Source organism: Schistocerca gregaria, chromosome 3 (genome assembly GCF_023897955.1).
Source record: "Schistocerca gregaria isolate iqSchGreg1 chromosome 3, iqSchGreg1.2, whole genome shotgun sequence".
In the NCBI taxonomy this organism is placed as follows: Eukaryota; Metazoa; Arthropoda; class Insecta; order Orthoptera; family Acrididae; genus Schistocerca; species Schistocerca gregaria.
The window spans coordinates 189,636,229-189,708,317 of NC_064922.1; the positions used below are offsets into that span (position 1 = coordinate 189,636,229).

At 43.2% G+C, this 72,089-nt stretch overlaps 1 protein-coding gene across 1 annotated transcript; it reads left to right on the forward strand.

Moving 5' to 3' along the window:
- The first annotated feature begins 7,472 nt into the window (after nt 1–7,472).
- LOC126355302 (POU domain, class 3, transcription factor 3) lies at nt 7,473–44,686 on the forward strand. The gene is made up of 3 exons (XM_050005594.1): nt 7,473–7,498; nt 28,173–28,563; nt 43,865–44,686. Exons 1-3 carry the CDS (start codon nt 7,473–7,475, stop codon nt 44,183–44,185), a joined length of 738 nt encoding a protein of 245 aa, XP_049861551.1. The 3' UTR covers nt 44,186–44,686.
- The last annotated feature ends 27,403 nt before the right edge of the window (nt 44,687–72,089 follow it).

The window sequence follows — 72,089 nt, forward strand, 5'->3', positions numbered from 1 at the left end:
TGACAGTTTTAGATACTGATATCAACAAAAAGCCTTCTAAAGACCTTTATAAGCTGATTTAGTGTAACATGCTGGCTTGAATTTTTATAAGTAAGAAAGGGGATTTGCCCATCTGTAGGCAAGCAATTTTATAGCACGTAATGACACATTTTTGGCAATTACTTGTTAAAAATATAAAGGTAATACCTACATTGGTCACGAATCTGTGTGGCACTGTTTAAACGTGCATCGAAGCGGTTACGCCATCTATTTTCGACGAGCCTTTCTCCCAGCACACACGATGGTGCTGGCCATTAATTGTACGGTACTTCGTAAGGGGGAAACTACTGAACTAGTGACACTACTTTTTATTGTGTATATCAGAAATGATAATATTTGACGCCTACATCGGAGGCTCATGTATTTGTATCTAAAATGGTATACATTTTTGCGTCAAAAAAGGGGGTTTTGCTCATGAATATTGTTTGTTTAGAACTGACTTTTATAACAAATTTGTCTTTCTATAAAATTTGTGCCAAAGCATTTGTGAGTGTTGACTGTCTATACGACGTTACCAGACGATGTCTTGAACAAATTCAGAGAGAACCAGGTACTGTCTTAAGCAACCACACAGAACTTTTAAATTCCTCCCAGTAATTATTTTAGTTATGGTTATACGCTTCTATAAGGACTTTCAATCTGACTTAGAACTCTTTTTCAGCTTTACGTCAGGAGATCCCAGGTCCACGACCTATAAGGCACATTTCTGCGGAAATATCTGCAGAAAGCAGCCGGTTGGTGTTGCTTGCTGTTTTGCCTTCATGCGACAGAACACAGATATATCCGCTTGCTCGAAAAGTACGAATGTGGATCTACAGCTGTCTGTAATAGAGAGGAGGAGATACGCAGGACTCTAGGACTGTTGATGGCATGGACATTGATTCTCGTTTCCATTACGTTTCAAAGGATAGTTAATTCTGAACTAGCGTCCATACCACTGTGACAACACCTGTTTCGCCGTGCTGGTGAGAACATCCTGCACAGAAAATACAAGGAGCGGTCAAAATGTTTCAACGTAGCACGACTTCGATGCAGGTGTATAAGCATCGACATGTACGCAACGGATTAGTATGGCGTTCCTGCCATTCCCCCGTGCACGCGGTAAATGCGTAAAAGTGAACCATAGCGCCGCTAATACTCAATCTGTCCAAATAGGTCCACCATGCTGTTATTCTTTTCTTGCTGCCGAAAGACTAACTCTAATAGATACCCTAAGGAGAGTGAAGAATGTATGTGGGGCAGCATGCCTGTCGAAAACCACCGTTATGGAATGGTGCGCCAAGTTCCATGCGACGTTAGGTACTGATACTTGGTGGCAACGCGCAGCTCCATATACCTAATGTCGTCCCATAGAGGTTGAGCCAACTCAAGTGGGAGAAATTCTAGCACCCGCCCTGTAGTCTTTATATCTCGCCAAGCGATTATTACGCCTTCGAATCCTTTAGGAGACTGTGAAGGGTCGACTGTTCCTGTCCGACGAAGACGTGCAGCAGGCAGCTGCAGACTTATTCACGCAGCAGGACACTGTGGTTTACGGAACAGGTACTTTCAATCTGGTGCATCAATGGGATGAGTATCTGAATGCTTATGGCGACCTTGCCTTCTTGGCATACCGATTGTGCACTGTCCGAACGGGTACTTTTGAGCGCCCTTATACGTGACTGACATGGTTTAGTCCGACACATTCACCTAAACCACGAGGCTAAGTCAGTGTCCCTCCCACAGCTACAGTGAATGGCACGCCGGCCAACGTGACACCTGCTGCGTCGTCCAACTCGGGCCTCAGACTCGGCGATCTTGGAGAGCGACCGGCCGTCTCGGCCAGTGCAGACAACAGCGCCCTCCGTATGCCGCGGCAGACTGCCACGAAGAAACCCAAACCCTCTGGCATTTGCCGACACCATTGGAACTGCTCAGTGTTGATCAGCGCTCATTTGGGAAACACTTTAATCTGTCACATTCAAGCGGGATTAGCACATTGTTAAGAACATGTGTGATGTGTTTACTATTTCATGTTATCAATAGTTCTGCTGCTGAGTCTCTGTTTTTAATGAAGGCACCTGAATACTGAGCAGTCTGTCGAGATGTGACTGGTGAAAAAGAATAGTGACTGAGTAAAGCAGTGTGTGTGGAATGATGTTAGAAAATGTACACATACACGGTGTATCACACTTTTTAGTGAAAACTGAGTTAGGTGGAAGTATACTATACCAGAAGAAATAAAGTTCCAATACCTTCCACAGACGGGCCGTTGCGAGAAAACTTTGAATGTGTGCTTGCGAGCCGCAACTGACTTCAGTTTATAAATTTGTCCTACTTAATTCCAATTTGAAACTTTTGATTGAGTGCCCCTCAAATTGGGCACAATTCTGCGACTCTTACTCGGTGAATGTGCTACATGCGTGATGAGGGCAATGAAACAGGTGCTAAACAAAGAATTACTTACCAACAGTTCTTGGCAATTTTCGAATGATATCATACTTTATTTTCAACTTTTTAAGCGGTTGAGATACTGCTATTATTACTAGATATCTGTTACCAGAGTTTCATATTCATACAGTCGATATTTGCGTAATGTATATCTCACAACAGGATGTTTTTTCATGCACGTTTGTGATATAATCCAGGACAGAAAGGTCAGCGTCGGTCGTGTTGTCTTTTTTATCGCAGATCTGGATTACATCTAACTGTGCAACTACTATCAGTACATTATAGGCAGTCATGTTGACTCAACTTAATTACATGTTCCAATATAACTTAGACATTTAACAAGCATTAGTCCGACTAATTGACATAGTACATTGAACTAAGGCTGGACTTACCATATAAAGAGCATACAGCTTTATATTGTTAATTCAATTAATTCATGTATAATTTATGTAATATACTGTTCAAAATCTGCAAGTGTGTGTGTGGAATACGGTGTGTGAGAGTCTGTGTGTGTGTTTGAGGAAAGGAGGGCGAGCGAGAGAGAGAGAAAGAGTGAGAGAGAGAGAGAGAGGGGGGGGGGGGGGAGACTAGCAGTTCTGAATAATGGAAGTTACTGTGGAGACTTGGTTTCCAGCAAGAAAGAATTTAAAAAATCGTGGACAGAAACGTCAGCATCGGCCGCAATACGCTTATCCTGGAAGACTGAGCGAATTGCGGCAGATGCTGACCTTTCTGTCCAGGATTGTTTTATTTATTTCTTGCTGGAAACCAAGTCTCCACAGTAACTTCAATTATTCAGAACTGCTAGTCTCTGTCCCCCTTTCTCTCTCGCTCTCTCGCTCCCTCGCCCTCCTTCCCTCGAAAACACACACAGACACTCACATAGACGGTATTCCACATACACACTTGCAGATTTTCAACAGTATATTACATAAATTATACATGAATTAGTTGAATTAACAATATAACGTCGTATACTCTTTATATGCTAAGTCCAGCCTTGGTTCAATGGATATTCATTACTTTACAGAATTTCATCTCTTGGGAAATGAGCAGTGTCCTCATGTATGTAGGGATTCACAATTCAAAGTTACAAGTGTTTCGAAGAGTTCACGAATTTCTGTTGTCATTAATTTATTCCTGGGCATGAGTTTACTGTGGCTACTAGAAGCAAGTATGTCTTTTACCAGCTGTAGTTCACTTATTTCTCTAATTGTAGAAAATTTTAGGGAACATTTCTACAAGTAGTGGTGCTTTTGCGAAACTGTTTGTAGTCTATGTTTAAATTTATGCAGATTATGTACTTATTGTAGAAGGTAAAACTATTCTTCCAGAGTTTCCGTTCGCTTTTTTAAACGAGACACCATGACCAGCGTCGGTGTAGCATTTTCACGCTCTTGCATTACATGCACTGCCGGTTTGTTGCGCGGGGAGTCTTTTCGTGAGATACGTATTTCTGCAGGATGTTAGGTGCTGGGACCCTGGTGACTTCCGCGGGCAGCGGCAACGCCCTCCCTCCTCACCCCCACACCGCCAGCTGCTCTGGGGTGGACTCCACCTGTTGCTTCCTTCCGGTGACAAGACGGCAAACATCACAAAGTTGGGAGGAACTGCGAATCCGTTGCGAACAGACTCTGTGCTGTCCTGTTTAGAAATACGATGATATAAGTGTGATGGTGCTCTTAGGTTATTTGTGCTCATTTTATGCCACTTGCCACGATAACTTGGGCCAGATACTATTCCGCCATAATACCAGATTGACTTCAGTTAATGGTTTACTTTCTTTCGTTCTTCCGATTTCTCACTAATTTCCACATCCTGTATCTACATAATCTTTTTTACACATTCTGACCTTTGTCTTCACACAACATTTTGACGACCAATCGTCACGTTACTGGATTTGAATTATTGAGGTAGTCCATATGTCCGTACAGTTTTTCGAGATGTTTAATAAACACAATGAATATAAATAACAGAGTCTTTAGTGATTGATAATATATTCTTCTTCAGTATTTACTACAGTATGCCAACGCTGGAGTAACTTTTCTATAGCGTGGCTCTAGAAATATCGTGATTTTGAGGAAAAGAACTCGTCATGATAGGAGTGCATTTTCATCCGGAAATGGAGATGAGCGTTTGGCGTCATTGGCCGGGAGGCCCCTTACGGGGCTGGTCCGGCCGCCTTGGTGCAGGTCTTATTAAATTCGACGCCACATTGGGTGACCTGCGCGACGGATTTACATCTGGAGAGGAAGTTCCTTGACGGTTGTTTGACAGAGAGCGGAAAAGGTGAAAATAGGTGAGCGCGAGATTAGGTGTAGTCGGCGAGTGCGGAGTGAGCTTCCAGCCCAACTCCGGTGTAGTATTTTTTTCCACTCTAGCAAAAGGCGAGCGGTCGTTGTAGTAAAGTAGCATCGCCTCATCCATTCTTCTTGGTCTTCGTTCCTGGACTGCATCTGCAAGACGTCTCAGTTGTTGATAAAAAATGTCAGCTGTGATGCTTACACCCTATGGAAGCAATTCGTTGTACACTACACCGTTGCTGATCCACCAGATGCGTAACTTTATCTTTTGTGGCTGGGCGCAGGTTTTTCTACGGGAGTTGCTGCTTTGTTTTTGCTCAGCCATTCCTTTCTTTTCCTTCTGTTAGCATCAAGACACCATTACAAGACAGCAATGGCCAATGCTGTTCAAGAGCCACATGATGATGAGCAAGCAGGGATGCAGCCCAGGAAAAATATGGGTCCGTTCAATATAACATCATGGGCGGCTCCATTTACTCCAAGTTTACTTTCGGGGCTTCTGCTTAACAGTCCTCATTTCACACAAGAAGTGGTGCCTTATGCTACTGATAATCATTCTGGCATGATTTTAATTTTATTGTACTCCAGTACGGCCATAAGGAATCATTGTATGATTAGTAACAGTAAGACACGATAATAACGGATTCCAGTAGAAGATGCAATTATTGTTTGTACGTCCACACCTAGCTACGGGTTATAGCTGTAGAAACGTAGTTTGTCTGGGAGTTGAGCGAGCGAGCGCAGGCGTACCTTCGTGACGTATGCGTCACGGCCTATCTTCCTCGTAGGCGAGGGTCCCACTGCGGAAGGGAGCCATTAGGAACTGCCAGCTTGCCTTCTGCACACGGATCCTTCCTGCACCCTCCGCCAGGTTTCAGACGCTGTCAGGATATCTATATAAACCGAACACCGTGGCAGTCCCTGTAGCCAGTGATTTTAGGTCCTGATGACGATTACGGAGACAGCTGTCGAAAGCTCGAATGACTTATTCGAAATGGCGGGCTTATAAACCGAGTAGACTTCACTGAAAAATCTTGCAGTAATAAGTGACAGTAGATCCATTGAGCGGTGACCCCAATACTAACCCGATGGAAGGAAACTGGTCGAATTAAGTACCACACGGAAAAGAAGTGGCGCCAATGTGGCAGCGGCGTTTCCGGCTGTGCTTACGCCCCTCGCGGCGAGACTCGTGCCACAGGTCACAGCGGCGGATACAGAAGGTTCGGTTTAGTCAACCTGGCATGCATCTGTTGCTGCACATTATTTCCACCTGAACTCCAGAGGCACAGTCGTTGGAACGTCGGAGGTGCGGCAACTCCGCTAAACGCGATTGTATGGTTGGTGGCTGTGGATACAGCATCACTTCTCACCCACCCCCAGAAGGAAGAAATGGTATGTCCCGAGCTGAGAGAGGCGGTCGCTGGGAAAGATCCTCAAGGTGGCGAAGGCGTAGTCCCAGAGATTGTTGCCAAGTGGCGCGGATGCAGCCACAAGTGATGGAGCCCACAGTAAAAATTGGAAATGTTATAGAGGTGGCCTAATACTGACAAGATCTCGAGGAATGGCATAAAGCATGATGCGGAATGCGTACTATGAAGATGAGCAGTGACAATGAGAGAAGCAGGAAGGGCAAGCATCGAGGAAGACGCCTTGGAATCTAGGGTGTCTGCTGGAGCACGAAATTTGTCATAGTAGGTATTGAGTTGGTCACATAAGTGGACATACAAAAGGATAAAAAGGTCTGTACCTATCTTAAGGAACTGAAGAGTTCGACAAGCACCAGAGTAAGCAAAGAGAACAGCGCATTGACCGAGTGGAATTTGAATAGTGGAGGGCACGAACAACGCGAGGAATGTGAGCATGGCTCTAACTCGTTTGAATTCCTGTGTCGTCGCTGCCTGGGTTGGAACAACATACAGATGGATTAACATCTGTAAGGGAAGCTCAGAGTCTCGTTGTAGGCACTGTGAGTGTTGGCTGCTGCGCCATACTGAAAAGTGTGTGGTGAAAAAGTCAGTAAGTCCGAAGTAGAGCAGGGGGAAAGAAACTGACTGTAGGTAACACGAAAGCACAAAAGGTCTGACAGTCTGGATGCTAGTCACTGCTGGGTCATAATTCCACCACCCAAGCGCCTTCGCAGTTATTGTAGTGGGGACGAGAATGTTTAGTCCAAATCTTGGTGGTGTAAACTGTGATCCTCATAAATACTGTAGTATGGGACAAGAACAGTGTCATCGAATTGCTTAAGACTGTGGGGAACAACGAAGTGTGATCGACGTACTCAGGTAATGCAAACGTAGGACCTTCATTAAATAAAAAAATGAAATAACAATTTCCAAGAACGCGAAGCTGCATTACACTGTCAGTTTTATAGTTAAGCACTGAAGCAGTGGAATTTTCTAGCAGGCAAACCGCTGACTGGAATGTACTTGCGTCTAATCACTGATATTCCACTGGAATGTCCACAAGACGCTGGTAATGGTGTCCCATGAGGCCGTGGCTCGGAGATGAATAATAAATGAAGCGGAGGATTCACTCAGCAGTGTCCTGGCGTTTGCACCTGGTAGCGGTTGCTCTTCAGTCGACAGTTTGTGATGGAGTCCAATTAATGGACGGCTACGCGTGGCCAGCGTAGAGCATGAAGAATCGTGTGTGCTTAGTGATAGACTGAGGAACAGCTGGGCGCAGTCGGCATAGAGCATGGAACATGTTGTGTACTCGGCGAAGTAAGTCCGATAGTGGTGCCTGTAAGGTTGAGAACATTCTGCAAAAAAGTCAGCGGGAAACCTATATACCCTCCTGGGGAAAGGATGCCGATGGAGGCAAGTGATTCTCGGAAGTGAGGAGCGCGTTTTGCGGCAATTTTTAAGTCTCCGACGGTGAGGCTGGTGCCACACGGTATCGTGACGATTGCTGGACGTTCCTGCGTGAAGAACCTTGCGTCTCTCTGTTCCTGCGTATTATTTTCGTATAACTCCAGAGGAAGAGTCGCTAGTGGGCCGGATCTGTGGTAAGACACAGTAACCAACTATATGGTAGGTGGCCATTTCACCAGGGGAGACTAGTACGTTCTGCAGGAGTGATTAGCATTTCAGTCACCTCAGTCCAGTATGTGTCCTGTTGCCTACTAGGCACAGGGTCCGCAATGGGCCCTGAAAAATAACTCCAGGCGTGATGGTATTGACGCGTATAAGGCGCGACTGGCGCCGTCCATGCTGCATTCATCTGGTTCCAAAGTTTATATGTGGTGGTTGGTATTGGAACACAGCATTGCGTGTCCCACACATTTTACTGTAACCTGGCCGGCCTGTGACACAGGAAGGCACACGTTGTGTAGCAAATTGTAGTTACGCACTGTCTATCTGAAAAATGGCGTTCTGGGGTGTTGTGCAGAAAGGGTGTGGCTACAGGTCGCAAGATGTCATTCACATAGGTCACACTGGTCACAGTGCCCTGAACAAGCACCAACTGTGATTTCTATTTGTACTCCAAGTAGCACCCCACACTATAAGGCCTTGAGTTGGCACTACATGTCTTGTGCGAATGCAGTCACTGTGATGCCGCCATCCCTGTCTGCGGTGGACCCAAATGCGGCCATCATTTTCAAACAAACTGAACCTGGGTTCGTCCGAAAACACTATGATTTCTGTCCTCAGTGACGTCCATTCATATACAATTGCCGTATAGCATGTTTCTGTAGGCGGAGAAGAAGACGATTCGCACGTTACCAGAGCCGTAATAAACTGAAATGAACTGTCACCCTTGACTGTGTACGATGTGTCCCACTGTTCAACTTTTAAGACGTAGCCTAGGAGCACGCACATTTGTCCCGCAATGCCATTCGGAATAGGTGTCGATTTTCCCTGGTGATGATTTTGGTGGTGCGACCTGATCTATCTCATCGTGTTCCACGGTTTCCTGAAAACCATTTCGCATATACCAGTTAATCTACCGAAACACTTCATCCCTCACGAGCAGCAATTTACCGGATGAATGCACCACATTCTCTCATGACTACAATGCGCTGCGTTTCAAACGCGTTGATTTGATGGCATGGCTCGCGCGTACTTCTGCGAGACATCGCACACGTCTGTTCGATTCACACTGATATATTACCGTCGGTTTATAGCGACAACGAGAAGCAGGCTCCTTTTACCGGCTGGTGGTACTGTGCGCGATTTCGATACTCATCTTGAACCTGCGGGCTGAAACGGTTCAAATGCTGATACATTACTTGCCATTCAAAATGTTACACCAAGAAGAAATATAGATGATAAACGGGTATTCATTGGACAAATATATTATACTGGAACTGACATGTGATTACATTTCCACGCAATTTGGGTGCATAGATCCTCAGAAAGCGGGACCCAGAACCACCACCTCTGGCCAGTAATAACGGCCTTAATACGCCTGGGCATTAAGGCAAACAGAGCTTGGATGGCGTGTACAGGTACAGCTGCCCATGCAGCTTCAACACGATACCAAGAGTAGTGACTGACTTATTGTGACGAACCAGTTGCTCGGTCACCATTGACCCGACGTTTTCAATTGGTGAGAGATCTGGGGAATGTGTTGGCCAGGGCAACAGTCGAACATTTTCTGTATCCAGAAAGATCCGGACATGACTTGCAACACGCAGTCGAGCATTATCCTGCTGAAATGTAGAGTATCGGAGGGATCGAATGAAGGGTAGAGACACGGGTAGTAACACATCTGAAATGTAACGTCCACTCTTCAAAGTGCTGTCAGTGCGAACAGGAGGTGGCCGAGACGTGTAACCAATGGCACCCCATACCATCACGCCGGATGGTACGCCAGTATGGCGATGACGAATACACGCTTCCAATTTGCGTTCAGCACGATGTCGCCAAACACGAATGCGACCATCATGATGCTGTAACCAGAACCAGGATTCATCCGAAAAAATGATGTTTTGGCATTCGTGCACCCAGGTTCGTCGCTGAGTACACTATCGCAGGCGCTCCTGTCTGTGATGCAGAGCCGTGGTCTCCGAGCTAATAGTCCATGCTGCTGCAAACGTCGTCGAACTGTTCGTGCAGATGGTTGTTTCCTTGCAAACGTCCCCTTCTTTTGACTCAGGGATCTAGACGTGGCTGTACGATCCGTTACAGCCATGCGGATAAGATAACTGTCATCTCGACTGCTAGTGATACGAGGCCGTTGGGATCCAGCACGGCGTTCCGTATTATCCTCCTGAACCATCCGATTCCATATTGTGCTATCAGTCATTGCATCTCGACCAACGAGAGCAGCAATGTCGCCATACGATAAACCGCAATCGCGATAGGCTACAATCCGACCGTTATTGAAGTCGGAAACGTGATGGTACGTATATCTCCTCCTTACACGAGGCATCACAACAACGTTTCACCGGGCAACGGAGGTCAAATGCTGTTTGTGCATGACAAATCGGTTGGAAACTTTCCTCATGTCAGCACGCGTTAGGTGTGGCCACCGGCGCGAACCTTGTGTGAGTGCTCTGAAAAGCTAATCATTTGTATACGCCAGCATTTTCTTCCTGTTGGTTAAATTTCGCGTCTGTAGCACGTCATCTCTGTGGTGTAGCAATTTTAATGGCCAGTAGTGTAATTTCGGCAGAACATTCCGATGAACATGTCCTGTGAATATGAACGTACTATCTCTAGTCGTTCGAAGTGAACTGTTTTTTTCTGAATTACAGTGTACTTCTGGAAATTTAAAGTTATCACCGAAAACAGCATCAGCGAATACTGGGCTCAGCTGGGTACACTTCCGACGCAAACTCAGGAGACAATTACCATAGCGACAGGGGAAAATTAGAGGCACTATTAGTGGAGAACGTGGCATACACTGAGGTGAAAAAACTCTTGGCAAAGTGATGTGCACATATACAGATGGCGGGTGCACATATACCGTGCATTGGCGGAGCTGTCATTTGTACTATTGTGATTCATGTGATAACGTGTCCGAAGTGATTATGGCCTCACAACGGGAATTAACAGTAGTTTAACGCGGAATGGTGGTTGGAGATAGACGCATTGGGTATTCCATTTCGGAGATCATCAGGGAATTTAATATTCCAGATCCACAGCGTTAACAGTGTGTAAAAAATACCAAATTTCCGGCATTACGTCTCACCAATGACAACGCAGTAGCCGACGGTCTTCACTTAATGTCCGAGAGGAATGGCGTTTGCTAACATACAAACAACACTGCGTGAAATAACTGCAAATATCGATGTGGGACGTATCCTTTAGAACGATGCTGCGAAATTTGGCATTAATGTACTCTGGCTTTGATTACAGCACGACCTAGCCTGCAGCGCCTCTCTTGGGTTCGTGGCCATATCGGTTGAACTCGACTGGAAAATCGTGGGTTGGTCAGATTAGTCCAGATTTCTGCTTGTAAGAGGTAATGATAGGGTTCGAGTGCGGTCCTGACATAACATAGTCATGGACCCAGGTTATCAACAAGGCACTGTACAAGCTCGTGGAGGCTCCATGATCGTGTGGGCTGTGCTTACATGGCATGGGCTCTGTCCTCGGGTACAACTGAATCCATCACTGTATGGAAATAGTTATGTACGGCTACCTGTAGACTGTACCCGTTGTCTAGGGATAGCGTCTTTGATTCATAATCAAAACGTCTTCGGTCGCTGGATCGAAACCCGCCACTGCCTAAATTTTGATAAATAATCAGCATTGGCGACCGAAGACTTCCGGCATAAGAAGTCAGCCTCATTCTGCCAACGGCCTTGTCAAAGAGGGCGGAGGAGTGGATAGAGGTTCAGGGCACTCTCTTGACCTAGGGGTGGGAAATTGCCTTAAAGGCGGAAGAATCTGCAATAATCAACGACATGAGGATGCAGAAGGCAATGGAAACCACTGCATTAAAGACACGTAACGCGTATCCACAGGACATGTCGCCTGTAGTTGAAGAAGTGTCATGATGATCTCTCCATTGGCAAAAGATTCCGGAATAATCCCCCATTCGGATCTCCGGGAGGGGACTGCCAAGGGGGAGGTTACCATGAGAAAAAGATTGAATAATCAAAGAAAGGATAATGTTCTACGAGTCGGGGCGTGGAATGTCAGAAGCTTGAACGTGGTAGGGAAACTAGAAAATCTGAAAAGGGAAATGCCAAGGCTCCATCTAGATATAGTAGGGGTCAGTGAAGTGAAGTGGAAGGAAGACAAGGATATCTGGTCAGATGAGTATCGGGTAATATCAACAGCAGCAGAAAATGGTATAACAGCTTTAGGATTCGTTATGAATAGGAAGGTAGGGCAGAGGGTGTGTTACTGTGAACAGTTCAGTGACCGGGTTGTTCTAATCAGAATCGACAGCACACCAATACCGACAACGATAGTTCAGGTATACATGCCGACGTCGCAAGCTGAAGATGAACAGATAGAGAAAGTGTATGCGGATATTGAAAGGGTAAAGCAGTATGTAAAGGGGGACGAAAATCTAATAGTCATGGGCGACTGGAATGCAGTTGTAGGGGCAGGTGTAGAAGAAAAGGTAACAGGAGACTATGGGCTTGGTACAGGGAATGAAAGAGGAGGAATACTAATTGAGTTCTGTAACAAGTTTCAGCTAGTAATAGCGAATACCCTGTTCAAGAATCACAAGAGGAGGAGGTATACTTGGAAAAGGCCGAGAGATACGGGAAGATTTAAATTAGATTACATCATGGTCAGACAGAGATTCCGAAATCAGATACTGGATTGTAAGGCGTACCCAGGAGCAGATATAGACTAAGATCACAATATACTAGTGATGAAGAGTAGGCTGAAGTTCAAGACATTAGTCAGGAAGAATCATACGCTAAGAAGTTGGATACGAAAGTTCTAAGGAATGACGAGATACGTTTGAAGTTCTCTGACGCTTTAGATACAGCAATAAGGAATAGCGCAGTAGGCAACACAGTTGAAGAGGAGTGGACGTCTCTAAAAAGGTCCATCACATAAGTTGGGAAGGAAACCATAGGTACAAAGAACGTAGCTGCGAAGAAACCATGGGTAACAGAAGAAATACTTCAGTTGATTGATGAAAGGAGGAAGTACAAACATGTTCCGGGAAAATCAGGAATACAGAAAGCTGAGGAATGAAATAAATAGGAAGTGCAGGGAAGCTAAGACGAAATGGCTGCAGGAAAAATGTGAAGACATCGAAAAGTTATGATTGTCGGAACGTCAGACTCAGCATACAGGAAATTCAAAACCACCTTTGGTGATATTAAAAGCAACGGTGATAACATCAAGAGTGCAACGGGAATTCCACTGTTAAATGCAGAGGAGAGAGCAGATAGGTGGAAAGAATACACGGAAAGCCTCTATGAGGGTGAAGATTTGTCTGATGTGATAGAAGAAGAAACAGGAGTCGATTTAGAAGACATAGGGGATCCTGTATTACAATCGCAATTTAAAAGAGCTTTGGATTACTTACGGTCAAATAAGGCAGAAGGGATAGATAACATTCCATCAGAATTTCTAAAATCATTAGGGGAAGTGGCAACAAAACGACTATTCACGTAGGTGTGTAGAATATATGAGTCTGGCGACATACCATCTGACTTTCGGAAAAGCATCATCCACACAATTACGAAGACGGCAAGAGGTGACAAGTGCCAGAATTATCGCTCAATCGGCTTAACAGCTCATGCATCGAAGCTGCTTACAAGAATAATATACAGAAGAATGGAAAAGAAAATTGAAAATGCGCTAAGTGACAATGAGTTTGGCTTTAGGAAAAGTAAAGGCACGAAAGAGGCAATTCTGACGTTACGGCTAATAATGGAAGCAATGCTAAAGAAAAATCAAAACACATTAATAGGATTTGTCGACCTGGAAAAGCGTTCGACAATATAAAATGCTGCAAGCTGTTCGAGATACTGAAAAAAGTAGGGGTAAGCTATAAGGAGAGACGGGTCATATATAATATGTACAACAACCAAGCAATATACGAAGTGCTCGTATTAAGAAGGGTGTAAGACGAGGCTGTAGCCTTTCACCCCTACTCTTCAATCTATACATCGAGGAAGCAATGATGGAAATAAAAGAAGGTTCAGGAGTGGAATTAAAATACAAGGTGAAAGGATATCAATGATCGATTCGCTGATGACATTGCTATCCTGAGTGAAAGTGAAGAAGAATTAAGTGATATGCTGAACGGAATGAACAGTCTAATGAGTACACATTATGGTTTGAGAGTAGATCGGAGAAAGACGAAGGTAATGAGAAATAGCAGAAATGACAACAGCGAGAAACTCAACGTCAGGATTGATGGTCATGAAGTCAATGAAGTTAAGGAATTCTCCTACCTAGGCAGTAAAATAACCAATGACGGACGGAGCAAGGAAGACATCAAAAGCAGACTCGCTATGGCAAAAAAGGCATTTCTGGACAAGAGAAGTCTACTAATATCAAATACCGGTCTTAATCTGAGGAAGAAACTTCTGAGGATGTACGTCTGGAGTACAGCATTGTATGGTAGTGAAACATGGAGTGTGGGAATACCGGAACAGAAGAGAATCGAAGCATTTGAGATGTGGTGCTATAGACGAATAGACGAATGTTGAAAATTAGGAGTACTGATAAGGTAAGGAATGAGGAGGTTCTACGCAGAATCGGAGAGGAAAGGAATATGTGGAATACACTGATAAGGAGAAGGGGCAGGATGATATGACATCTGCTAAGACATGAGGGAATGACTTCCATGGTACTAGAGGGAGCTGTAGAGGGCAAAAACTGTAGAGGAGGACAGAGATTGGAATACGTCAAGCAAATAATTGAGGACGTAGGTTGCAAGTGCTACTCTGAGATGAAGAGGTTAGCACAGGAAAGTAATTCGTGTTTCAGTCAGTAGAAAAAAAAAAAAGACACCTGAAGACCATTTGCAGCCATTCATGGAATTCATGTTCAGAAACAACGGTGGAATTTTTATGGATGACTATGCAACATAAAATTTGTCTGAATAACGTTCTGGACATTTCGATGATTAGGTTTAGTTTGTGGTTTGCTCAATTGCGCTGTCGTCAGCACCCGTTCCAATTTTTACACAGTCCAGTTTATTTTTACTCAGTCCAATCTAGCCACTGTCATGAATGACGATTATGATATGATGAGGACAACACAAGCTCCCAGTTCTTGGGCAGAGACAATCCTCAACCCTGCAAGAATCGAACGCGGGGACCCGCGATCCCGAGGAGCAACTCTGGCCACTAGACCATGAGCTGCGGACTGGAAAATTCAAGCTACTGATTTGGAGACTCACATAGGCCAATATGAACCCCATCGAACATTTATGGGACATAATCGAGTTTGTGCACAATATCTTGGGCCAGGAACACTTTCGCAATTATGGACGTCTATAGAGGCAGCAGGAGACTTCCAACGAATTGTTGAGTCCATGTCACGTAGATTTCCAGCACTACAATGGGAGAAAGCAAATCCGACTTTATGTGAAGAGGTATCCAGTGACTTTTGTCCCCTCAATTTAAACGCACAATTCAGGGACGTCTCGAGCTAAATCGTAATAACTGAACAACAGGTGATCAGCAAGTATCAGAATAAAAATGTTGATTTAGACTAAATTATAACAGGGACATAAACTTACTGGCTGTAAGAGCACTATCTGGTGCAGAACATCTGACTTACGTAATCCTTAGCCTTCACTATGCCATACTGAAGCACATGATGACAGAAGATAATGAGATAAGATACGACGAAAGTCCAAGAGAAAGTTCTCTCTCGTTGCCGGACCATCCTTTAACTCCTTATAGTCATTTGATGTACTAGCTGTCTCACGTGTCGTCCTCTGTTTCAGGCTGGTGACGAGCGCTGGGTCCTGCCACAAGCCTGGATACGCCTTATGGGTCCCTTGAGCCCGGTAAGTGTTTCTTAAGTAGGCTCCTAACGCTTTATCACCTTAGTAGTCTTCACTACAAACAGCTTTCCTCTCTGCAATAAGATATTATTTGTAGTACAGTACTATACTGGTTGGCACAAAATCCCGATCGTAGATCGTAGGAATCCACATGAATGCTAAGTTGAAGAACAGGAGACAAAGCAGCATAATCGTAGTACAAAATCATTATGTTTGTAGCTAAATTACACAATCTGAGCAGAAGTATGTGGGTACCTTTTAGCAGATATTAACATGAGGGGTGTTCATCTTTCGTTTTTATGACCGTCTGCACTCGGTTAGGGTCAAGTGTCTCATTATCTACAGAGGAATGACAGCCCATTCTCTTTCAAGGGCCAAGATCAGAGGAGGCAGTAACGAAGGAAATCCCAGAAATATACAATTGGATTCGTATTGGGACTCTGTACAGGCCAGTCCATTTCAGTAATGACTCATAATTGCTGTTTTATGACATCTGGCATTAGCAAGCTGCTACAAAAAAATTATCATCTCCTAACCGTTTCTCCGCTGCATGCAGTACTTCCTGCTGCCAAATTTGTCCATTTATTTCCGCATTTAGCGTTACCTTATCTGGGAGATACAACCTAATACCGTAAGAGCACCTCCTTAGTGCTTCACTGTTGACACCATACAGTTGCAGATAATTTTCTCCAGGAATCAGGCAAGCTCAAACACTTTCTGTTGCGCATAGGTTCAAAATAGGTTTCTGTTGTTAACATGATAACATTTGCCATAGTCAGCGATGGTGAGAACGTGGTGCCTTAACCCCCTATAACTCATTCTCTAGGATTTTCGTGCAGCTGTACCTAGAAAATTATTTTAATTTAAGTTTGCTATTTCTTAAATTTTCTGTCACTATTGTAAACGTCCCATAAAAATAGTTGAATGGTGGTTTCTAACGACTGACGGTGGAGCGGTGGAGCGTAAATCATAATTTGTGTCTACCTTCTTGTGTCTAGAACTCGGAAAAGATTCTTTTGAGATGTTTGGCCTTCTTTGCATGAGGTAGGACCATTACGTACCTGAAATGTGAGCGCCATTTTGAAATAATTTTAAGTAAAATGGCTGAAATTAATTTTAAAGTTACCGCAAAACTTGAAGCATGCGTAATAATATCTGAATCTCATTACATGCAAATCAGTTCTGCTTCATTTTTTATGAGAGGTGGAAATATTAAGTGAATAAATTTAGTGAAAATGTAAACTTCTGGATGTGTCCAAAAGCAGCACGATCTTTGAGGCTGCCATTTATTGCGCCTCAGAAAGAATAACATTGCTAACTGCAAGCTAAGTCGCCTAATTAAAGTGAAACAAATATTCAAGGCTTACGCCGCAGCCACTTGTAATTCGCTGCATTTAACTTTTCTTGTACACTAACAAGAAGAGTTGGGTTTCATAGTAACTGCTTTGAGAATAAAAACCCAATGCATTACGTGCAACGTCGACAACAAGCAGTTCTACGTTTATGGGGCTTACATGTGTTCATGCACAGTACACTTCGCTTTCAATTGTTTCCTCTTTAGTTTACCTTACTTTTTAACAGCGGCGTGTGAATCTATACCTATCAGGCTACAGCAGATGCCTGCAGAGACAGAGATGTGTCAATAAAAACAATAAGGAAATGTTCCTCCATATCAACCATCTACAGTATAGGCAACATAAACTCAAATTTTGGTATCATGCGTTCATGTTGAGTCTTTAAAGTCAAATTCCTTATCAGCGATAGAGGGATGGAGTTCGAAGTTTTTTTACCTTGTCCAACAATTTTTGACCTCAATTCTGGTAGGAGAACCAGTCTTCTTTTGATACCTCTTAAGGGACTGTTAAAAGGAAAAAGACGTGTTGACCGAACGCTACCAAATTGAAACTCCATGTCTACGGTTATGCTATTTATGTTTATGTGAAGTTATTTTCAACATATACCCCTCGGAAGAAATCTATTACTACAGATGGGGAATGGTGTGAGTTCATGATGGCTGATTTCCATTATTTTACTCTGATGATCGTTTCTGTAGGTCGACGTCAACAAAATATTTCCGCATTCCGAGGAGAAAATTGCTGATTGAAATTTCGTGAGAAGAGTGCGCCCCAACGAAAACCGCCTTTGCTTCAATGATGTCCACAACAAATCCTGTAAGATTTCATTGACAAGCTCTTCCCTACTTCGCGATTATACGAAACATGCTGCTCTTCTTTGAACTTTCATGATACACTTCGTCAATCCTATCTGGTAAGGATCCCATACCACGCAGCAGTATTCTAAAAGAGGACGAAAAAGTTAGGTCTGTTACATTTTCTGAGTTTTCTGCCAATAAAACCGAATCATTGGTTATCCCTCCCCACAACATTTTCTATGCATTCCTTTCAGTTTAACTTGTCGTAATTATAATTCCTAGGTATTTAGTTGAATTTACTGCCTTTTGATTTGACCGTTTTATCGTGTAAAGGAAGTTCCATGGATTCCTTTTAGCACTCATATGGTTGACGTCACACATTCCCTTATTTAGGGTAACTGAAAATTTTTGCACCATACAGATATCTTTCCTAAATCGTTTTGCAATTTGTTTCTATCTTCTGATGATAAACGACTGCATCGTCTCGAAACAACCGAAGACAGCTTTTCAGATTCTCTCCTACATCGTTTGCATAGATAAGGAATGGGAATGGGCCTATAAAGCTACCTTGGGAACTTTCCGTCAATTTCTACGTACTGTGACCTCTCTGATAGGAAATCGTGAATCCCGTCACATAACTGAGACGATATTTCATTAGTGGTGCAGTATCAAAAGGTTTTCTGGAAATGTAAAAATACAGAATCTATTTCAAATGCCTTCTCAACAGTATTCGTCAACTTGGAGTGAGTAAAGACCTACTTCAAACTTGCTAAGGCTTTCGTGGCCACATGTTGACAAACTACTGGCTTCAGTAGCGGGTTCTTCGGCCGACATTCATCTCATGATTTTACTAACGTTTCTCCAGCACGAGTGGCTGGCATTGTCAAAGGTCCACCCTCTATTGGTGGTGGTGAACTGGGACCGACCATCCGGTCGTGAATTCTTAAAGCTTCTTTCCTTGGTGTGTCGTAGGTTAAGCAGCCTATACTGCTGTTTGTACAGCTGTCTGTGGACTTTACTTTCTTCTGATTTACGGATTTCCTTCTTCGTGTCACTGGTTTTGGGCTTCTTGCTTCTTTTGCTGCTGGTGTGTGTTTGCTACTGTGATTTAATGAATGAGTTGTGGCCCCCTGAAAATATTCTAAGTTCAGAGTTGGCCTGGCAGCATTGTCCGCTCGGAAAGCCAGGGCTCGTCAGTAATCGGGCTCGTCAGTAATCGGCCTCGTCAGTAATCGAACTTTAGCCGTAGGTAGAGGGGTAGCCCCAGCGTGTAGTCCAGGCCGACCGCATGGCAGGAAATTCCATGTTGACCCTGTGTCGATGACTGAGCTTTGTGTTGGTGAAGATTTGTATGCTAGGAGTGCCAAAGATGGCGGACTTTGTGAAACCTTAATGGCAGACATTTCATTGTTCACGTAGAAATTAATAATATCCAGAGGAATCATGATACCTTAAAAACAAACATTTACATTACCATTATTTGCACGACAATTGTGACGGTGTAACTATATTTTCAATATCTTTATTAGTTTAAGGTTTAGTATCTGACTGTAAATTATACAAGCAACACTCAGCAACGAATTTTCTAAATCCAAACAGTTCGTCCGATTTTGTCAGTCGACGTATCTTTGGAAAGATATTAGTGAAACCCTACATTTGTATGAATTACAGGCATCTAACTTGAATAGTACATGAGAAATTGGAGGTTAAAGTGGACGATTACTATTGATCGTGTCAGGCAGTAAGTACTCCACAGCTACAGGAAAAAAACGGTAGCAGCATGCTTATAAATACATTTATCCGTCTATGTCCTTGTTTATAACTGATATATACGACTCATGAAGAAATTTTCAAATATTTACTGTGTTTTAGAAAGCACATAGGCATTAAGCTACATGCTACTTTTGCTTCTGTTCCATTGTTATACGTTTATTTAATTTGTTTATGTACTTAATAATGTGTGTTGGAGCGTGTTTATGGTCAAGCCGTATGAATACTTACTTAACTTCAATTTATTTAAATGTAAATCCAGTATTTCGTTTATGTTTCAATATGTCTGTGGGTGTGCTTTGGCTTGGAGACATGGCGGGAGCACTCAAGCCAATCAGAGCGCTCGTTACTACAGTAGGCGACTACATAAATCAATTCAGACACTGTATGGAAGTGTGGCAGGAGCATCGGTCACACAGGACACGAGAGGATTATGGACTGGAAGGCATGACAAACTGTCGAAGGAAATACTTGGAGAGTGCTGAACAGTTTGCGAGTGGTCGCAGGAGATAGAAATACTTCGTAATGCCGACTTGTGCACTTCTGAGATTTCCATAGCTTCTGCAGTTAAGACGTAGTATGCATTTAGGAGCGAATATCTAGCGAGCTATGTTGTTGTTCATAACTTATTACTTGAAGTAGGAGTCTATTGCGTCCCTGTTATACAACATGTATTTTATTTAATTGCTGGACGACCGACACCAATAAGTGTTGCAGTAATAAATGGCATTCTTAAAGATACCCCTCCTATCGTACTCATCATTTAAAGTCGTTAAAATAGTACCTGCAGACTTTATTTAATTTCAATCTTTCATTCATAAATTTTTATGTCACATTCAGAATTCCCAGTTGCAGTGTAATAGGAACCTTCGACCATTTTATTCATGTGTGCATTCATATTGTATGCTGTAGACTCAACACTTTTTGGCATGTACTGCGGCAACTACGTATCACAGCCCCTAGACCACAAAACCAGCCAAAACCTTTAATATTTTAATTCTAAGTCTGAGGGGAAGTAGTTGAGGGCCACATTTTTTCGTGAAAGCTCGCACTTCCCGCACAGAAGGTCCGGCCAACGTGTGGTTGGTCGCCTTGGTTCTCAAGGCCACTGACAAGTTGATTGTCAGATTCTGTCGTTTGGGCTAAGAAACTTGCAGCTAGTTGCTGGAAGCGCTATTTAAGCGGTGGTACTCCGGTAACTTCGAGTAGTTCCTTCGTGGGTAAGTCACGTGGCAGGTGCAGCGCAAGCCTGAGGGCTTTGTTCTGCACGGTTTGTAGCAGCTTCACTGATGTGTCGGTCGCGTTTCTCGAGACTACGGCAGCGTATTCCAACACTGGCCTTAAGTGTGTCAGATACAGTGTTCTGCCACAGTGTGGAGGTAGTGTTGAATCAGTGTGCAGCAGCGGGTACAGAAGGCGCGTCCGAGCCAGCACCTTTGCCCACACCCCCCGAACATGCGCCTTCCACGTCGGGCGCCTGACCAGTTAACGCCGATGACCGACCAGTGCGTGACCATGGGATGGGGCCACCCATGATCAGCACCGGCCTGATGTCCGCCGGCACCTTCTTCCGCGTCAAAATTTCATCCGCCATTTGGCGGCTCAAGCTCCGAGCTCGTTGGAGCCGAGCTGACGGCCGCAGACCATATGTACCTGGCGCTCCAACGTCCGAGAGCTCCTCCGTTGTCATTTCCGGTGCGGTTCTTCTCTTGCTACGTGCGACTGTCGTTCGGTGCAGCACGGGAAGCGAGGATCCGTTCTCCTTAAGGCTTAAGGCTTGCTAAATCACGGTAATATCTTCAACGACAGAAAAGAAAGCCTTAAGGTGAACTGATACTGGCTTCCCGTGCTGCAACGAACGACCGTCGCAGGTAGCAAGAGGGGAACCACACAGGAAGTGACAGCGGAGAAGCCCTCGTATGTTGCTACTCTAGGTACATATAGTCTGCGGCTGCGAGATCGGCTCCAGTTCACCACCGGTAATGGAGGGTGAAGCTTTGACAATTCCACCCACTTGTGTTGGTGAAACGTCAGATAAATCATCACACGAACGTTGGCCGTAGAACCTCAGACAGAAGTAAATACGCAGTTTGTCAAAGAGTTATTTGTGTTTCACAAGAACGATGTTTCCTTAATTCATGTTCCCTCCAGGAATTCCCATTTGAGTTCCCTTCCCGACAGATCATTTATGTACACAGAAAATAATGGCGGTTCTATCAGTCGTCTCTCGCGTATCCCTGCTGCTGATGCATGATTTTGAGCATGAACTGACCTCTCGATTCTGTTCAATAAATGTCCGACGCAGTTCACGTCGGGCGATATAGGTGGCCTAATCATTCGCTCGATTTGTTCATAATGTTCTTCAAACCAGTCGCGAACAATTATGGCCCATGTGGGGGGACCTACTGAGTGGCTGCAGATGGTCTTAAAGTAGCTCAACATAAACATTTCCAGTCAACGATAGGCTCAGTTGGACCAGAGGACGAAGTCCTTTCCATGTACACACAGGCGACACTATCAGGGAGACGCCACCAACTTTCACAGTGCATTGTTGACAACTGCGTCGATGATTTCGTGGGATCTGCGCCATACACGAAACCTACCATCAGATCTTACCAAATGAAATCCGGACTCACCGAACCAGACCACTGTTTTTCAGTCGTCTAGAGTGAAACAGTTATGGCCACAAGCCTGGGAGAGGCGCTGCAGACGATTTGCTGCTAGCAAAGACACTAGCGTGGGCCTCCTGCTGCTACAACCAATTAACAACAACACCAGCACTGTCCTAACTGATACGTTCATTGTGTGTCCCACATTGATTTCTGTCGTTATTTCAAGCATTGTTACTTCATGCAGTGTCTCTGCTATCACTCGTTAAGTTAAGCACGTCGGCCATTGCATTTTCCATGATCAGAGTTGATGCTTGAAATTTCGTATTCTCGGCACACTCTTGACACTCTGGATTTCGAAATACTGAATTCCGCTAACAATTTCTGAAAGACAATGTCCCGTGCGTCTAGCTCTAACTACCACTCCGCGTTCAACGTCTCTTAATTTCCGTCGTGCGTCCATATTCATGTCGTAAACCCTTTCACAAATAACACCGCAATACACATCGCAGCTCTGCCAATGCATCGCGCTTTCATAAATTGTCTACGAGATACTGCTGCCATTTGAATTTATGCGTATCACTGTCCCACGAGTTCTGTCTCCTCCGTCGGTCTCTGAGGCCGAGCGGTTCTAGGCTCTTCAGTCCGGAACCGCGCTGCTGCTACTGTCTCAGGCTCGAATCCTGTCTCGATCATGGATGTGTGTCATGTCCTTAGGTTAGTTTGGTGTAAGTAGTTCTAAGTCTAGGGGACGCTGATTTAAGTCGCATAGTGCTTAGAGACCTTTATTCTGTCTCATGTGCGTTTACTGAAGACGCAAACAGTGCAGTGAAAGGTTGGTTCAAAAGTGCGAATAAAATTCTGCGTGAAAGGATATAGACTACAAAATTGACTAATTTCATTGCTCAGGTCTATGGAATTAATGGGCTAGCTGAAATGATTGAACAGTTTATTGGGCATATAATACGGATTGGTAGTAAATCAAAGGAAATTCATTGCTCTTAGGGGCTGGAGAAGTGATGTAAGTGAGCAACTTTGCATCGCAATTTAGGAATGTAGCGAAGGAATTGTGCTCGGCTGATTGTCTAGCACAGTCGAAGAGAGAAATCGTCGTTAGTAGAAGTAGAGTGGTACCAAATACGGGACTTAACTCGAGAAAGAAATTTCTGAGAATGGACGTCTGGAGCTCAACACTGTGTGGAAGTAAATCATAGACTTCGAAAAGACAGTAGTGAAGCGTTGGAGATGTAGTGTTATAATGATAGTAAATATTTCGTGAAGTACTATAAAATGGGAAGGATTTCGTAAAATTGGCGAGTAAAATAACTTCCATTGCAATAAACATGCACAAGGTAAAGATTGTAAAATAAATATAAATAAGTGAGAACATTCGACAATTAAAAAAAAATATGAAAACGGATTGCAGAGCAGTTTGCTCCATTTTGTGTTTCCTCTCCTTTGAAATTAGACGTCGTCATAATGTGACGTTAAAATTGTGTAGCGTTGGAGTATTAAAATTCCTGCTTTGCCTGCTACTAACAGCACTTTGCGTGGCCCGATTCAGACATAACTGTGTCTGCAGTCTTCTACCAAGTTCTACCCACCTCCGTAGAGACTCTCCCAGAACGCTGTGAAACAGCTGTGAGTTTGCCTTCTCCAAACCATAAGGATGTTCCTGATCAGGACCAGTTTCCGTCTTTTCCAGGATACTCCCACAACTGACCTTTGAGCTGGTTCATAGATTGCAAAGGGTAAAATATATGATGGTGCCCTGGTAGCCTCGGTTGTATATCCTAGTTTATTGTAGCATGTACTTTTAATCTGTCACGTGTGATCAGGAGGGAGTTTACGGTTTCAGTCTTAATATGGTGGTTTGTTAGGTTGACAGCGCCTGAGAGCATCATGGGTACTCCAATACGTCCAGAGCAGGGTTACACTTGTACTAGCACTCTGTACTTGAGCTTCAGTACTTTTGTTCAATATGTCCTGATCATTTCCCTTGCTGACTACTGATGCAGTGCGTGTCAGCGTAAACATTTACTGTCCACCAAACATATTTAATTTGTTGTGTTTTAGTACAGTCAACCCAGCAACAAACTTAACGATGCCTTCACAGTGAAGTACAGGCAGCACTGTGGTTTGGTACCGTACACGGTGAGCACGAAGTAGACAAATGGAGCAGCAGCGTTACTCTCTTATAAACCGGTATCATCCTTCTTCGCAGAGAAGGATTGTAACTACACTAAATGATGATTTTCATAATATCCATTCCCAATAAGGTCTTGCAAAAAGCTGATACCAGCACTATTTTGTGGAGAAAAACTGCAGCATACTTCCGTGTGTGGAAAAGAAATAAAAGTTATTCATAAATAATGTATGTAAGGATCTGCAGCGTTTCGATGCTAGATATTTCGGTGCTGTTTGGGTATGTTAAACAGCCCACAAGATCTCCTAAAGATCTATGCATATTTGACAACATAAAACGCTTCGGTCCTTCCAGGCAACGTGAATACACTGCTACAGTTATTGCACATCCGAGAGAATTTCCATATATGCAACATTCTCCCTTTCATCTACCAGCTCAAGTCTCTTTCAATTGACCGAAAACATAATCAAATTGCCTCCCCAATGTAATGTGGTAATGGAGTTAGTTGGTTAGTTGGTTGATTTGCGGAAGGGGACCAAACAGCGAGGTCACCGGTCTCATCGGATTAGGAATGGACGGGGAACCATCCCGGTAGTTGCCTGAAGCGGTTTAAGGAACTCACAGAAAACCGAAATCATTGTGGCCGGACGCGTGTTTGAACGGTCGTCCTCCCAATCGCGAGTCCAGTATGGGGATGGAGTCAGTCACATCCACATATCAGTGTCGTATGCGTCCCTGCGTGCAAAGACTGCGTCATCCGGCTCTGTTCTGCAGCAGGAATGTCGACCGTAAGTAATAAATGTACGACCCTGCCCAACTGTATTGTACTTGCCAATGCTGTCGATAAAATCAGATGTTAAAACACCCCAAACAGCACGACAGTTTGTGAGGAAAAACGACCCCTTTAATACATGGAAGAACGCGATGCGTCTTCATTGATGCCTAGCAGAAGTTATACAAATAGTAATTATTAGTCGCAATCATGTACTGTCCTACGTTGACTTATAGACATTAGCGGTGTCTCTTCTGTCGGATATCTATAGTTCTATGTGCACCACTGCTCTTTGATAAAAACGTTTCAGTGCGGATGCGCAATCAATGTCCGAATTCCGACGGGAATCAGAAATCTGCGAGTAAGGGCTAATGAGCAGGGGTAGTTGCGGTGCGGCGAGCAGGAAGTTGAGAATTTGGGCCTGGCGGGGACCGTGTCCGAATGGAATTTTCACTCTCGCCGTTGCAGTCCCACAATGTCGAGTGCGATTGTAAGACATTATCTCCTTTCCATTTCTTTACGATTGCTTTTTCATTTCTTTCACAGCTAAATATTCATAGATGAACCTTATCTGTGACCCGGTTGTACGACGAAAATCCCATGACGGAGGTAACGCTGTTGCAGGAAACGGAAGTACGTCGGTAAGAAACCTTGTGCACATTACACGTGGTATGGATACTAACAGTGGTCATGGGACACGTTCCTCCTGGCAGCCTGGCTAGAGCTGATTGGGCGATTATACGCCACAATGTTGATCAGACGTTCACTTCTTTCACGGTCGCCCATTCCTGCCAGTGTACCTGTCTCGTCCAAACGTCGAAAGTCTGCTGCAGGCAGTAATTATATTTCCCGCTGCAGTCCGAGAAGCAACACACCTGCATTTGGTCGTGCAGAGCACGTCGTCCAACTTGCTACTGTAATAATGGCCTTTTTCTCAGCAACCGAAGTGTGAGAGGATTTGAGCCGAGTCCCTTGTGCTGGTTTCTGCACGGTCTGAATAAAACTTCCTGTAATCGAAACATCTTATTCTCATAGGTATCATACCCCTCATTTTGACAACATTTCTTTACTGAATTGAGCTGCTATATACATATTACTTTGCACATTGTTCGGAACAGTGTCATGTCGTCATAGTTTGAAGACAGGCAGTTGCGCTTTAGCCTTAAACTTGTTTTGGCCAGCTTTCAGAGCCTAACAAGGAAAATTTCCCATCGTACCCACTCAGACTTAGTGGTAAGATGCCGCAGCGGATAGCCCGTCGAAAACTGAACACAGGTCAAGGATGAAAACGGGAAGAAGTTGTACCGAATTGATGAGAAAGAAACAAAATCGAAATAATGAAGGGCCCCAACTCAGGATACCGGCACGGTAGCTCAGCGTGTTCGGTCAGAGGGCTGCGTGCTTTTTGTAATAAAAAAACTGAGTCAAGGAATCAACGATCCACTTGAACGGATGTCTTGTGACGTCCACCCAGACCCAAAGCAACGGACTATACCGATAAAAAAAAGGGTGTCGTGGTTATGTGGTCATGGTATTGGACTGCGACGGGGAAGATCCGTGATCAAATCTTCATTTGGCACAGTTTTAACCCCACAAAGCTATGAACCGTCCGTCCGGTCATTGACGTGTCTGCTAACTGAACCCAGATTTGTTACGACTTTTGCTTTCGGTTTTGGAAGTTTTGGCTCTAGAATTCCTGTGTCATATCATAGTTCATACCCATTTATTTGTTGTTTTCGTTTCTCTGAGCGGCCTCTGCTGCATCTCACTTGCTTTCACTATTCATCACATGTACTTGCGACGGTAATTTTTTTGCCACATGACTCATATTCTATAACAGATGTGTAGTACGACAATTACCAAGACTACAGAAGGAGAGCAGACATGTCAGTGTCAGGACGGAAAGTTAATAATTTTGCGAGAAGAAAATGGCACGAGAGTGATTTGAATACAGATCTGCTGCTTTGCTGTCCAACATCGTACCACACAACGACGACCCCGTGATTCTTGCAATATGCCCAATGTTACATATCTTGAGCTCGGACCGTTCACTCTACCTACCGGGTGATCAAAAAGTCAGTGTAAATTTGAAAACTTAATAAACCACAGAATAATGTAGATAGAGAGGTAAAAATTGAAACATGCTTGGAGTTACATGGGGTATTACTAGAACAAAAAAATCGTTATCAAGACTTTGACCTTCGAGGAAATGCGTGATTCTGGTTTTGTAACTGCTGTCGTGACGGGTGAGAAGTACCTCAATAAGTTACAGAATCGCATCATCCCCCGCCTGGCTGATAAACTCCTGTTGAAACGTGCGGTGTGTATGTAGGATGGCCCTCCACCCCATATTGCTAGATGCGTGAAAGATCTCTTGCGTGCGTCGTTTGGTGATGATCGCGTGCGCAGCCGCCAATTTCGTCATGCTTGGCCTGCCAGGTCCCCAGATCTCAGTCCGTGCGATTATTGGCTTTGGGTTTAACCTGAAGTCGCAAGTGTATTGTGATCGGCCGACATCTCTAGGGATGCTGAAGGACAACATCCGACGCCAATGCCTTACCATAACTCTGGACATGCTTTATACTGCTGTTGACATCATTATTCCTCGACTATACAGCTATTGTTGAGGAATGATGGTGGACATATTGAGCATTTCCTGTAAGGAACATCATCTTTGCTTTGTCTTACCTTGTTATGCTAATTATTGCTATTCTGATCAGATGAAGAGCCATCTGTCGGACGTTTTTTAACTTTCGTATTTTTTTTGGTTCTCATAAAACCCCATGTCATTCCAAGCATGTGTGTCTATTTGTACCTCTCTATCTACATTATTCCGTGATTTATTCAATTTTAAAATTTATACTGACTCTTTGGTCACCCGGCATTTCGCTTCTTTTTTCATAGTTCAGTACACATTCTTCCTGTTTTCGTGCTTCATTTGTGTTCAGCTTTTGACGGGCTATCCAATAAGTTGTTTTAGATCTAAATCTGTGAGGGGTGCGTTGGTGAGTGACCCTTGTAGGCAAATAGTACAGTAGTGCTCCAGGCTTGCCAACAGCAGCGCGCGCCAGGCCTGCCAACAGCAGCGACGCCCGGCTGGTGTGGTGTTGTCAGATGGAGCGCCGTGCCGTGCCGCAGGGCCGGCGGCGGTGGGCGGCGCACTCGCCTGGAACGCCAGCGCCGGCGGCGGCGCCGGGGGCGGCGGGGACGCTGGGGCCGGAGGGCCGTCGCCGGAGGAGGAGGGCCCGCCCATCTCGACGTCGGGGCCCGGCGTGGTGGTGCGCGCCGAGGAGGCGCTCATAGTTCTGCTGGTGCTGGTGCTGTGGCTGGCCGCCATCGCGCTCTTCTTCAACCGCTGGGGCAAGATCCGCATGCTGGAGCCGTACCAGCCCAAGTTCCAGCAGCAGCACCGCGTCAGCTGCCCCATGGTCGACATCAACGCCGTCCAGGTGAGGAGCACCGGACAGTCTACTCGTACACAGTACTTACGTGATGTAGCACCGTGCAACACTAACCAGGGAAGTAAATGACCTAGAACGCTCAGAACCGCACAAAAATGTGCATATATTATAAATCATTCGTCCAAAATAACAGTGGCAGAAGCCATTCGAATTCAAGTGTGCGCGTCTTAGCACGAGATCCATCTCAGTGATACTGTAAGTAGGCTGTTTAGGTTTTTGTGTTGGTAACGTTACGTAGCGCTCTGTATGAAAATCACTGGCTGTGCTGTGTGCAGTCTGTGGCTGGTTGGCATTGTTGGAATATTCGCTACTGTTGTGTTGGGCAGTTGGATGTGAACAGCGCGTAGCGTTGCGCAGTTGGAGGTGAGCCGCCAGCAGTGGTGGACGTGGGGAGAGAGATGGCGGAGTTTTGAGAGCGGACGATCTGGAAGTGTGTTCGTCAGAAAAACGAAATTTGTAAGACCGCATGTCATGAACTGATATATATATGATGACTTTTGAACACTATTGAGGTAAATACATTGCTTCTTCTCTATCAAAATCTTTCATTTGCTAGCTATGCCTATCAGTAGTTAGTGCCTTCAGTAGTTAGAATATTTTATTTAGCTGGCAGTAGTGGCGCTCGCTGTATTGCAGTAGTTCGAATAACGAAGATTTTTGTGAGGTAAGTGATTGATGAAAGTTATAGGTTATTGTTAGTCAGTTCCATTCTTTTGTAGAGGTTATTGAAAGTCAGATTGCGTTGCGCTAAAAATGCTGTGTGTCAGTTTAGTGTTGATCAGAATAAGGAAAGAGCGAAATGACGGAGTACATTCAGTTCTGCTCAGCTGTTTGAAAATCAAATAACGTAAGAGGTTTATCAGCACAGTCATTCATTAAGTTTTCTAAGGGGACGTTTCATATTTCGACCCTTAGCCGAGGATACCTCACTGGAATCTTCCGATTTTTTTCTTGTAGTTTGTGTAATTAGTGTAGCCATTGTTTATTGCTAGAGCGTAATTATAGAGAGAATTTCCTTTGTAGTTGTAGTTTTTCCTTGTTGTACAGTAAAATAGTAGTGGCATGCATTTAGATCTGCACCAAGTATTTCGCAGCTGCGCTTGCAATTAACTAGATATTATTTTCAGTGCTATGTTAATATGTTTTCTTATTTTTGCTCTTCAAATTGCGCTTGTCTTGTTATCGTGTGAATTATGTGATTATTATGGCGTGTGAAAAGCGTAACGCTAGGCTCCAAAGTAAATTGAGCAATGATAGAGACTACGAGCGTAGCTTATCAGCACCACCGCGGAATGAATTAACAGACATTCAAAGTAGTAATTTGGTAATTGTGCATAGGAAAATGGAGCGGGCGGCAAATAATGGTATAGACAGAGAAACAATTAGCGAACAGGGAAGCATTATCGATCGATCGGTCCCCACATACACAACTGCTTGCAGCTCACCTCCAACTGCGCTGAGCTACGCGCTGTTCACATCCAACTGCCCAACATTACAATAGTGAATATTCCTACATTGCCAAGCAGCCACAGACTGCACACAGCACAGACAGTGATTTTCATACAGAGCGCTACTTGTTGTTACCAACATAAAGACCTAAAGAGCCTACTTACAATACCTATTGAAAGTCTAACAAGGTAACAATGAGTCCTGTTAATCACGGATTTAGATGAGTGTTAGGTGTGTTGTAAAGGGACCTGTCCTAGGTACCTGAATGGCAAATTTTCGCACTATACCTCTAGTTTTCGGGAAAAGTGGATGCTTAAGTTTTATGCTTCGCCGTATATCCATAACGTTGGTCATATTCCGACGGGGCGAGAGCACCTCACACGCAAAGGTTGGCGTTTGTCACGCTGATACGCTTTCACAATATATCTTTGCAACTTTTTTTCATATTCATATACAGTATACTGTTAAAGAGTTCACCCAATGCGAAATTATTCAAAAGCAGTCACTCTCGCCGTAGTAATTTCGTCAATCAATCAATCATTACAACACAATTTTTTTTCGACTGCATATTTTGTTATTGGTTAGTAGTTAAAATTTCGATTATTTTTACAGCTCGATCACGTAATTACTTTCGATCATACGGGCTGCCAGTACAGTTCTACGTACAATAGATCCCTTCTGGCACAAGGAGTGAAAATCTGTTTGAACAAGGTGGGTAATTTCGTCACAGTCCAGTATAATATAACTTCGTCAGGCATGCAAGAACTGTCCTGGAAATCTGGCCGTATTGTTCGGAAAATAGCTGACAAGTTAAGCTATAAATTTAAAAATATCTTGATGTGGCCTGTACGAAATCAAGCAAGTTCACGAAAGTGCTGCAAGAAGTGAATTCAAAATTTGCATTCCTCAATACGCAGAACGAGATTAAGTTCTTTACATTATTGATTCGTGGTAGAATGCACTGATCGAACAGTTTACGATCAAATCTTTCTGGATGAAGACAAGCATTCATCTGCATCGTAAAAATTATTTCACCCAAATGTGCCCCTCTTTGCAACGGTGAGATGTTTTATTTTTACAGGTAGCTTAAATATATTCAAAATGCTGCCGAGTTGCTAAAGACCAATAGATAAATCGCTTGAAGGGAAGATTCCATAAAAATGCAGTCTATAATCCTGCATCAATTTAGAGCACATGCTTGCACAGGAATGGTCAAATAAGCGAGGTTCGCATCGAAGTTAACCGAAGGTACAACATTTTGGAATCTAGCACTGGTACCTCCAGATGTCAGACACTCAGATCGGTACCAAACGTTGTACACCGTTAAAGTATCATCCAAAACTCTGGTTTAGTTCGTACTGTAAGCTATCGTTCAACAGAACGGGCGTAAGTGGTAATTAAATGTAATACCAGAACTGGTGCACAGGAAAAGCATAACAGTCAGTAAGTATTGAGGACAGCTTCCCTGGGGAAATTGATGGAGCATTAGATCGTCGCAGCAAGAGTCTTGGCTTCAAACACCAATGACAATAATTTGTCTACTGTATTATGCGTTCAAGTGTTATATGGGACAAATGTTAGTGACATGTAAAAGTGCTATATGTAGTTCACAGCAACGCTCTCTTAGAAGTCTGCTTTCGCTTCGTTTCTTTGAAAGTAATAAACTTTTGGGATACATTTGTAATTTCACAGAATGTATAATCATAACAGAAAAATAAAGAAGCAATTGCAGCACACGTGCGAAAGTAATGGTAATAATAATAATAATACTAATAATAATAGTAGCCGGCCGCTGTGATCTCGCGGTTCTAGGCGCGCAGTCCGGAACCGTGTGACTGCTACCGTAGCAGGTTCGAATCCTGCCTCGGGCATGGTTGTGTGTGATGTCCTTAGGTTAGTTAGGTTTAAGTAGTTCTCAGATCTAGGGGACTGATGACCACAGCAGTTGAGTCCCATACTGCTCAGAGCCATTTGACCCATTTTTAATAATAGTAATCAACAAAATAGTATGATCTGTATCAAGTACATAATGTTCAAAAAGGAATACTAGCAAGACCACACACACACACACACTCACACACACACACACACACACACACACACGCACACGCAGTGCCATTCATTCAGGAAAAAAGGCTTCACAATAATTTTTCTATACGATGAAGTGTGTGAAGCAAATTGCATCTAATAGTTTTAAGCGTAAACAATTTTTTAAAAAGTTGTTATCAATGGGGTTTGAACTCGTGCCCTTTGGTAGAACGACATCAGGGGCTACCAACTCACCCAGGCTCAATTTTCGAAGAGTTTTTCGCAGGACACATTTTACAGTGTTCCGTAGCTCTGCTGTTACTTGAGATTACCGTTTAGGCATCTTCTACTGGACAACAGCACATACGACGAACTAAATCGGTGTATTGGTTGATACTATATTGACATACAACGTTTAGTACCGATCTGAGTGTCTGCCATATAAAGGTTTGGGTATAAGTGGACCGTGTTTTCTGGTATTGCTTCTGAAACGTCTGTGTACCTGCAAGGCATGAACTTTCATGAAATGTGCGGCGTGCGCTACTAATTTATGTTCCTGTTGCTTTTGCTATCAATATCATCTGTATTCCTGTTTTATCACAGCGAGCGATCTAAACAATAGGGAATAAGACCGCTGTGTAATCTATTCTGTAACAAACGGAATACAAGATGGCGCCGTGGTTAGCACGCTGGGCTGGCGTTCAGGCGGACGACGGTTCGATCCCGGCCATCCACATTTAGGCCTCCCGTAATTTTCTAAATAGCTTCAGGCAAATGCCTGGATCTTTCCTTTGAAAGGGCACGGCCGACTTCTTTTACCATCCTTTCCTAGTGCGGACGGACAATTGACCTCGCTGTCTGGACCTCTTCCCCAAGTCAACCAACAGACAGGAATACAAATTTGAACAAAATGTGCTGTAATTATGCATTTTTTACTGAGAGTACTGTGGCGGAAATGGTTATTTTAGAATAATTGTCCATGACACTTTTTAATATATTTTGTGAGTTGAAATTAGAAAAATAGCATAGTCCATGCGTCGATCTTACTTTGTCGGACCATAGCGAACGTTGTAGATATATGAAGTACGCATAAAACTTCAACAACGATTTTCTCGGAAGCAAGGGGCCGCGCATGAGATGCTCCCAGCGAAGTACTGTGGTCAGGTCCATCTACAACATACGTAAGACTCATCAAAATCCGTAATTAACCGGTTTGATTATCCCCTTGTAAGAGAGGAAATTTGGTAACATGAAGAAACAGAATACCGATATCATAGGACTAAAAACACGCTGAACTCTACAAATTGTTTCCATTTTCTTGATGTAAAATTCTTCAGGCAATATAAGCTCTATAGTACGATATTTAGAGTCACACGATCTTCTTTTCAACGTCAGACTACACATTATTGTTTATAATCAACTATCTGCATCAAAGTACCAAAGTATGTTGGAACATGTCTGCCAAAAGATAAGTTATGACACAAACATATCAATTAGATTGTTTGAAAGTGTAATTATTGTGTTGTTTGTTCTCGGACTGCTTGAATGCAGTATCGTTGTTCAATGCGAGGAAGTGGGTTTAATCAGATCTGCTTATTATACTGTTCCACTCTGCTTTGACCACCTCACTGAAGGCCCACACCTGCAATTTGAAGGCAGGTGCAACACTATCAGGCAGACAGAAAAAATTTATTGTTCAGATAGCGCAGTTAATTTAGACAGATAAAAATATAGAAATAAGTCAGGCCGTTGAAAAATGTGAGCTTTTTGTCCTGTTATATTGATATTTTGTTTCTTCACCTTATCATATTTCCTCCCTTAGACACTGAAGAATTTTCAGTCAAATATCCCTGGTGGTAACCCTCACTTTTATGTGCGAATGGCTTACTCCAATGTTTTTGTGATGAACGATTTATATTCTAAGAATATTTTTGTGGGGTTCTGGGCGTCCGAGATCACACACTCCCCTTGCAGGTAGCTTTGAGCCCTAGAGGTCATGTACTTTCTTTGTAAGTAAACAGCTGCAATTAACTTCGGTTATCTGTCACAAACCAGGGACTTAAATTATTTATTTATTTTATTTATGCATTTATTTTACCTGGCAAGATTAGGGCCTTCAGGCCCTCTCTTACACCTAACCAGGCATACTCAGATTGAACGAGTTACAGTTTCTACTTAACATTAAGGACATATAGCCTATTATGCAGTATTGATGTTAAAGAAAAAAAATAATAATAGTAATAATAATAATAATAATAATGACTATGTATATGAAAGTAAACATACTTTTCTTTTCTGAATGTCAGTCACATTGTTAGTTGGCAATTTTCTCGTTATGTTCTTGCAGCTTGTGAGTTATTCTCATCGAGCACAGACATGAGACGATAGAATGGGGTGAATGAGATATATAAGAGGTAGATAGGTTTGAGGAAGAGAAATAGAACGGTAAAATTCGAAGCTGTGATGGAGAGGAGAAAGAAAGAGATGGGAGGGGCACAAGAATGGTGGCTATACCGTCCCTAATATATATGTTTTGAGTTCCCTCTTGAATGTTGAGTAGCTCTGGATAAGACGCAGATCACAGGGGAGCGCGTTCCATAGTCGTCTGGCTGAGATGGAGAATGACACGGAGAAAGATTTTGTGTTATGTAAAGGTACAGCTAAGATGATAGACGTATCCGATCTGGTGTTGCGATTGTGGAATGATGATAGGTGTTTAATGTGAGAAGATAAGTATTGGGGGCACCAGTGGCTAAGAAATCGATGAAGTAAGCACATCGTGTGGAGATCGCGTGCCGTATGTGGGCGTATCCAACCTAGCTGGGAGTATGAAGGACTGATATGATCATACAACCGAATATTGCACACGTATCTAACGCAAGCATTCATCACTAGCTCGAGGCATCTATAATTTTCACTATTTGTGCCGTGTTGAACTACATCGCAGTAGTAAAGATTAGGCAAGACTAGTGTTTGGACTAATTTTTGTTTAACATGGGTTGGAAATATTTTTCTAAATTTTTTAATTGCATGTAGGGAGGAGAGCGATTTCCGGCAAGCTGTGACTGTTTGTTCTTCCCAGTTTAGGTGTTCATCCAAGATTATTCCAAGGTCTTTTACTGTTTTTTGGTATGGTAGTTGGGTACCATTGAGGAGTATTTGAGGGACTGTTTCGCGAAAGTACCGGCTGATTAACTTTGGATGAGATATAAGTATGACCTGGGATTTCTTGGGGTTTAGTTTCAGACCTAGGTTCTGTGCCCATCGAGAAACAGAGCAAAGATCTGCGTTCATACTCGCTACTGCGCCAGCAATGATCTTGGGGCTTGCACTTATGTACAGTTGGATGTCGTCGGCATAAAGATGGTAGTTGCAGGAGTGAATCACTGAAGAAATATCATTAATGTACAGTGAGAAGAGTAGTGGACCAAGGACGGAGACTTGGGGAATCCCAGAGCGCACGCTTTTCCATGATGACTTTTCCGACCCACAAATGACTTGTTGACTTCTGTTTTTGAGGTAGCTGTCGAACCATTGTATTGCGCTGTTTGAGAAATTCAGCTCTTTCATTTTAATTAGTAATATATCGAAGTCAACTGTGTCAAAAGCCTTGCTAAAGTCAAGCAGTGTTAGGATAGTAGCTTCACGTCTGTCCATAGCATGTTTAATGTCATCAGTTACTTTGATTAATGCGGTTGCTGTACTATGGTGCTTTCGAAAGCCTGACTGATATTCGTCATGGATGTTATGAGTTTTGAGGTAATCCGTCAGTTGTTCATGGACGATGTGCTCTAGGGCTTTAGAAATTGCAGGTAGTATGCTGATCGGCCTGTAGTCACGTGGCGACTTAGGGTTGTCAGTCTTGGGTATAGGCTTAATTAAACTTTGCTTCCACTCCGTAGGATATGTACTACTGACAAGAGACAGGTTGAAGATGTCTGTGATAACTGGAATAATACTGTCTACGACGTCCTTAATCATGCCAATGCTCACTCCATCATTTCCTACTGCCTAGGAAGAGATTCTCATAATTGCCTTGTGTACTGTGCCGGTAGTGACATGTTTTAGGAAAAACTTGTCTCTCGAGAGATTGATATCTTGGGGCTGGTAATTTGTCGCTGCGTGGCAGTTTGCAGCTGTTGAGAAGAAATCGTTTAATTCTTCTGCAGACGCTTGATAAGCAGCGTCAGATCTTCGTTTCCCTATACCGAAACTGCGCAGCTTTTTCCACAGTGCAGCAGGTTTTGATATGCCGCATACGACAGAGCGGGCATGTCTGATTTTGGCATTCCTCACGCTTTGCTTGGTTCTGTTTCGGAGTTTCCTATAAGCTTCGTACGCCTTGGGAGTTGTGTTACGCTTGAAGGCCCTATGTGCAGCATCACGTTTATTCATTAAATGACGTAATGCAGTGGTGAGCCACGGAGCGGGAGCTCTCTTTACCTTAACAGTGCGTTGAGGAGCATGTTTATCATACAATGCAATAATTTTGCGACATAATTGCCGAATTTTTTCGTCTAAAGTCGGTTCATCGCTTATATCATGCCAAGGGATGTCTGAGAAATCCTTTTGAAGAGCGTCATGGTTAACATTTTTTAAGTTTCTGTAGGTTACCAGGTGAGATTTTTCTTTGGTAGTATGCATTGAGTAATTTAAAAATATCACGCCATGAGCAGAGAGTCCAGGAGCGGATGTCTGATTGGCGCGGATTATTTTATCTGGTCGCTTTGTTGCTATTATATCTATGATTGTGTGGCTGTGTGGCGTGTGATGAGTTGGGTCCAGCGCTGTTAAACTCATATCATTGGAGTGGAACAGTCGCCTTAGTTTTTCGGCAGAGGGAGATTTTAACTGTAAGTCGATGTTTGTGTCGCCCATAATGATTATGTGTTCATACTGTGTCACGAGTGAGGACAGGGCAGACTGAAAGGAGGACATGGTACCGACGTTTGGAGGTTTGTAGATTACTCCAATTAGCAGTTTCTGATTTGATGTATTTATTTCGAAAAACAAGAACTCTGCTTCTCCTTCGCCCTTTGCATCCGATGTGCATAGCACAGTAGGTGTCAGATCAGAGCGAACATAGGCACCCACACCACCCCTGAACGAATGGATACTCAAGAGGCCTAATGGGATCCAAGCTATACCTTAATTTAGCATTTTACTAAACAAGTCTTAGAAGTTCTTCACTCTTTCCTGCATAAGAAGGTACATAACTATTTGTGTGACGTTTAAAAGTAGTTTACTTTTAATTTCATTATATCACTAGCATATTTCTGAAATTACCTAATTTATTACGTGCATCTCTTTTTTTGTGACTCTGATGCTTGTAAGTTGTGTAGCTAAATCAAATCCATGCGAAAATTACTAAATGAAGAAAACTGGAATGCGTTGGACACTATTTTCATCACCAAACTGTCAGGTGGTAAGCCACTGGGGAGTAGGTTGGCTGACAAAACAAAACATGAGCTTCAGCAATACTGAGGACCACCCATCAACAATAACTAAAATTATATAGAAATTATGATGAAATCGGTCGCGGCATCGTGATTCCACAGATTCTGAACTAGCAGAAAAGTCTGCTCTCCATGGACGTTAATCATGGTGTAAATTCCTGAAAATCACCTCTTAGATCTGCTTCAGTACACATAAATAGCATGGACAAGCTACCTATAAAAATTAAGATTGTTTTTGTCACTTGTTCCAAAGATAAAGGTACATAAACTTGGCTTATTTAATACTGCCTGCATAGGCCCCGTAAACTCCCATTAAGGGTTTTGGATATCATGACAAACATAAACCGCTAGATTTTGATATAGAGAGTAAAGACGAGGCTGTCTTTCGTGTGTCAGCCGCATTCTGTAGTAAACGACCTCCAAATATTGCTGCCAACACTTTGTTGCAAGATTTGGACTTGCACGGAAAGGGGGGTTGGCCCCTTATTGGGAGTTCCAATGATAAGTAGACGCTGGGTCCCTTCAATCAGAGCAAGAAGGAAATCCATAGTGAGCTTTTATGCCGTTCTGGATTTTCGTACCAGGTATGGAGCAGGTTATATTGGTAGGTACTGAGTTCGCTGGGTGAAACGAGTTGCCATTCATAGTTCCATGATACTTGGACTTAGTTCATAAATGATTCTGAGTTCCTTCCAGCACACGTTGCCCTGATAGACTGTGTGTGCAGTAGTCATAGAAAGCAAACTATAGCACAGTTCGAGAGAAGTTCACGTAGCATTTTTTTTTATGTTAGTGGAATACTTCTATGTACCCGTTGCATATAGTGCGCTTCGTGACAGAGTTATCAGTGGGTGCAGGTAATCGTCAGTGTCACTGCATTGATTGTCGAGAGCGATTTTGGAACATAATAGTCTTTATTGAAAACGGTTTCTTGTCACGGTAAAATCAGTATTGTCCTTGAAGACGCAAGAGGTGGATGGGGATCACTTAGTAACTGTGTTTGCGCTAGTAGACGGACTACATTAACTACCTTTTATCCGAGAACGGGAACGAAGCTTGCCTACTCCGGTGGATTCCCTGCAGAAATAATTATGGGTAAGAGACTCCATTTTAAGTTCCAACATACTTCGCAGCCTGTAAAGGAATACAGAAATTTTGGTTTTCAAGATGACTGATACTCACTACAAAATCCATTCATTATAAATATATGAATCAAACTCAATAAATTTCCTTTATTTGCAAACACAAATCAAACTATTGACGCTAAATTCATAACAAAGTAACATGAATCATTTTAGATGTGGAAAAACCTGTATTTGTGCCACAGCTACTGCGATTAGTCTTATTCGACATCAAGAAGCGAACTCAAAGGAAAGAGCAATTACAAAAACATGCTAAGCCCTTTTACGATATAATCTCAAGTGAGTAGTACTAATATACCTTCATAACTGAAAGACTACGTGAGTTTACCGACTAATTTAGGAAGCTGTGATCTGTCAATTTTCAGAAAGTAAACACGCATCTCCATCACCAGTTACTCGTAGCGGTCACATTTAAACTTTCCTCTGTCCGAACCTCTCAGCAAACAGGAACAACCTGCTACGTACTGACTGCCAAGAGTGAAACTCGAAATGGTGGATGCTACACCTTGGCCTTATTTCAAAAATGCAGCGAAGACGCACGTAAATTTCCCTACCAACATAACAGAAACATAGACATGTAAGAGGAAATACTCTATGAGAACAGGAAAAATTTGTAACCTTTGTTGATTAAATTTAACAGAAATGCTCAACCAGCAATTCATGTCACAGTAGAAACAAAACCACAAATAATGCTGCCCGCTGACTTTGTTGGTAGCTCGAATTCAGCAGCCGCAGAATATTTCAACGAAGATAAAAAGTCGGTTGTCTAATGCACAAGAAAACCTGTATCCGGTAAAATTTAACAGTTTTAGCAGCTTAAACCATCATCTTCGGAACTGAAATAGACTCGAATTATTAGTAAGTCGACGCCAAAGTAAGAATCGGACAGTAGTACCCTACAAAAGTTTGCCAAAAAATACTTGTATTAAAAGAGTATGTTAAAAAAGCGCAAAGATTGAACAGCAAAAGAAAAATAGGTTTAAACTTGGAGTTCCAGTCATCTAGTTCCCCCTGTACTTCTAGTTCTGTTTCTCTGCAGGAAGGTTCATCATCAGCAAAGACTACTGCATAAGTGCAATAAAAAGTAATGAGGACAGTGCACTACCTGTTGCACTCCTCTATCTTTCCTGTACTAATCACATTTCCCGTTACACTTTTGTACACAATTCTTTCAGCCTTCATATAACATTTGCATCTTTCTCATTAGGAAGTTTGGAACAATAGTTTTTCTAAACACTCCCAGAATTACACTTACGAATTTGTACAAAAGGAAACGCACCATACAAGAGGATAAACATTCTATTAATAATGGATATCTTATATACAGGGTTATTCAAAAATAATACCACAACTTTAGGAATTTAAAAGTCTGCAACGACAAAAGGCAGAGCTAAGGACTATCTGTCGGCGAATTAAGGGAGCTATAAAGTTTCATTTAGTTGTACACTTGTTCGCTTGAGGCGCTGTTGACTAGGCGTCAGCGTCAGTTGATGCTAAGGTGGCGACCGCTCAACATAAAGCTTTTTATATTATTGAGTACGGCAGAAGTGAATCGACGACAGTGGTTCAGCGTGCATTTCGAACGAAGTATGGTGTTAAACCTTCTGATAGGTGGTGTATTAAACGTTGGTATAAACAGTTTACAGAGAATGGGTGTTTGTGCAAAGGGAAAAGTTCTGGACGGCCGAGAACTAGTGATGAAAATGTAGCAAACATCCAGCAGGCATTTGTTCGCAGCCCAGGAAAATCGACTCACAGACCTAGCAGAGAGCTGCAAATTCCACAATCAACTGTATGGAGAGTCCTACGAAAAAGGTTAGTTATGAAACCTTATCATCTGAACGTTAACTACCCGAGGCGATGGATCGGCCGCCAGGCAGCCCGTGACAGAGCACTTCATCACTGGCCTCCAAGAAGCCCTGATCTTACCCCCTGCGATTATTTCTTATGGGGGTATGTTAAGAATATGGTGTTTCGGCCACCTCTCTCAGCCACCATTGATGATTTGAAACGAGAAATAACAGCAGCTATCCAAACTGTTACGCCTGATATGCTACAGAGAGTGTGGAACGAGTTCGAGTATCAGGTTGATATTGCCCGAGTGTCTGGAGGGGGCAATATTGAACATCTCTGAACTTGTTTTTGAATGAAAAAAACCTTTTTAAATACTTTTTGTTACGATGTATAACAGAAGATTATATTATGTTTCTTTCATTAAATACACATTTTTAAAGTTGTGGTATTCTTTTTGAATCACCCTGTACTATACAGAAAACGTTTGCATAGTTATATGTCAGGATACTATACAAAATAAAAAGCTGACAAAGATATATGCTTCTTCGATGTACGACGTGTTATCATAAAGTTTCAACTATTGCCAAGAAAAAATAATTATGCAATTAGTTTATTGTTTGTGTGCGGGTGCAAATCTTCAGTCCTGATACACAATGAAATCCACGCGCCGTATTACCATATTTCGCTGCAGGGTCCAAAAAAAATTTGCAGCCTATCTCGAATTCAACAGCCGTTCCGTTTTGGCTCCCCTAGCGGTGCGCTACGGTACTGTGGCGTGATCATTTCAGCCTCTGTCAGCACTGCAGAAAGACTTTTCTTTGAGATGTTCAAAATGCCTCTCCGCAGTGCCGTATGATTGTTAGCCTCCCGTGCAGTATGATCGTTCGCCTGCATGAGTTTTTCAACGAAACACTAAACGCACAACGATACTGCAGTGATATTCGAACCAATTCATAGGAGAACTTGTGTTAAGTGAAATACTGAACGGCTATTTTCAACAAGATGGTGCAACCGCGCATACAGCTCACGTTTCAATGTCACTGCTTGCTGATTATTTTGGTGATCGCATAATTTCACTGGTACTTTGGCCTCCACGATCGCCTGACCTAACACCACTTGACTTGTTCTTCTGGGGTGCAGCGAAAGCAACTGCCTATAAAAATCGTCCAAAATCATTCGATAAATTGAAAACTGCAACGTCCACTTTCACTGCTTCTGCTACAGAAGAAATGTTACAACTTGTGTTCGAAAACATGATTAGACGAACTGAATTGTGTATTCAACAACCAGGGGAACACTTTCAAGATTTAAGTGAAAATTTGTAGGTAAAAATGAATATTCACTAAATTAATAACTTGTATTTCACTGTGTTTCATTTCAGTATATTCACTGCAGCATACGGCACGCGCGGCTAACAATCATACGATCCTGCGGAGAGACTTTTCGAACACCCCGTACAATAAGAACATCAAGTGTATTATAAGGGTGTTTACGAATGATATGTATGTTAACGATATGGCTTTTTTGTTTAAATTTGATGTAGATGACAGCTCACTAATACCCTCGTTCTTCCTTTCTACCTGTACTAATTCGGTGCGAATGAAATAATTGTTTAGCTATAGTTTTTGAGGTGATAACGAAAACTGTACGACTACCCCTTGTAATGATATACTTTAAAGAGGGGAAAACTGCTGATCGGTATCGGAAATAGGTTTATGCACCCTATACTCCTCTCGATACATGTTGAGGCACTCCACAGGTGTGCTCACGAAAGTGGCGCGTTTGGCCTGTGAGTTTGCTGTACATTCTAAGGGACAATGTTGGGATCAGCGACTGCATATTATATGATATTATTTAAGACTGAGAACATCGCCTACAGCAGTATTAAATTATCATTATCGAAAAGAGTAAAGCACAATCAGGAGCATATAATGTCCGTTTAAGTCACCTTATAGAAGTATGGATATTCAGTTCAGCTGAAGATGTGACTGGTCCTGAAATCTTGTAGTCCTTTCATTTCCGGAAAAATAAAAATTTATTGCAAGTATAGTAGGTGTTATAAGTTACGAATAACACACGTTAAGGAAGAAAGCAACACGAAGGAATTATCCGAGTGAGATGGAAATCGATACCTGTGGTGCACGCATCCAGACAAGTATCTCAATAGAATTTTAGAAAAATTTTATGACTTGTTCAACAGAAAAAGCTTCAAAAATTGATCATGTCAATAAGGCGCTGGCCATCTCTGACCCTTGTTCTGGCTGTTATTCGGCATGCCACTGGTAGAGTGTAGGATGTCCTGCTCAGGGATATCGTGCCAAATTCTATCCAACTGGCACGTTAGATTCTCATAACCCGGAGGTGGGTAGAGGCTCATTATAATGCTGAAAACTTTCTCGGCTCTGCAGAGATCCGGCAACCTTCCTGGACAAGGTAGGGTTTGCAAGCACTAAGACAATGAAGAGAAAATCTCACCGTGTGCGGACGGGCATTACCTTGCTCCAAAGTGAGCACAGGGTGGCTTGACATGGAGGCAACAAAACCGAGCGTAGAATATCGGTGACGTATCGCTGTGCTGGAAGGCTGCCGTGGATGACAACCAGGTCGGTCCTGCTATGAAAAGAAATGGCACCTCAGACCATCACTCCTGGTTATCAGGGCGTATGGCGGGCTCTACCTTGCCGAGTTCTACAGTGGCCCAGCTGAGTGGTCGAGCGGTTCTAGGCGCTTCAGTCTGGAACTGCACAACCGCTATTGTCGCAGGTTCGAATCCTGCCCCGGGCGTGGATGTGTGTGATATACTTAGGTGACTGATGACGTCAGATGTTAAGTCTCATAGTGTCCAAAGAAACTTGAACCATCTACATTGCCCAGCAAGATCGATGCGTCTCTCCCCAACTGAGAACGCTTAGAGTATTATTGGCAGGGCCCTCTAACCGTCTCGAGATTTTAAGATTTAAGGTGGGCATCCAAGAAGTGTATCAAATGGTTCAAATGGCTCTGAGGCTATGGGACTTAACTTTTGAGGTCATCAGTCCAACAAGTGTATAAAACAGTGCCAAGTCGAATAACCGCTTTCGTAAGTGCCGAACGTGGAGCAACTCTTTTTAAATTTCCTCAATTTATGAAACTCTTTAATGAATCATCTAATTTTTCTGAAGTTGTAATCATTTGTTTGTCCGCACATGCAAGTCTACCGATTTCCGACCCATGCAGGTAATTCCTTCTTGGTGCGCCTTTCATAGATTTTTGTTTTGTTTTTTTCTGTAGAGTGTGTTTACTACAGGTGTGGATGTTCAGGCAAGAAAAACATATGTGTTATATTCCTGTCGTGTGCAGTAATGGTCCACTACCATTGTACAGGAAAGCTCGCCTCTGCTCCCGCACGTGACTATGTGTTGTTTCCTTTTGCTACAACAGCACCGCTCGTTCTCCAAGTTCAACTTGAACTGCCTGGGCGAGGCTGGTTCGGGAGCGCCACCGCTGCGGCCGCTGCTGCGCCCGCGGCAGAACTCGGTGTTCGTGGGCGGCTCGGGCTACATGCTGCCGCCGCACCTGGGCCCCCCGCGGAAGGCCAAGTCGGCCGCCGACCTGCAGACGCTGGTGCTGGACGCGCCGCCGCACGCCGACCCCGACGCCGCCTCCGCCACAGCCTCCGCCTCCGGCCTGGCCGCCCCCGCCGCCGCCAGCGCCGCCGGCAGCACCTGCCGGCTCGACTCGTACCGCGTCACGCACGTCTGAGGCCTCCGCCTCCCTCTTCACTATCCACACTCAGCCGTCGAACTCTTCCTGTCGTCACACTTACTTCAACTAGTAGGTTCATCTCTACAAACTCTAATCGACAGATACTTCCACGGACTGCTGGACACTCTGAACAACTCGCAGTCCTGGCAGCACACTCACCTACTGGAGACTTTTGTTCGTGTTTATCTATAAATATCTAATGATGTTGACAAAATGATGAAATTTCGTACTGTGTTATTTCTCTCTCGAGTGATCCTTCTCCTGAACGTAAATATTATTTTTGAGCTCATGGGAATCTGTCAAGAGGCCGCTATTGCTCTTGTGATTGCTACGTTTCATACATTTTTGGACAACATGATTGTGGAGATGAAGCAGCGATTAGTATGATTGATCAATATTTCAAAAACAGTCTTAATCGCATTTATTATTATTATTATTATTATTATTATTATACAGCCAACCGGTTTCAACCCGACGTGGGGGTCATCTTCTGGGCGTTTACATCACTGGTCGACTGTTGGTGGTGTCTCTCCTGGATAGTTTATTGCCGTTATGTAGACAGGAGTGACACCACAAACAGTCGACCAATAGTGTAAACGCCCAGAAGATGACCCCCACGTCGGGGTGAAACCGGTTGGCTGTATAATAATAATAATAAATGCGATCAAGACTGTTTTTGAATAATTGCTACGTTTCCAGTATTAAACTGTGACTTTTATCCTCGCTGCGTCTTATCGATTCGAGCACCTGGATTCGACTAGGCGGTCAGTCATTCATCCAAACTCAGTAGTGCAAAAGTGAACAAAATTATTGTCACTTGCTGCTATCCAGTCTGATAAGCTGGCCGTCGAGAAAACAATAGGCTTTCTAAATGTGTAATCAAGCTGACGTACTGCAAATATTTCATATTACAATTATTTTATCTCTAATGCGATATCTATACTGACTGTTATAGGTGAGTAAGCTTGGAGTTCAATCTCTGTAATATTTGCTTTCTCAAATTCGAGGTCCTGGTTGTATGTTATCAGCTCCCGAGCCTGGATTTTGCTGAGTAACGAATCAATCACACTGTCTTAACAGCAACGGAAGTATAGTGTCTCGTCCGAAATATGTTACAAGACAACACGAAAAGAACTGTATGTTTCATCGTACTTCTTAGTGAATTTCCACGTGGAGGGACAATTTCAGATGCTCCTGTAACATTCACGTGTATATGGTGACGCCGGACTCCTGAGGCATGTCGTCAGCTTGAACTGAGTTGCTTACTAAGTGACCTCAGGCAGTGGTCCCTCTATCCTTAATAAACCGTTACACACGTACCCTGTTTCAGATTAGAACAAAAGCTGAATACTGATAGTTCTGTATTGTTATGGACTGCAATTTACAATTATCATTTTCATTTATTTCCTCATTGGCACCAGTCATATGATCCGCTCTGGAACAACGCCGTACACATTACAATTTCTACCTATATAGTGCATGTGTATTGCGCTGCTGCACGGTTTGTCGTCTAACCACCTTCCTGCAAGAAAATTAATTTCCCGCACTGTCAATTTAATACGTAAAGTGTGTCACAGTAAATATGAGCGACAACAACATTTCATATGCGTCAGCGCTTTAAAATAACATTACAACCATAGTAGTATACGTACGTAAGCATCAAATGTTGTAATATATATCACAGAACGTTGTGGTATCAAGCTTGATTCAACACTGTCCAGATTACAGTAAGCAGCTTTTGAAAGACATACCGACAAAAAATCCGCTCCATCCATTTTCTGTTGAAATTACATCTTGTCCGCCCTATACAAAGTATCTGTCATCTGTCACAGTTAATTTTGTAGCTCACAGACCTTGACAAGGGCTTTCCTTTGTTGTTCACATGGTTTGTCAGTCTGTCCCCTATATGTTCAGTAGCGAAACTAATAATTACTTTTTTTCCTTTAAATCCCAGAAATTCTGTCACAGATATTTAGCAGTACACGGTATCGAGACACATAAGGTTTTCGTAACTACCTAATCTTCTTTAGCCAGAACGTTTTTCGTATCAGTTGTGTAATAATTTTTCTCCTTTATTTGAGTACACTTTATTCATTTTTGGTTCGAAATAGTTGTTTATCGTCCTATCGTTGCATGGATGATTACCAAAGAGGGTTAATACAACCCGGGTAGAGGAGCTTTCTGTGCTATCTACTGTAGTTGTCACGTACTTGTATCACCAGGGCAGTACCATTATTTTAAATCGTTAACATATATGAAATGATCTTGTCGGTCGTGTTTACAACGAGAGCGGTTACATATTAAAATGACAGATATACATCTTTTAGACGCGCAAAGGGTAACTGTGTAAATTTACGAGTATAGGTGTACAAATTTGAAAATGGTACACAGCCGAAATCTTAAAAAAATTATTGGTCACTTTCTATTAAGTTTGCGTTTCCATTGTTTTTGTCGTCTTGGTATCCAATAAACAAGGCACTTGGTCCCTTCACCATAAAAATGACATGCATCGTTTCGTTTTCATTGGTTCATAGTTACTCTCTTAAGCTTTATGCTTTCAATCAGCAGTGGAACAAGGCTTGCTTATATAGCAGCGTATCACAATCCTACCCACAAAACAATACACACATTTCCTATCTAGAACTACGTGAATTGAAATGCAATACGAAGCAGTTGGTTTTTCCTCGCAATGCATTCGAAGTTAGTAAATACTCGAAAAGCAGAAATGGTTCTGTATCATAGGAACAGCCGTTTTTTAAGTCTTATCTTAGCAAACTTTCAAGTGTAGCACACGACTTCGTAAGTACTTGAAGCTGTTTCTATGGTTATAAACATCGTACGCTTCACAGTACAAACGACAACTGTGGAAATAAGGTATAGAACTGTGTTACATACTCTTTACATAAAGCCCTTTGTTCTTAGATAGAGATATTGCTTACGCCGATTCAGCTATCTAATTGATCGCCACCCACTTGATAAGCTTATAACGAATCCCGAAATGTTACTGGCAGAATGTATACGAAAATGTAGTTAGCCAATAGCACATATCCAAAGTTATGGAAGAACTTCAAAACCTTGGAGACTTACTATGAGTCAGCTTCAACCACAAAATATGAACCGGTGCGAGAAACTGCTTGTCGAAAGTCTCCGAGCTACTCGAAGAACACTGTAATCCTTTGATCACAACTGTTTTTGAAATAGAAAACGTGACAATAGCAACCACCTACAAATTTCCAACTGAGCTTGTGGAAACATCGGTGTCGCAGAGTTGGGAAGACGTTGGAGACGAAGAGATTGACTTTAATTACTATAAATTATATAGCCTGTTGATAAAATTCTACCACTCTGTTTGCCACTGGATGGATTAAATACTCTTTTTTTGCATTCATGACTGCTCAGTTTTGATCTTGTAGCCATTTTCAAATTATTGTATGAGAAACATATCGCCTGTTGCGTTTTTTTTAAATTTTTTTTTTTTGTTGCAAAGACTACTTTGATGCGTCTTTCCGCGCTAGCCTATCCTGCTTATCGTCCACTTTTCACTTCCGCACAAATACTTTCAGAAAAGACTTCCAAAAAGTTAAATGAAGCGTTACTTAGTTGAAACACACTTATCAAGCAAGTATAGATGAAGTACTTAAAAGAAGGCTTTTGTCGTGCAATCCATGTAAAGAGCATGCTTATGTTACACAACGGCAAACATCATAAGGTGTTGAGCCCGTATCCAATGAAATTAACCACAAGTAAAGGTGAGAATGGTTGCATGCACTACGTACAGCAACGGCTCGTACCCAGCCGAACAAAGTTAAACGTGATCTACAAGATACGCTATGTCTGTGATTCAAATGAAATTATAGTAAACTTTCTTTACTTAACCGGCTGCATACGGTCCAGTGGGCACCTAGACTTCTAAGGGGTGTGTTGTGTCACTTCTGTCCACGAAAATCTTTGCATCGCGTCATTAAGTTCGTGATAATATGTTTTGTTGCACAGCGTTCTCTCTTACTGAAATTCTATTAGTTTTAATTTCACTTAAGTTGTGTTTAATGTTATTGCACACCAGGCCTACCCACAAATATTTTCCATCGCGTGAGTTGAAAAATTAACTGCAACTCAGTTATGTCCATTTGATAGATTGCACTATGAAAGTCCAGTTTTTATTCTTTCGAAAATAACGTAAAAGTTTGTTTTGTATATGTGTTTTACCTTTTTTTCGATTGACTTGTATTTCAGAGAACTAAAAAATGAAAATTTGTATCTCTCGACATAGAATATTAGCAGCAGCAATATTGTGTCAGTGGTCCGTTATATATGATAAGCTAACCGTGGGCCTCAAGTCTGAAGATGATTATAAACGATAGATAGACATAAATTTTATAAAGTAATAGCTAAACCTCTTTCTAAACATGCTTTAGAATCGTCGTCATTATGTAAGCAAGGAGAAACGAGTTTACGTGCTGCTTAAATGTAAATAATCAAATACTCAAAAGGTTGCTGTCTGGTGTATTATAACGAGTTGTACAACAGAGGAGAGAATACCACTATAGCCAACATATTCGCGTTGATATATTCGGCAACTGTGTTGATACTTATGATAATTCTGATTTATTGTTCCGTCTCAGGTTGCATATTTTTAAGCTAATCAAACATTTGCAACTGAGAAGCAACAATAAATGAGAATAATCTTGAAACGAGATTATAGTCGGTAGAACAGGTCGAGAAGATGACATAAAGGAGAAACAACGAAACAAGTACTGAAATAGAAACCACAAATGAAATGAGAGCCGGGAAGACCACAGGAGGGATGAATAGACAGATCAGGTGCCACTTTAATGGTTGCGAGGAGGAAGGAATGTTTCAGAGACTCATTTGAAAATGCCTCCATAGCTGAAACACTGCCGCAGTTGATGTAAAATGAAAGGAAATTTTAATCCATCCAAAAACAGTGTGGCAGAGTATTATGATCTTGTAAACTTTTGATGGCTTTGAACCATTTTATAAGTAAAATATTACAAATAAACACACACACACACACACACACACACACACACACACACACACACACACACACACACAAACACAAACAAACAAAAGTCAAAGGTATATTTAAGCCGTGTTGGTAGAAAGGGATACCAGATCTCGTTTAGACCATCTTTTTGCACATTGTCGGGAACCTTTAAACTGTGTAGGTCACGTTAGTTGGCAACAGTTCTAAAGCTGTTTCTCTAAGAGTCAGACACACGACACGACCAGCACATTTGTGGTAATTGTTCTCCAAGAATTAAGAGACAATGCAGGATCTGCGTTCAGAGGCTCCCCAGTGCGTCCGCTTTATCAGATCCGCACCCACGAATGTGGCGCTCAAACGCTGTGCCGCTTTAATGAGAGTGAATTATGCAAGGGCTGGACCCTGCCGCTCCGGTGTCGCCACGGTTTCCGGTACGCCCGTCACAGAAAGAACAGGTCTCTCCAGACGCGGTGGAAGTGGTGCTCGTAGCCTCTCTTTCTCCACTATTCTCTATTCACTTCCATTCTTGCGTACCCCCACAGCTATATTCCACGTAACGTTGCCAAAGTTCCAACTAACTTCAGTCAGAAATTTATCATCTGTCAACAAGCCACTATTTTCAGTAAGTTTAATTCCAAACTAAGGCGAATGGCAGCCTGAAGTAGCTATGCACAACCACGAAATTCATAACAACGATGCATTGCAATTATTAGGATTTAAATTCACCTGTTCACAGCAATATTATCATTTCCTTTACCCAACTTTGTGGTCCTCTTTCCTCAACGACATTAAGTATGAACGACCTGTCTCCAGGGGTTGCGTTATCCTTCATTCAAGTAGTTCCATAGCTGCATAAGCAAAAGGTCGCCAGACTTCGTTGTCATATTTCTGATTCTCTGGATATCTCTATCCTCCTGCATTAACTTTCATGACGAAGTAGAGAAACCGGCCGCTGTGGCCGAGCGGTTCTAGGCGCTTCAGTCTGGAACCGCGCGGCCACTACGCAGGTTCCCATCATGCCTCGGGCATGGATGTATGTACTGTCCTTAGGTTAGTTAGGTTTAAGTAGTTCTAAGTTCTAGGGGACTGATGACGTGAGATGTTAAGTCCCATAGTGCTCAGAGCCATTTGAACCATTTCAAGTAGAGAACTATCTACTGCACTGGGTCCAACTCAGATTTGTCTATTATTTTTGTGGAAATGACGGTAAAGTCCATTTTTTGCTGCTATGGTTCGATAAATAAATTGAGTTGTTGACCTTAAACTGAACTCCAGCATTGGTAGTTCTCATATTGATCCACGTAGTCGAAAATTTTTAGTGCATTTTTTCATGTAGTTCAAATTGACATTCTCATTTTCATCATGTCTCTCAAACGCTGCTCAACCGCAAAATTATCACTCTTATAATCATGACGGAATAACCATTGATTAGTTAAATATCGTCCATTCGCCTTAAATGGATAGTAGTTATTTTGCTTTTACTGCAGGCGTGCTTCTACGTCCTTCACCCATATAACGGTCTTTTTTTCCTCTGCAGCTAGAGTCGCTTTTTTCCGATTATCTCGAATGTGATTCTTAGCATATTTTATTCATTCCATTCAGACGTTAATGATATACCTTATATCACTGAAATACTACAGCGTGCTGCGTAGCTGGTTCGACTACTGTGCTATAGGATATACCTTAACGTTAGATAGGTTTCCCATATCTAAAATGATTTCGTGTGTCACTTCCAGTTCCACTTCTCTCGCTCTATTAACTTTCTTATCTGATCCTTTAATTTGTGTTATTTTTTCCTGGGTCTTCAGGAGTTTCAGTTTTCCAGTGTCTCGTCGAGCCACTGTTCACCCCTAATGTTACTCACATCTGCTGAGAGATGAGCATTCCTCATATCTCAGCAAAGCCGCATCAAACTCTACGCGGAATTTTTCTTTGCATAAGCGGTCACTGTCATTTATGACGTACAGTGGGCTATTCACCCGACTGTATTTTACGGTAGGACGGGGTGAAGCGGACATTTACTGAATAGAAGGAAGGTGTCTCTAGATACAAAGTCATTCTGAAGATATCTTTGTCTTCTGATTGTTTCTTTAAATTGGTTGCGGTAAGTATCCGTTTACAACCTCGTCCAACTACGCTCATGCTCCGTCTCTAATGCCCCACGATGTCACCAAGACATTGAATCTCTTCTTTACATTCCTTTATAGATTAAAGCGTGTGATCCAGATCCCAACAGATCACAGGATGCATTGGCTAATATCAAAAACGAATGATAACATGGTTCGGATTTTACTCCTTACTTCATTCACGTTTAAAGCAACTCGTAATTTCTCATTTTCTTAAAAGAATAGCAATGATTTATAAAGAACGAAGTCAAATTTTCCTTTGGAAATTCCACATGGAGCATCCTTCAAGTTTCTTCATTATTGTACAAACTCCCAGCGCGGAAAAAAAGTTAATCACATTACACAAAAACCCTTCCTAATGCTTGAAATACTGTCAGCAATCAGAATACTAGAAGAGGCCCCCAGTATGCCCTTACAAATACCTGCCTTCTCACCTCACTCTGAGGTGACGACGATGACAGAACCTTCTCGAAATTTTCACTACATCACACGATCACATATCAATTTCATAATTTCTAGGATCATACGCGAAGTGATATTCATTGGGGTCGTACACAGAAAGAAAGCGTAACAGTTTCGCATCATTTGTTGGGACTGAACGTACCATCGTTGTAATGTCTCCCCTAACTTATTCACTATAGGAATTGAATTACTTATCGTATTGTGGAATTAGTTTTTGTAATTGAAAAGAACACTGTCACCTGAGACCGACGGCCTTCCACGACCTTCTAAAAATGCACAACGGACAAAAAATTATTTGGCTGTAAGGAGAGAAGGGAATAGTTAGTGCCAAGGTAGTTGCTAATAGATGGGCAGTCGATCACTTCCAAGCGTAAGGCTTGCAGGCAACGCTTTATGCGCTGAGTTTAGCGTATCGGTAGTTGAGCATAGGCCTTTCCGTATTATCCAGAGCCTCCTGCTTTAATCGGCTCCTGATGTCCATTTAAAATAACTTGTACTATCAATGCACACTCCATGTACTTACAACGACGGGACTACACGAAGCTCATAGAGGGTTGCAATTGACACTATCTTTTGTTTATTCTAAAACTGTGTCACTAATCTAATCCCAAAGATTACAAGTTCTGCGCGTTGCATAAGGCGTTCATATCACAAATCCATGCTATGTTCCCATCCATCTAACACAGTGCATTACTAAGTACCTTGCTTCTCCGCTGTGGAAAGCTTCATTTGTTATTAATATCTGGACCTATGAAATTTGCTATCATTTACCGTTTACAGGACAAAGCTACTCATGTGTAACAACTCGTATCACTGTTTGTTAAGAAACCGATTTGTCATAAAAAATATTCCTTAATCTACTCGGCGCCGGATTATACTCACTACCCAATCCGCTTACAATCACATGTAAAGTACTTTAGGAAAGCAACTATGAACTCCCGACAAAGATACATGACGGACAGAAGACAAACGGTGTGCATAAATATGAGGTAACAACAGGTTGTTTTCAGAAAGTTTATCAGAGTTTAATCACACTTATTTATGACTGTAATCCGGGTATGAAAAGCTTATACTGATATTTTATGCCAATCGGTAAGAACGACTGTAAGTGATCAAATAGATGGCCTCAGGGAGCGCAAATTAATTGATCGTGATTGCTGAAGCACACATTACGTGTAGAAACATACAAAACGTAGGTATGGAGTATAACGTCTGTATGGGAGAAGTAGAGACAAATGCTAAGCGATGAACTTCCGTCTGATTAACCTCTCTCAGATGCCTGTCGAGGTAAATGAAACTAAAGCAAAGAAAGCTTGACTTCTCTCTCCCCGTATGGATGTGGATCGTAAAAGGTGCTATCAAATTGGGCCTTGAGGCCCTGTTTCCAATTTTATGCCAACTTGCAGCATGTTATTGTCACTATTATTATTATTATTATTATGAAAAATTAAAATATTTTATCATTTTTAATCGTAAGTGTTAACACTATCGAAGAGTTTTGTGAAAAGGTTTAGGGGTAACCTTTCAATCTCTCTCTGTATTCCTAGAAAGAAGAAACTTCATCTATACACAAAATTATAGAATAGGAGATGTAATAGTTGTTTGATATTTATCATTATTGATAACCATATCTTTCGTCGAATCTGTAACGTGGTCATACATAATTCTCACGTGCATCGTCTGTATCACACACTGCATGAAGAGCTAAATTCGTTTAATGCGCCGTCCTACATTTCACAGTATTTTGAAACACTCATTTCAGACTTCTTGCTGTTCCCGTCACTGATGGTGCAGTTTGTAAACACATAAATTTCGCTATGTCAATAACTGTAACTGACTGATCGAAGTGGTGCCACTCAAATTTCTAAAGTAATGCGGGTTTTAGAACTTTCGTACGTTTGTATTTCAAACCATGACGCCTGTCTTTTGTTCAGCAGATCGAATACTAAACTATGAAGTAAGGCATTTCATACAAAAGGAAAGTTTATAAATTTTGAGTACAGTCTTCTTTTAGAAATGAAGTGCCTCGCTAGCGGACGGCAAGCCAAAGCACCTGAAAGCTGACGATCACGTTACAGAAATCTGCTTCTGGCTTGAGAGGATCTATTCTTGAAATATAAGTATTTACAACTGCATATACATTTAAAATCTTACATGTCTACCGTAAAATGTGACCTAAGTATTTCTATGAATTGTTGTTGAAATTAATATATTATTTTTCATAAATATACACATTAGAAGAAACTGTATGTAAGATTACACATTTATCTTTTCTCTGTAAAAGAAAAAAAATTATTTTCGATACTGTTCCTGGAAGAATTACATCAACTGACAAGTTATTTCTGTTTCGTAAGTTTCATACCAAATTTTAAATGAACCAATATAAATAGAAATCTGAGATACATTAAAGTAACATTTCTTGTTAAAGTAAGCAATCTATAGCCGACTGAATGAATGTAATTGCAGTTATTTATTGTACAATGAAATAACCTAAAATTGTAATCCAAATGATGTTATATTTAAGAATAAATTAAATAATATACTGTTCCAGTAGTTTACAACCATTTCCTTACTACAAATGTCTACCGGTGCAAAAGAGTAGTAGGAAGAAAGGAAATCTTGTGGAAACTATGCACGTCACCCTAACTTAAAGATAACTTCTTAAAGGAATTCAACACCAATGACGGTACTAGCAATGCATGAATCCAAGTTTTGAATTTATTAACATACTAAGACGCCATTTAGCTACTTAGCGTAATTTATTCGGGATATCAGTATTGTGGCTATGATAAAAAGATGACAGTCGCTCGTCTTTGATTCTATTTTCGTTACGTGTGTCACGTCTTAATGTTCACTATAGCTTCAGAAGCCAAAGCTGTCAATTTCAAACGCCAAGAAGTAAAAAAGCTGGCTCCTTAGTGAAGAGACATTATATTTTAGTTGAACGGAAAACTTTGTTTACAATCTATACACCAGACAAATCATTTAGATTAGTGTTTATTTACTTTCCTTTTCTCCATGGTAAATTATTTACATATTTAAATCATAAACGTGTATACTCAAGCAGAATTACATTATGATCTGGCTCCTTTGTTTCACAACACTACTTACATATAGCAACAATCTGAAAGAAGGCAATTTGGCAGGAAACTTCTAAATTTACTTTTGCATTTTGGTACACAGTTCTGAAACATTACATAAAAGGAAACCATTTTAGACATGTGGTGCGATCATCTGTATCCATGCAGCACAGACCCTTCTTATCAGATCTACAGAAGTTTGCATAATATAAGAAGGAACCTCAACGCATGTAAGAAACAATATATGAAATATCTCCTTCATAATTTTTCGTTAGTTGTTGTACAGACATTCATCCAGAGAGTCAACATAATCTTAGATGCAGGATCCAGAACGAAACCACGGCACTATTGTGCCATTTAGAAATTTTTCCACTTCTCATATTCGTAACATAACATGAATTCAAAAAAAAAAAAATCGCGGCATTGCAGAGCACTATACACGCACTGTCCTGAATTTCTTGTATTTTACACATGAGGCCATGGTGACAATGAGATTTTAAGCCCTTTATGCATTGTGTTCTTTCTCATTTTACTGGCAGGAGATCTTAACATCCCTTCAAACAAATTTGGAGGCAACCGCAGTAAAATGAACTAAGGTCAACCTTTTAAGCGAAGTGTAGTATTATTATTTATTGTTGCCGTATGGAATTACAGAAGACACACATACATACCAAGTTTACAAGATAATGTATAGGGTGCTTCCACGAAAATTAACACTGGTTACAGCTAACGAATCTGTCTTTTAAACACTGAGTGTGGTATAATCTAGTACTATTCTAAGAAAATGAATGTCAGTTTTACTGATCACATAAAAAATGATCAATGAAACATTTTGTTTTTCTCAGGAGAGTAGCAGGTTATACTAAGGAAATGAAAATTAGTTTTATTACTGGCTCAAAAAGACGTTTATTTTTCTTAAGTAAGTGATAAACTCACTATTCATTTTTTCAGTCAGTTTTTCTACTCATATTATGTTGTGTATAAGGCGTGTAACGTCTCGGCTATACAGTTTAAAATTATGTTAATTGACAATGTCGAACAAAGTGTGTGTAATTGTGTAGGGTTCCGCAGTCACAGTCAGCTGATATCTGCTGATCAGTAGAACCAGAAGACCATTATAACCGTGGCCGAAACTTTGGTTCCTCCAGTATAGTATGATATGTTAATGACGCGGTGCGATGCTCAGAAAACTTTTATGCCACCTGACTCCGACCGCTGAAGCCGATGCAGTTACATACAGTCTGACCAGTGCAGAAAGAAGAAGGCCACCCATTGTAACCGTGGCCAAAACGTCGGTTTCTCCAGCATAGTTTGTTATTTCATGACGTGGTACGACAAGCAGAAACTTTTTTGCCTACGAATTGTGTAGTTACAGGGGGACATATTTTGGGGAGTTATCATGAGTCTATTTTCGTTTTTGTACAATAACTTTTGTGGCAGTGTGGTTTTCACAGTGCTGTGTTTTTTTTTTTTTCAATACGCTGATAGCCTGTGTCCTTGCACCATGTACATCCAGTAAACCTCATTCCTCTCTGTGGATTTTCGCACAGCTTCTGCGTAATTTTTAATTTTTCCAGCAAAATTGATACCAGTTACTGAGGAGTCCTGATAAAGAAGACCTAGGTTCCAAGTTTCTACTGCTCTGCTTTCTTCCAGATCTCTATGGGTAATTGAATTACCATATTTTACTATCGTATGGGATACATTTAGGGTTTTTGAAGTACAAGACTAGCCATGCATATACAAAGATTACAAAACTATTACTTATCAACTATTAAACGCAGCTCCTCAGCATAATACAGCTAGTCAAAGAAACTGGTGCATCTATCTAATATCGGGTATGGCACCCGCGAGCATTCAAAAGTGCCGCAACACGACTACTGTCTGAAGTAGTGCTGGAAGGAACTGACGCCATGAATCGTGCAGGGCTGTCCATAAATCAGTGAGAGTACAAGGGAGTGGAGATGTCTTCTGAACAGCACGTTGCAATACATCCCAGTTATGCTCAATAATGTCCATGTCTGTGGAGTTTGCTGGCCAGTGGAAGTGTTTAAACTCAGAAGACTATTCCTGGAGCCACTCTCTAACAATTCTGGACGTATGAGGTGTAGCATTGTCCTGCTGGAATTGCCCAATGCACAATGGACTTGAATGGAAGCAGTTTAGCACATTCGATGCTTACGTACGTGTCACCTGTCAGAGTCATATCTAGACGTTTCAGGGGTTCCATATCACTTCAACTGCAATCACACCACGCCATTACAGGGCCTCCACCAGCTTGAACACTCCCCTGCTGACATGCGGAGACCGTGGATTCATGAGGTCATCTTTATGCCCGTACAGGTCCATCCGCTCGATTCAATTTCAAACGAGACTCATCCATTCAAGTAACATGTTTCCAGTCATTAACAGTCCAATGTCGGTGTTGACAGGCCCATACGAGGCGTAATGCTTTGTGACGTGCAGTCATCCATCGTACACGAGTGTGCCTTCGGCTCCGAAAGCCTATATCAATGTTGTTTAGTTGAATGGTTCGCTCCCTGACACTTGTTGATGGCTCAGCATTGACATCTGCAGCACTTTGCGGAAGGGTTGCACTTCTGTCACGCTGAACGATTCTCTACAGTCGTCGTTAGTCCCGTTCCTGCAGGATCTTTTTCTGTCAGCAGCGATGTCGAAGATATGGTATTTTACATGATTCCTGACACTCACGGTACTCTCGTGAAATGGTCGTGAGGGAAATTCCGCGCTTCATCGCTATCTCCGAGATAATGTGTCCCATTTCTCGTGCGCCGACTATAACACTACGTCCAAAATCACTTAAATCTTGATAATGTGCCATTGTAGCACCAATAACAACTGTGTCACACACTTATTGTATTATATAGTCGTTGCCGACCGCAGCGCCGTATTCTGCCTGTTTACAAATCTCTGTATTTGAACACGCATGCCAATACCAGTTTCTTTGTGGCTTCAGTGTATGACCCAAGCGATAACAGCTACAGGCGAATATCAATTTTTTTATTTATGTAGTTGCTCCAGTCTCTCGTCACTGAACGTGTTTCCTGCAATTCCACACTATTCCATCTACCGCTTAGCTCCAGAAGTTCAATCACCGGTGGACAACTCAGAAAAGCTGAAACACAGTAACACATGAAAAGATACTCAAGAGAACATCACGAAAGCGTCAATCTAAAATTAGGTGTAATAGCCTTTCTGACAAGAAAAGGCCGTCTTACTCGGTTAGTGTTACCTGCCGCTGAGCACCTTGGTTGTGGATTAAATTATTTGGAGAAATGCAGCATTCGGTCATTTCTGTATAGCTTTATTTACGTCAGGATGCGCTTGTGGCTTTTACGCAATTTCACATGGTGTTCTTTACAATCAGTTTGTAATAAAATTGTGTGCTATGGAGTATTTCCTCATATTTGCGAATTGATTCGTGATTTCCCGTCATGAGGCTCACAGTTCGTACTAACTGAAGGAAAGGCATCGAGTAAAACAGAAGTGATGTCTGGCGTTCCCCAAGAAAATGTTATAGCCCCTTTGCTATTTCTGGTATACAAAAATTATTTAGACGACAATCTGCGATTTCATCTTAGAATAACAGCAGACGATGTGGTCAATTACCGTCTTCTATAGTCAATGGAACATCAAAACCAATTACATTTACATACGGTCTCTTTATGGTGCGAAAAGATGCTGCTGAACCTAAGTACTGAAGCATGTGAGTTCATCCACATGAGTACTAAAGGGTATCTGTTAAAATTCGGTTTCACGTAAAATGTCACAAATGCATGCATGCATGCATGAACGAAGGAACATTGTATCGTACTTCATAACAAAACAGGTAATGCTTTTTCGTATTTATTCGTCAATACCAGGCCTCTCAATAAATATGTCTTTCTGGACGGGAATGTACGTAATGTACGAATGCAGTTTATGAATCAAGGATAACATAGGGATGTTTGAGTGTCACAGTGATTCGTGCACGGACAGCCGAAGTGGTTAAGGTGACCGCTCTCGTAAAGTATCCTTGTATGAGTCCCAGACCGATATAATTTTTCATTTTCGTCATTCTGATATACAGTAGAAGGTGGTTCATATCCGCAATTGAAAGTAGATTTTGTACATAGATAATGGTGTCTGTTTGATTGTTGTACATGGCGGCCGGCAAATAAGTTAAGTATGAGTCTTATTATAATCTACATTTTTCCCAAATACTCTTAAGGAAACTGGCAATCATTTTACACAGGCGAATGTCTTTAGAAACCAAAAGAGAAACGCTTATTGGTGGAGGGTGTAACTCACAACCATCAAAGTATGGAAAGCTTTCGATCATTCGTTGTTCAATTTCGAAGCATGATGTGGTTTACATCATCAGCTGACTCAGAATCACAGTCACATGTAGGGGAACAGTAAATTTTGATTCTATACGGGATGTGAGACAAGGTTAAATCGGAATTCAACGGTGACAGAAATCGTAGATCAGACCAAATGCGTCCTCGTAAACCACATCCTGCTAGGAATTTGAAGTTGTAATGCTACATAATATCCATCTTTCGTTGGTTACGACACATTCCAAATCTCCTGCCATTACTGTTTTCCATGTTTCTTGACTTCTCGTACGTAGCCTGTACACGGTATTTGCAAATTGAGAATAGTTCTTGTAGACGCAGCTACAGCAAATGCTCTACCAACTGAGCTACCGAAGCACGACTCACGACCGGTACTCACAGCTTTACTTCTGCCAGTATCCGTCTCCTACCTTCAAAACTTTACAGAAGCTCTTCTGCGAAACATGCAGAACTAGCACTCCTGAAAGAAAGGATACTGTGGAGACATGGCTTAGCCACAGCCTGGGGGATGTTTCCAGATTGAGATTTTCACTCTGCAGCGGAGTGTGCGCTGATATGAAACTTCCTGGCAGATTAAAACTGTGTGCCCGACCGAGACTCGAACTCGGGACCTTTGCCTTTCGCGAGCAAGTGCTCTACCAACTTTTTTTTTTTTTTTTTTTTTTTGGACCGAGACTCGAACTCGGGATCTTTGCCTTTCGCGGGCAAGTGCTCTACCAACTTTTTTTTTTTTAGTGCTCTACCATCTTTTTTTTTATTTTATTTTTTTTATGAAGGGAAAAATAAACATGTGCTTCGATTCGTAATGAAAATAGAATGAACATATTATTTATGAGTTCTAGGCTGCCGTTGCGCAATATAAGAAAAGAAAGGAAATGTCTTCTTGAGGTGCACAAAAGACTATCACATCATTATCGAAAGGAAAGTTGCTCCGCTGCTCTGCGAGAGAGGAAAATGTTGAGAGGAAAATGGGAAGGAAAAAAAAAAATGCCTTCTGCATTGGTGAGCATCTGAATAGTATCGTAAAATTCCGGCAAGAAATAAAGTCCCAGGAAGCAAATAGGATTCATACATACAGGCAACTAGCAACCTCTACTATCCAAATATTGTATTTGAAGCATTTAACCGTTAATTATGATTTTCAGCATATTTCCAAATATCCTCCTATAGTCACAATGTTGGCTTATTTTAAAGTGTTCAATTTCTATGTAAGAATAATAGTCTAGAAAAGTAGCATGCCTATTCTGCATAATAAACGATGCAGTGTGGCCCATGATCCACGTTGTAGCGTTGTTTTTTGCTCGTGGATACCTCAGTTTTTGTGGCTGAATGATCTCTAAAAGGTCTACACCACTGGGCGTCGTACGGTCTATCACTGACAATCGTTGACGAAAAAATGTTGTAATTTCTTCTGCATGTCCGCAAGTGAACCTATGAAGGAGCGTATCGACTCTTCCGCATGAGTCACAGTTGGGCGTTGGTTGAAGGCCTATTTTATGTAGCTTTTCATTCGTTGCTACTTTATCGTTGACTGTGAGATACCAGTCTGCTATGACGCGTGATGGTAACATGTCGTTATGCACATTCCGCCATATTATACTCCAATGTGTATGTGGATATTTTTCTTCGAGACGATTCCTGTGGTTTGTTGTCATGAGAAGGTCATAAAGCTTCCTGTTCGTCAGGCTTCCGGTATCGACGATGTTGTGTCGAATGTAGCTCATTTCCATGTAGTATAGTCGCACATGTCGGTAAGAAAGTGGAATGCCGGCGATATTAACGGGTGGGTCCAAGCTATGAGGTTTCCACCGCTGAATGAGGTTTCTGATGAGACTGGTCCTCCGGGTACGAAACTCCTTCCTGATGCGATTTAGGAGCAGGGTGACACATTTTTTGTGTACTTTAATGAGGTTAAGGCCACCTTTGGACGAAGGTAAGGTTAAGGTATCGAATTGAACTTTGAAAATATGCCCCCTAAAAATAAACCAACATAACGCTTGTTGTATACTCTTGGCTAGGTGGTCGGAGATTGGAAGAATTTGCGCCAAATAATTCATCTTGCTCGTAATGGCGATCTCGATGGTCTTAACTTTCTGTAGTATGTTCAAGTCACGGTCGGAGTGAAGCATCAAAGCAGCACGTAATTTATGAAGCATGTGTGACCAGTTCTTCGTCAGGAATTTGTCTGGTTTGGCTTCAAAAGTAACACCGAGGGTTGTGTGAGAATCCTTTACCTTGCACCAGGTAACATGGGATATGTCTCCGATACCGCCACCGATCTGCAAAACTGTGGTTTTAGTTCTATTGAGTGTTGCTCCTGAAAGAAACGTGAATGTTTGTAGAAGAGTTGCTGCTGACAGAAGTTGTTGCGATGATGACACAGTTACGCATATATCGTCAGCATACGCAATGCATGGGATAGTGACAGACTCGACGCTAAGCCCGATCCCGCTATGCACTAAGTTGTTCAGGAGCGGCTCTACTGCAATGGCGTACAAAATCATTGAGAGAGGACATCCTTGGCGGATGGACTGCTCGATGGAAACTTCTTTTGTAAAATGGCCATTAATGAGAATCCGTGAAGAGGCGTTTGTAGTAAGTTTGCGAATTAATTCTATGAAATGAGGTCCAAATCCTAGTTTCTTCATGCTTTGAAAGAGGAAATTATGACGTACACGGTCATAAGCCTTCTCAAAATCTAGAAAGATCAGAGCGCCCTGTCCTTTAGTTTCAGCATATGAACAGATGATGTCCCTCAAATCGCAGGCAGCTGAGATTGCACTTCGACCTTGCACTGCACTGTACTGGTAACTGCCTAAAGCCTTGTACATAACGGTTTGCATCCTTAGCTTAATCGATCTGGTGATGATTTTGAAGTCGGCATTCAGGAGTGTGATGGGTCGCATGTTTTCGACCTTCCTGCTGTTCCCTTTTTTCGGTAAGGGCAGGATGATACCTTCCGTAAATGCCTTGGGTATGACTTCCAGGCGCCAGAGTTCATTCGCTATCTCGAGGAGTGTCGGACCGAGGACGTTCCAGTATCGCTGGTAAAACTCAGCGCTGAGACCATCAGGTCCTGGTGATTTCCCTTTCTTTGCACTGTGAACCGCCAGTCGGATTTCGTCCTGTGTGAAAACAGATTCCAACTTTGCATTATCCTGTTGTGACAAGCGACAGCTCAAGGTCCTAAGAAAATCCTCGCACGAGTGTTCATCAACGAGTTGCTTCTTGTAAAGTTGACTATAATAGTCGTAGACGTGCGAGATGATGTCACGTTGCTTCGTGATGGCATTCTCAGCGTCATCAACGACGGCTTCAATCAACATGGCTTTACACCGTTTCGCCGTTCTCAGGATGTGATACAGAGAGGCCCGTTCTTCGGCGGCAACGTCCTTAGGGTGGGCTCGCACGATGATGCCATGCATTCGTTGGCGTTGTATCGCCGTGATTTTCGCTTTATATCGTTTGATCTTTACGTCGATGTCTCGAGAAGGATTGTTAGTGCGACTGTACAGTTCTCTCAAACAGCGATAATAAAATTCAATAGTCTGTTTCTGCCAAAAACTTTTTTGTCGGGCGTAGCTCATGACGGTCAGGCGTAATTTAGGCTTAGCACACTGAATCCACCACTGTAGAACGCTAGCGTAACGACGTCGGTGCCGCTGGAGCTGTTGCCACGTTAAGTTCACCTCATCTTCAAGTTGGGCATCCTGCAGAAGGCTGACATTCAATTTCCAGTAGCCCTTCCCGCGGTAAATTGGCTGGCGGTGTAGGTTGAGGTAACACTGATATGCACAATGGTCGGAGATATTGACAAGAGCTATGTCACAGTTCACAGTGTGTCGCTGGAGGGCATCGGACACATAGATCCTATCCAGCCGACTGGCAGAATGACTGGTTACGAAGGTGTACGCTACCCGTTCAACGTGCACTTGTTCCCATGTATCGTGAAGACGCATGCCATGAATTAAATGTTCAAGTTCGATACATCTGTTCGTGTTAGGAGTTTGGTCTCTGTCGTTCAGCACACAATTGAAGTCACCACCAAGGATGAGATGTTCACGATAACCGCTAAGAAGAATGGGAACCTCGGTTTGATAAAATTTTGAACGATCTCTCTTATGAGTGCTACCTGAGGGGGCGTACACGTTAACAATCTGCACACCATCCACTCGAAGAGAAATGCCACGACCACTGGTCAGCCGCTGCACATCCGTAAAGGGTATACCGTCGCGCAGAAGGATGGCAGTGCCTACAGCATCCTGAAGATTGATGTTATCAATAAGAACGTAACCGGGCACTTCTAAGGCTGTGACTACCTCCTGTAGGAGGGCAATGTCAACGCTGGTACCATACAAGAAATCATTGAGCGAACGCAGTTTCACCGCACTTTGAATTCTATTGACGTTAAGTGTGGTAATGTTGTAGGTTTGGCTGTCACCCATGATGGTTCAGAGGACAATGAGCTGTGAGTTTCGCATCGTCCTTCTCTCCGGCTTTGAACCAAACTCGTTGGTAACGTTTGGAGTACGAAACGAAATGTCAAAACCAATAACGGGCCAGGGAGGGGAAGGTCGCAGCGCGATGGTCATGCGCGAGAGCAGCTACTGCTGCATCTCCTCGTTCTGCTGCCACCACGGCTCATTGCTGTCGGGGTGCTGCGCGGTGCGCGCGCCGCCCTGCCCGCCACCGCCGGCTGAGTCTGTCAACGTGGTCGCATCCGCCTGGCCACCACGCGGGGCTGCGACTGACGTCAGCGAGTTCCTGCGGGAGCGCTGCTGCAGCAGTTCGCTGCTCTGCTCGCTCTTCCTCTTGGCCGTTACGGTGCTCTGATCCCTTTCAGCGCTCAGTAGTGCCTTCAGGTGTTTGGTTTGTTCACGAATGCGTTCTTGCCTCGCGGTGTCCTCGCAGCGCACGGAGCAAGAAGATTGAGGTTCAGTCTCGCTGCCACTTTCTGACATGTGTACGGGTCCTAAATCATTCGACTTTTCCTCTTTGCTACTATTCCCTTTGCTTCTCCTTCGGCGGCCTTTCTTCGTGTCTGCTACAGTCTCTACCGATAGGGGTGGTTCAGGCAAACTGATCTGCACCCGCTCCTGTATCTCACACGGCTTAGTTTCAGAGGTGGCTGGCGCATCGTTGGTACCCAGCGGTAACTGCCCCGGTGAGGATGACGGTGCCGAATCGACGTCCGTCCTACCGCGAATGTCTTTGGCACTGCATTCCACCTGAACTGGCACCTCCGCCTCGCTGACATGTTCCGGCTGCCGGGGTGGTGGTACAGTCCCCGCGACCACCTCACTCAATAGTGGTACTAGCTTTTCACTACCGTCTGCAGGACGTTCCCGTGGAAGTTGAAATGGACGTCTACGTGTACAGTTCATCCGCAGATGTTCAGTTGAATGGCAGATCGAACAGGTAGGGGGTTGACCAATGTAAGTTACCTGTGCACGACAGCCGCCAATGGCAACATACGAAGGTATATGCTTTTTCAAGTCTACACGTACACTGCGCACCCCGCTATTAACTTGGTAGCGATAGGCACTCGACCATTTTTTCATTTGTAACTGACAAAACAGCGCCGTACAGTGACAGAGAACGTGCAATCAGATCATTAGGGCACTCAGGTGGCACATTAAATACCCTGACGGTTCTTACTCCGTATCCCGAAGGCACGATTTGGACATTACTAATACTGCCATCATTATGACGGAATGGTCTCACACCAACATGCTTCTCAGCGAATTTCTCGTAAGTGTCACTCGAAATAAATTTGATAAATAACGAGTACTGCACAAAGTCCAACTGGAATGTGTCGACTATATCTTCAGGCAATTTCAAATCCTCAAAGATCCACTCATGAATTTCAAACGCCGTCGGTCGCAAGGCAGCGCGATCGAAAACACACTGAACGCTGTTCGCTCTGTTAATTGTCGACATCTTACTTACAACAGTTATACAGAAACAAACGTTAACAGCGCTCGCACACGCTGCTCAGCTCTCCACCTCAGCACTGCTCGCGACGTAAACACTGGCCCGCGCTACCGCCCGTCACCGCGCGATGTGCACTGGCCGAGTGCCGGAACACGACTGTGGACTAAGCTACCGAAGCACGACTCACGACCAGTACTCACAGCTTTACTTCTGCCAGTATCCGTCTCCTACCTTCCAAACTTTACAGAAGCTCTTATGCGAAACATGCAGAACTAGCACTCCTGAAAGAAAGGATACTGTGGAGACATGGCTTAGCCACAGCCTGGGGGGTGTTTCCAGAATGAGATTTTCACTCTGCAGCGGAGTGTGCGCTGATATGAAACTTCCTGGCAGATTAAAACTGTGTGCCCGACCGAGACTCGAACTCGGGACCTTTGCCTTTCGCAGGCAAGTGCTCTACCAACTTTTTTTTTTTTGGAAAATATTTTTTTTTTTGCAATAACAAACATAAACTGCTTCTAGCATTTTTTTTTTAATATAGAAGACGATGACTTCATAACATAAATTTTTTGGGAAACGTAAATAAGTGGATTTCCCACCTTTTTTTTTTAAATAAGTGTGGAAGAAAAAAAAATCCTGCTTCCGTCAGGACAAAACAACAACGATCTACGTTCCTCTTTCAGGCGCGTACCTCGCTAATCCCGTCATACCTCGCGTTGGTGTCGGGTACGTCTTCACGTGTGTTTTTGGATCCTCTCCACTGTCCTGGTCCTTTCTTGTTCTAATACTTATAGGTAATAATTACATTCTCCTACCCGGGACACCCCAACTGGGTGGGGGATCAAGCAAGGCAATCCCTAAAAAATTTGCGTAATACGTTCTATATCTCGGATGTCTCATAAGCTGTGAGTGATGTTCCTGTAATAAGGCCCAGAAGTCAAGCACATTCTTACTGCCGTCTCGGAAAAGATAACGCACAGTCAAACCTCGAATCCAAGTCACTGCGTTTGTCTTTGTTCAGGGATAAAATGTCCTATCTGGGAGAAGTAATGTGCGTGGTTCTACTGTTTGCGGCCCCACCCGAAGGAGGAAGGCGATCATTTTTTTGACCAAACACCTTACGTCCGCCGAAGGACCGCATATCAGGCGATGCTCCTCGGTGTCTATAACATTGCACTGCGGACACAGTGGCTCGTCCGCCATATGAATTGTATGCAACCTGGAACGAGTCACGTATTTCCCATTTACCACCTGATACCACAGTGCGCGCGTTCCCGTATCAAGGTGTGGATGGTGCACTGTACGCCATACCACTGACCACGTAACTGTTGGTTGGCGGCGCTCCACGGCATTGTTCGGCCGTCTTCGAGTTAAGATGTGATGTATATCACGTGCCGTTGCCGTCCTGGTAGTCGGTAGTTCCATATGTACATAACTGTGTTCCACAAAAAAGGTTCGCATATGGGTAAGCGATGGTGAGATGTGAGCCACCGCTACCGGAGCCGAACGCGAAGGTGGAGCGAGTTCGTCTATCAAGGTGCCCGTCAGACATGTCTGGTGTCGTGTCCACATCTTTATCATTGTGGTTACATAAATAGCCACTGCGTGGTCGCGTACGTGGACTAGTCCAAGACCTCCACGACTACGAGGAAGGGTGAGGGTTTAGTATCCTACCTTAAAAAGCAGACCCGTGCTCACAAAATATCCTAGTGCCGCCAGGATTCGGCGGGCCAGCACCACCGGCATAGGAAGAACTTGTGCCAGGTGGGGGATGCGAGAGGCTAGATAAGTGTTGGCAAAGGTGACCCGTTGTATCATATCCAGTGCCCTTAACCTGTGACTTCCGACACTCGCACGAATTGTTTGCAGAAGATGTCTGTAACTCAGTGCCGCCGTGCGTCGAACGTCTGTAGTGAAGATAATTCCTAGGCATTTCATCTTGTTGATCGGCTGTAATGGTGCTACACTTCCTGTCGGGAGTCCTCTCCCGATGTTCATCGCTCCCGACTTTGCCATGTTCAGGCGACTTCCCGTAGCCATACAATACAAAATAATCCAATGCAAGGAGGCTCTTGCCTCGTCTCCTGACCGTGCTAAAAACACTAGGTCATCTGCGTATGTTCGGCATATAAACTTGTTGTGCCTTATCGTCATTCCTTGGAGTCGATTCCGGAGCCCGCAGAGCAGGGGCTCGACAGCGATGGCATACAATATCGTTGACAGTGGGCACCCTTGTCTGACCGATCGTGAGATGGTGATGGGCCCCACCAAGCGTCCATTGATGAGCACTTTGTATGCGGCTCCGTGGAGTAGTCTCATAACGACGGTGACAAAACTTTCCGGAAACTTCATTTTTGTCATAACGTCCGTGAGATAAGCATGACTCAGCCTGTGAAATGCGCGATCGAAGTCTATCGATACCAATACACCCCGGAGACGACATGTTGATGCCAGTGCGATAACATCGCGGTAGTCACTGAGTGCCGTTTGTATATTGCTGCCTCCTCCTTGCTGGGTTTGGTCGAGTGAAATCACTTGGCGTATTACGCGTTTAAAACGTGCTGCAAGTATCCTGGCGTAGATCTTGTAGTCGCAATTAAGAAGGGTCAGTGGCCGGTAGGCCTGTATCCCTGTGCCGCCAGATGGTTTGTGGATGGGGATGATCATTCCTTCCACGAAGGCGGGTGGAAGAGGCACGTTGGGAGACATCAATTCGCAGTACATGGCAGTCCATCGTGGAATCATGAGATCTTTAAATGTACGATAGAACTCTAACGGAAACCCGTCGGGCCCCGGCGATTTGTGCGACGCTCCCTTATCAATCGCTTCCATTACGTCGTCAACTGTGATTTCACCTGTTAACTCCAGGTTGGCCGGCTCGTCGAGACACGCGGAGAGCGTTCGTCGGACCTCCTGAAAGGCTGGCTGATCGTGTTCCGCTTCTTCATAGAGATGACCGTAGTGTTCCACGAAAGCGTTGGCAATATCTTTTTGCGTTGTCATGCGGCGACCATCTGGCAGTACGACCGTCTGTATTAAGGTTCTGCGGCTACGTTGTTTTTCTCTGATAACGTGATACATCGACGGTGATTCTCCACGGACTCGTTCAAAGGCCCTTGCACGGATTGCGACTCCCTCCAGACGGCGGCGCGTTATGGAAATTATTTGGGCCTGTGCTCGTTTTATACCGGTTCGACGCTCCTGTGAAGGTGCTTGTACAGAAAGTTCGCGGAGCATCGTGAAATAAAATTCCGTCGTGTGTCGCCTCCACATCATCTGCTCTCTTCCGTATGCAATTAACGCTCGGCGCATTGCAGGCTTAACGCATTCCAGCCACCACTGCAACGTCGTCGGATATGCCGGGAGGCGTCGTTCACACACGTGCCAAGCATCTTCGACTATGCGTCTGCACTCAGGTTCCCTGAGGTGTGCTGTATTCAGTTTCCAAACACTGCGACTCCTCCAAACTTGTTGACGACTCAGGGAGACCGTGCTAATATATGCTATGTGATCTGAAAAGGCGACAGGCCACAATTCCGCATCGAGGATCGCAGGTTCGAGACGACGTGTTACGTAAATACGATCGAGCCGACTTGCAGAGTGTCTCGTGACGTAGGTGTATCCACGTCTGTCGCCATGTATCTTCTCCCATGTATCAATGAGATTCATGTCCTGTATGAGTTGTCGCAGCTCCGGGCATGAAGTATAACGTGGGTGTTGATCCTTTGGTGCGAGCACGCAGTTGAAGTCGCCTCCAAATAAGACATTTTCATACCGACCTAAGAATAGTGTTGCAATCTCCTCTGCGTAAAATCGGGATCGGTCACGCCGTCTGTCGGACCCCGACGGTGCGTAAATGTTAACGACCCGTACTCCCAGCACTGTGAGAGCCAGTCCCCGCGCTGACGGCAGGTACACCACGTCCTCGGCTACTATGCCACTACGTAGAAGTATCGCTGTTCCCTGCCGCCGTCGGTAGTAGGTGTAATGTACGTATCGTACTCATAGAGGTCGGGGAAGCTCTCAACACATACTTCATCTACATCTACATCTACATGACTACTCTGCAATTCACATTTAAGTGCTTGGCAGAGGGTTCATCGAACCACAATCGTACTATCTCTCTACTATTCCACTCCCGAACAGCGAGCGGGAAAAACGAACACCTAAACCTTTCTGTTCGAGCTCTGATTTCTCTTATTTTATTTTGATGATCATTCCTACCTATGTAGGTTGGGCTCAACAAAATATTTTCGCATTCGGAAGAGAAAGTTGGTGACTGAAATTTCGTAAAAAGGTCTCGCCGCGACGAAAAACGTCTATGCTGTAATGACTTCCATCCCAACTCGTGTATCATATCTGCCACACTCTCTCCCCTATAACGCGATAATACAAAACGAGCTGCCCTTCTTTGCACCCTCTCGATGTCCTCCGTCAATCCCACCTGGTAAGGATCCCACACCGCGCAGCAATATTCTAACAGAGGACGAACGAGTGTAGTGTAAGCTGTCTCTTTAGTGGACTTGTTGCATCTTCTAAGTGTCCTGCCAATGAAACGCAACCTTTGGCTCGCCTTCCCGACAATATTATCTATGTGGTCCTTCCAACTGAGGTTGTTTGTAATTTTAACACCCAGGTACTTAGTTGAATTGACAGCCTTGAGAATTGTACTATTTATCGAGTAATCGAATTCCAACGGATTTCTTTTGGAACTCATGTGGATCATCTCACACTTTTCGTTATTTAGCGTCAACTGCCACCTGACACACCATACAGCAATCTTTTCTAAATCGCTTTGCAGCTGATACTGGTCTTCGGATGACCTTACTAGACGGTAAATTACAGCATCATCTGCGAACAACCTAAGAGAACTGCTCAGATTGTCACCCAGGTCATTTATATAGATCAGGAACAGTAGAGGTCCCAGGACGCTTCCCTGGGGAACACCTGATATCACTTCAGTTTTACTCGATGATTTGCCGTCTATTACTACGAACTGCGACCTTCCTGACAGGAAATCACGAATCCAGTCGCACAACTGAGACGATACCCCATAGCTCCGCAGCTTGATTAGAAGTCGCTTGTGAGGAACGGTGTCAAAAGCTTTCCGGAAATCTAGAAATACGGAATCAACTTGAGATCCCCTGTCGATAGCGGCCATTACTTCGTGCGAATAAAGAGCTAGCTGCGTTGCACAAGAGCGATGTTTTCTGAAGCCATGCTGATTACGTGTCAATAGATCGTTCCCTTCGAGGTGATTCATAATGTTTGAATACAGTATATGCTCCAAAACCCTACTGCAAACCGACGTCAATGATATAGGTCTGTAGTTAAATGGATTACTCCTACTACCCTTCTTGAACACTGGTGCGACCTGCGCAATTTTCCAATCTGTAGGTAGAGATCTATCGGTGAGCGAGCGGTTATATATGAGTGCTAAGTAGGGAGCTATAGTATCAGCGTAATCTGAAAGGAACCTAATCGGTATACAATCTGGACCTGAAGACTTGCCCGTATCAAGCGATTTGAGTTGCTTCACAACCCCTAAGGTATCTACTTCTAAGAAACTCATGCTAGCAGATGTTCGTGTTTCAAATTCTGGAATATTCCATTCGTCTTCCCTGGTGAAGGAATTTCGGAAAACTGCGTTCAATAACTCCGCTTTAGCGGCGCAGTCGGCGATAACAGTACCATCGGCACTGCGCAGCGAAGGTATTGACTGCGTCTTGCCGTTTGTGTACTTTACATACGACCAGAATTTCTTCGGATTTTCTACCAAATTTCGAGACATTGTTTCGTTGTGGAACCTATTAAAGGCATCTCGCATCGAAGTACGTGCCAAATTTCGCGCGTCTGTAAATTTTAGCCCATCTTCAGGATTTCGCGTTCTTCTGAACTTCGCATGCTTTTTCCGTTGCCTCTGCAACAGCGTTCGGACCTTTTTTGTGTACCACGGGGGATCCGTTCCATCTCTTACCAATTTATGAGGTATGAATATCTCAATTGCTGTTGCTACTATATCTTTGAATTTGAGCCACATCTCGTCTACATTCGCATAGTCAGTTCGGAAGGAATGGAAATTGTCTTTTAGGAAGGCTTCTAGTGGCACTTTATCCGCTTTTTTAAATAAAATTATTTTGCGTTTGTTTCTGATGGATTTGGAAGAAATGGTATTGAGCCTAGCTTCCTGCAGCAGAACGATGTCGACGTCTGACGCATGCAACATGTCTCATAATAACTGCAACTTTTCAGGCCTTCTGATCGTATTAATATTAATAGAGGCTGTTCGATATGCCTGCCGCTGTTCCTCAGTGCGTAAAGCGCACATGAACGCTTATGTTAATTTGTGTGCTGCTGCCCGGTGACCTGCTGTCTGTGCGTCAATCTGCATCTTCTGCGCGGTTAACATCCGGTGGACACAGCACTCGCCATTGCGGGTGCGTCGTCAGTGTGTGGGTCAGCAACGGATTCGTCGGCCCAGTTACTGTGCTGGAGGTCCAGCTCCCGTCGCGTCTCTCCGGCCGGGCTGACCGAAGGCGGTGGCGTTGCTGCGGTGGGTGGAGGGTCTCCTTCCGTCGGCTTTCCGTCCGGTGTGTCTGTATTCAACCCCTGTCTAGCGCGATTCGCGTCGTACTGCTGTGTGGGGGGTAGAACCTCCCATTGCGCCTCCGGATGCACTGTGTCGACGTTACACCCAAGATCGTCTGACATGGGCTGCAGTAAGCAGGTACCCGACGGCGCTAGCCGTCGTTTCTTGTGGCGCTTCGGCGACCGTTGTTTGCGCGTGTGCGCCTCCGTATCCGAGTGCGGAAGTGACTCTCGGTGCTCAGGGACGAAAGCAGCTGTCGGCACAACCGCAGGATCAATTTCCATATCTCCTACCGATCCTTTCCGCTCGGTTAAGGGCGTCGTCGGCGCCGGAGCGGCAGAAGT

Bases quoted from the DNA above. Each gene is read 5' to 3' on its own strand.
- LOC126355302 (XM_050005594.1), top strand. From the start codon at position 7,473: ATGGAACATGTTGTGTACTCGGCGAA. The intron at 7,499-28,172 runs GTAAGTCCGATA...GCTTGCCAACAG, and splicing joins CATGTTGTGTACTCGGCGAA to CAGCGCGCGCCAGGCCTGCC. The intron at 28,564-43,864 runs GTGAGGAGCACC...TTGCTACAACAG, and splicing joins TCGACATCAACGCCGTCCAG to CACCGCTCGTTCTCCAAGTT.